Genomic DNA, 72,089 nt, shown 5'->3' on the forward strand with positions numbered 1-72,089 from the left:
GAAAGAGATCCAATCTAGGAGGGGCTCCTACCCCTTCGCCGCCATGGCGGCCATGGACCAGAGGGGGAGCTCTCCTCCCGTCTAGGGGGAGGCCAAGGAATAATAAGAAGGAGGGGGCTCTCCCCCTCTCCCCCGGTGGCGCTGAGACGCCACCGGGGAAATCATCATGACGGCGATCTACACCAACAACTTCGCCACCATCATCACCAACTCTCTCCCCCTCTATGCAGCGGTGTAACACCTCTTCCCCCCGCTGTAATCTCTACTTAAACATGGTTCTTAATGCTATATATTATTAACCAATGATGTATGGCCATCCTATGATGTTTGACTGGATTCATTTTATCCTATGGGTTGATTGATGATCGTGATTGGTTTGAGTTGTATGTTTTATTTTGGTGTTGTCCTATGGTACCCTCCATGTCGCGCAAGCATGAGGGATTCCCATTGTGGGGTGTTGCAATACGTTCATGATTCGCTTATGGTGGGTGGCGTGAGTGACTGAAACACATACCCGAGTAGGTGGGTTGTTGCGTATGGGATAAAGAGGACTTGATACTTAATGCTATGGCTGGGTTTTACCTTAATTATCTTTAGTAGTTGTGGATGCTTGCTAGAGTTCCAATCATAAGTGCATATGATCCAAGTACGGAAAGTATGTTAGCTCATGTCTCTCCCTCATATAAAATTGCAATAATGATTACATGTTTAGTTATCGATTGCCTAGGGAAAAAATACTTCTCTTGTGTTATAAAAATCTTTCTACTAAACAACTAACTATTATTATATCACAAAGTACTCCTGGTTTTATTCTTATAAAGTATTCTAGCATCATAACTACAAAATAGTTTCATACTTGTTCTAGGTAAAGCAAATGTTTAGCGTGCATAGAGTTGTATCGGTGGTCGATTGAACTTGAAGGGAATATAAATCCTACCTTTAGCTCCGTGTTGGGTTCGACACTCTTATTTATCGAAAAAGCTACAGTTGATCCCATATACTTTTGGGTTATCAATACCATCTTCTGGCGCCGTTGCCGGGGAACAATAACGTGGGGTGAATATTCTCATGTGTGCTTGTTTGCTTTATCACTATGTAGTTTTTATTTTGTGCTCTTGTTTTCTATATTTAGTTATGGGTATTTAACACAAAATACCAAAAATATAGTTGTACATGATAAACCAATGGTGGAAGAAAACCACCCAAAATATATCATATTGTTGAAGCTTTCTACTTGGATCATCTTTGATCCCTATGTACTCGTGTTGAAAACCCAACTAGCTTAGTTGAGGGAAAATCATTAGATGAGCATGCTCATTATGTGCGACACCGCTTATGTCAAAAAGGGAAACTTTTATGGCATCATATTAATACTATGCATTTTTATGCTTGGAATTTATGCGAAAAATATGATTTTACTTGTTGTTCTGAAGACCCTAAGAAACACCTTCCCTACCAATGTGAGTTTAGTCATAATGGAATCGTATCTTCTTATGCTAAAGGTGATTATAGTTACTATGATATGGAACAAATTGAAGAACTTGTTGCTTTTAGGGGTGCTTATGAAATTGCTTCTTTGATTGAAAAGTATGATATTACTATTTACAAATCTGAAAATTCTATCATACTTAAATATTGCTATTAAAATTATGCTTCTAATGCTTATGTTAAACCATATATTGAGGACTCCTCCGCTGTCTAGGAAGAGATTAATATTTTGCAGGAAACTATGGAAGAAAAAATTGATGAAATTGTGAGCTCATTAGATGAAAAATATGAGGAGGAGAGCGAAGAACAAAAGGAGGAAGAGCGAATTGATCACCCATGCCCACCTTCTAATGAGTGTAACTCTTTATCCCATGCATTATTTAATTTCCCTTCATGCTTACCGAAGGATGAATGCTATGATGATTGCTGTGATCCCTTGGATTCATTTGAAATATCACCCTTTGATGAAATTCATGCTTGTTATGCTTGTGTCCAAGATGCCAATATGAATTATGCTTATGGGGATAAACTTGATGTTGTTCCTTATGTTAAACATGAAATTGTTGCTATTGCACCCATACATGATAGTCCTATTATCTTTTTGAAATCTGCCAACTACACTATATCAGAGAAGTTTGTGCTTATTAAGGATTATATTGATGGGTTGCGTTTTACCACCACACATGATGATTTGAATGAATATAATATGTATGTGCTTGCTACTCCTACTTGCAATTATTATGAGAGAGGAACTACATCTCAACCTCTCTATGTTTCCAACATAATAAAATTGCAAGAAACTGCTTATGCTATGCATTGGACTTTACTTTGTGTTAATGAGTTGTTCTTTTATGACATGTCGATGCATAGGAAGACAGTTAAACATCGTCATTGCATGATATGTGTTGATTTGTGATCACTACTAAATTACAAATCATTGTCAATTAAAATTGGCTTTGATATACCTTCGTATCCGGGTGGATCAATTACTTGAGCATTATATGCCTAGCTTAATGGCTTTAAAGAAAGCGCTGCCAGGGAGACAACCCGGAAGTTTTAGAGAGTCATTTACTACTGTTGTGTGATTTTAAAAAAGTTTAAAAACAAAAAATAGAGGGGAACCTTAAACTTTTCAAAAAGGAAAGAGAAAGTAAGAAAGATGAGCACCGTTGAAGTGGGAGAGCTCCTTGAACTTTGTTCATGCCCATGGAAACTTTGAAAATATTGAATTATAGAAATTTTTCAACAAAAATAATTATATCCTTGTAAAAATCCATTGTATTATAAAAATAATATGCTAAGATTTGCCTTTAGGATGTTTAGATTGCTTGTTTGGTATGTGCGGTGCAAAAACATAAATTTTGCTATAGTGCGTGAATTTACATTTTTTTTACTCGAACATGCAAAAATTCTGAATTTTCTACACGGTGCTTCTATGAATTTTTTTTATTTTGTCCTAATTTTTTAGAATTTTTGGACTTACAGAAGTATGGTCAATGTTCATATTACTACATACTGTTCTGTTTTTGACAGATTCTATTTTTGTTGCATTTTTACTTGTTTCGATGAATCTATAGATTGTATCGGTGGGTATTATCCATGGGGAAGTTATAATATAGTATCTATAATTCAATAACAAAATATTAATGGGTTTGCAACAATACTTAAGGTAGTGATTTGCATTATTATACTAACGGATCTCACGAATGTTTTGTTAAGTTTTGTGTCAATGAAGTGTTCGAAGATCGAGGAGGTTTCGATATGAGGAGAAGGAAGAAAGACAAGAGTTCAAGCCTGGGGATTCCCAATGCACCCCAAGTAAATATTCAAGGAGACTCAAGCATCTAAGCTTGGGGATGCCCTGGAAGGCATCCAATCTTTCTTCAACAAGTATCGATATGTTTCGCTTTTTGTTTTGTTCACATGATATGCGTAAATTCTTGGAGCGTTGTGTGCTTTTTATTTTTCTTTTAGTGATGCACCATGTTGGTAGGAGATAGTCCTTGGTTGGTTTATAGAATGCTCTTTGCACTTCACTTATATCATTTGAGTATGGCTTTATAGAATGCTGCATGTGCTTCACTTATATCATTTGAAGTTTGGATTGCCTATTTCTCTACATCTAGAAAACCGTCAGTTGTAGAATGCTCTTTTGGTTCACTTATATTTGTTAGAGCATGGTCTTTTGCAGAAATAATTAAACTCTCTTGCTTCACTTATACTCCCTCTGTAAACTAATATAGAGCATTTAGATCACTAAAGTAGTGATCTAAACGATCTTATATTAGTTTACGAAGGGAGTATCTATTTAGAGAGTCAACAGGAATTTGTCATTCACATGGTTAGTCATAAAATCCTACATGAAACTTGTAGATCACTGAATATGATATGTGTCGTGGGAAACCACGGCCACCTATGGGACCAAGGGCCCCTTGCTGGTTCGGCAGGGGGGATGTCATGTTGCACAAAGAGCAGAAGAGCATGGGGCAGCACGACAAAGATCACACAGGCAATTTTAACCAGGTTCGGGCCACCATGAGGCGTAAAACCCTAGTCCTGCTTTGGTGGATTGATGATGGAAGAATGGCGGTGGAGCGTAGTACACTTGCTCGGCAGGGTTGCCTCAGGGGGCCAATGGCTACGCGCGTATGAATGTGTGGGTATCCAACCTTCTTACCCTTTCTACGGTTGCCATGGGCCTCCTTTTATAGGTTAAGGGGTCACCATAATGGCAAAGTAGTTATTATGCACTGATAAGATGGCAAACAATGATATCATACCTGACCCTGCAGGATGATAGGGTGCATTAAATGCGCCGCTTAATGTCACATCATCGCTTGCCCGACAAGCCTTGCCGGGCTGCTTTGCCAGCTTCACTCCTGCTCGCTTGACACGTTGCAGGACGGGTGTCATTCGTAGGCATCTCTTGTGGAAAGAGGCTGTCGTGTGGCGAATGGCTGCCACTTAATCACCTTGTGGCTTGACACCACACTGATTGACGACGTCGGTCGAGGCGGAGTAGTTAGGTGAGGTGGTTTTGCCTCCGTGAGTCCCGGTAGGCCCTGTCGGGACGTTTTCTTCTGGGGGTGACCCCGCCCTTGCCGATCTCGCCTGCCCAGCAAGGGAGGCTTTTCTCCTGGTCGTATCATGCTTCCCTTGCTTGACCTTGGTGCTCTTGATTTGCATGTTGGTCCTTTGAAGATCTTGGTCTCTTGTACTCTAGCATGGCCTCGGCTTGTCCGTGCAAGAGTCAGGGGAAATATATACCCATGTCTGTTTTTCCCGACATAAGCCCCCGGGCCTGAGCCACACGTGTTGGCACGACACATTGGGTTAGGCCCCAAACTGTGCACGAACACGTGGTAGGAGAGGGCTGCATATGCCGGTTCGCCATGGTGACTAGTCAATCCAACATCCACTTCGCGCAATTACTGCACGTCGTGAGGTCGTGGGACTGTTGCAGTTAAGGTAAAACAGTAACTTTCTGAAGCACCACGCCTCTGTTCCGCACTTCCCCCTTAAAAATAGGGAAAAGCGGAGCGACACGGTTCACCTGTCACTCACCCCACCCTTCCCTCATCTTCCTCTGCAAGCCAAATCACCGCCCCTCCTCCCTCTTTCTCTTACCCGCCGCTGCCCCTTTCACCGGACCCCCTATCCCATTCGCATAGCCACTCACAGGAATGGGGAAGAAGCCTACGGAAAAGGGGAAGCAGACGGCCACGGCGAAGGAGGTGGCCGCCGAGGGGAGCAAGAGGGCGGCGGAGTTGAATAGGAAGCGGAGGGGAGACATCGTCTTCCTTCCGTCAAATCTGGATGGCCCAGTTCTCAAGCAAGGTACGGGTATTTGGTGGGGAGGCCCGTCCAAAAAGGGCATAGGGCGCCCAATGTTCCGGCAGAGGGGAAAGAAGATCCGCCAGACTACCGATTCTTTTGGGCTTATTTCATCTATGGCCTATGTCCCCCTTTCTCGGGGTTCTTCGAGGCGGTCATGACCATCTATGGATTCCACCTCCTTGACTTCACGCCAAATGCAATGGCGACCATGGCCATTTTTGCCCACTTGTGCGAGAACTTTGTCAGAGTCGCCCCCAATGTGGATCTGTTCAGGCACTATTTCATTCCGCGAGTGGAGAACAAGGGTCATCACTCCGGGAAGATCAGCTGGATGCCACGGGTGGTAAGGAAGCTTTGGTATTACATCCCTGGTAAGTAGCGCGAGAGGTGGGACGAATGGAGAGGGTATTGGTGCTGGATTTAGGACAAGGAAGCCCTTGATTTCTGCGAGGTGCGGATGGAATGCGTCGAGCGCGGCAAGGAATGGAGCGCTTATGGCCTCACCAACGATAGGCTGCGCCTGGAAATAAATAGGATCACCCATTTGAAGACTGCCGGGTTGACCATCGAGCATGTGGGGGCAGATTTTCTCCTCCGCCGCATTTCGCCGCTGCAGCAGAAGGACATGCCCGCTTGGCTGTATGGAGATGCTGGGGACAGGGTGAGGTTTCTTCTGGGATTGGCAAACAACTTGCCAGTTTACGCCCACGCCTGGTTGTGTGACCAGTTGTTTGGCCGCTTTGAGATGTTCAAGCTCCCGGCAATAGTTATCCCTCTGAACATCAATTCAGCCCGGGACCAGATACTAAAATGGATGCCGGATTGCAATGCCCATGGAGTGGAAAGAGATTGGCATCTACCCACTCTTGATGAAGAGCTTGAGTGGTCCGGTTCTCTAGTGGAGAGGGCTACCAGGGCCGAAACCAGGATGTATAAGCGCACCTTCTCCGTGGAGGGGGCGTGTATCCTGAGGAGGATCGAGGAGGACAAAGCTGCCCGTCTTGCGAAGATGGCAAGGGCCGTGACGACCGGGAAGGGCAAGGGGAAAGAAGATGGGAGTTCTTCCCACGGTGGCAGTGAGGCGCATGCCACGGAAGAGGCTGTCGGGGAAGAACTTGCCGGTGATGCTCCTGTCGGGAATGAGTTTGCCAGGCTCAATGCCCTAGCCATAGCGGCAATGCAGCTCCAAGAGGGGGAGGAGGATATTGGTGAGGTGGCGGAGCTCGAGGTGGAATGGCTCGCGGCTAGGTCCCAATCTCCCGATCCGGTCTTGGATCAGCACCCTCGTAGGCGTACTGCTAACCGGGGGCGGTGGCTCCCAATCCAGCGCCTGCCGCCAAGAGGGTGAAGAAGACCACCACCAAGGTCACCAAGGTTGATGTGGCGTGTCGCCAATCCCCTCGCTGTGCTCGGATCAAGACTTCCCCTGCCAAGCAATTGGCGGATGTGGAAGTTGATTCCAGCTCCCACTCCGGCTCGAGTTCTTCACAGTGCTCGCCTCCCTTGGAGCCCCCGGTGCCACGCCGAGCGACAAAGTTGTCGGAGATTTCTGCCCCTCCGCCCCCGAAGAGAGGAAGGGAGCCCTCGCCTCCCATGGAGTTCAACTTGAACTCCATGCTCATTGAAGAAGAGTAAGGAAGATTTTTCCTTTCATAAATAGCTTCGGTATACTTGATTACCCTTGTTGACTAACCTTTTGTTCTACTGTTGCCGACAGGGAAGTGGAGGAGGACACAAAAACCCTCATCCACCGTCCACGGAAGAGGCTCCGACGCGTCGGGTCGCCGAAGACCATAGAGAGCCCGGCCTTGGCGAGGAGCGATGCTAAGATCCCGTGTCGAGCCCCCAGTCCAGCCCTCGGCTCGGAAGTGGAGGACCGGACTCTTCCGCTTGAGGTGATGGGGACGGCCTTCCCACTCCCTCGGCCGGAGGGGACGGTGAGACGACGTAGAGCGAGCCCCTTATGAAGGGGCATGTCTCCGCCGCCAACCGAGCCGAAGAATCCCCAACAGAGCCTTCCGTGGATGAAACCGCGCAGAGAGCTGCCGCGACTGCCGTGGTAGGGGTGAAGTACATGGCCCGGCAAGAGACGCTGTCGGGGAAACTGAGGTCCCTGCTCGACAGACTTCTCCAGGTACTCAACTTATGCTCTTTTTTCTTTCTTGCCCTGATCACTTCTCCTTGTTTCCCCATTACTTGAAACTTCTGTCTCTTCATTGTTCGCTTGTCCTCTCATCCGCAGACCCCCAAACTGAAGAGCCAAAACTACTAGAGGTGGTAGCCGACATAGGAAGGGCTACTGCGGATGAGACCATTGAGATTGCTTCTGCAGAGGGACACGACCTCGCTGCCAGGAATGCCCAGGATTCCTCGGTGGTGGTGGAGCATTTTTCGGAGGACGCCCCGGAGGAGGAAGTGGTGGTCGAGGTGAAAGTTCCTCTCCAAACCATGGGTCTGCTTCCCTCCTCCGGGATCGTTATGAAGACCCTGCCACCCCTTCAAACACGCTGGCCATGGTGTTGTCGCAGTATGGGACTAGAGCCCCCGGCCCATCTTCGACAATGGGTGTGGAGCTCAACAAAGAGTTCAACGCCTTCTGGCACTGATGTATCAGGGAGTTGGGGAGGCAGATAATTCAACCGCCGTCGCTTTGGACTTGTCCTTCCTGGAGTCCGTGGCGGCGGGTGTAAAGGAGATGCAGGCCCGACACAACTAGAAGTGGCAGATGCTCAAGGAGCGGCGTGAGTCCGCCAGCAAAGTGGACCAAAAGCTGAAGGACAAATGCTTGGAGTTGCGCGAATGGCATGATAAGCAGTTCAAGGTGCTCATGAGGCAGCAAGAGACCCTTCTGATGACAAGGGAAGACATCTTGGCCCGTGAGACCCGCCTGGCAGATCGCAAGGCACTCCTGGACGCCAGAGAGAAAGAGATCTCTCTTCGGGAGGATAAGCTCAAGGCCACCCTTCGTGCCAAGGACGATGAGTTGGAGGCTCTTGTGCAGCAGTGTACCAAAGAGATAGAAGACAAGCATGGAGCTGCACTGGATGCCCTTGTCGCTGACTCTGCTGCTCAACTAAAGAAGCTCACTGAAGATCTGGTTGCCGCGTCTGCCACCAAGACTCACTTCGACCGGCAGGTGGCTAAGCTGACCGAGGACCTTGCCGGGAGCACCAAGGAGGTGGAGGCTCTCAAAGAAGAAGCACGAAAGGCGGAGGTCCTTCTTACTGACGTGCAGGCGCAGCTCTCCTCCAAGGACCAAAACCTCGAGACTGTGAATGGCACCATCACCGATATGAAGGCCAGGATCGGCTCCTTGCAGAGCATGGTAGAGTCCAGCGAGTCTCGCCAGTAGCTGTTGTCCAAGGATTTGGATACTGCCCAGTGCCTCCAAAAAGGTGCGAAAGACAAGCTGAAGAACCAATTCGAGCAGGTTAACCTTTGGATCAAGAGCCTGATCAACATCGCCGAGCGCCTTGCTGTCCCAACTGCGGTGATGGGCATGGATGGCCCAACTATCTCGGTCAACAAGCACGAGGTTCCAAGCACCAAGCTGGGAGTATTCTTTAATGAGTTGATCAAGAAGCTGAAGGTGCATGAAGAGGGGAGGGTCGAGCATTTCGCGACCGACTCCCGGAAGCTTGCCCATGACGCCCTCTTCATGGTCTTGAGCAATATTGCATGCCGCTATCCGAACCTCGACCTTGATGACGGATTCAAGAAGCCGCCAGTGGTCGCCGACGTTACAGCTGCCAAGGAGAAAGCCGCTTCTTGGGCCGCCAGGGACCTCCACGTCCAAACGGCTTCACCCGGCCACCAAACTAAGTAATGGGATGTTGTTGCTCCTGTGTTACCCTATAACAAAACATGATGTATGCTTTGTGTTTAGGCACTATATCTTTTTCGTTTGCATGGAACTGATATTTTCTGTTGAATCTTAAATGCGCGTTTATCCCTTTGAGATTTATATGCTTGCATTCTCATGATCAATCCCTATGTCTGTTCTGGATGCCTGCCGGTATCATATTGCCGTGATTGTCGTAAGGGTCTGGCCCTTAACATTCATCTTGGTGTGGATGCGTCTCGGCAGGTTTTTCCTAGGTAGCTCTCGACGCGGCCTCTCGTCCTGCGAGCATGGCTCAAGACAGGACGATGGTGCGATCAAAGAAACTAGCCAAGGTTCCATCACATGAGGGTTTTCACGATACGAACGCTTATTAAAGCCAAGGGATAAACGACCTCAAAAATCTAAAATGCATCAATAAGAAACAATGATGTAGACTTAGCTTTTGTTTTTAGTTCCTTTTCCCTCTGCCAGACCACGCGCACTTGGCGTACTCGCGACGTCCGGAGGAGTGGAAGCCAAACAGGCAGCTCTCTCATTCCCGGTAGGGACCGATACGCATCAAGTGTGCTTGGCGGGCAGTGGGGTATGGTGTCAGGCTCTTCTAGCCCCTCCTTTTTTCCCTTCCCATTCAAAACAGCCAGGCGGCTGCTATCGCATGGATCATGCCAACGCAGATGGCCTTGTCGGAGCACGCTTGTCGGGGCATCAACCAACGGATTCATACCAGCGTTTTACTCAAGATTTCCTGAACTGGGGTAAATACTGGACCGATCATCGCACGGTAGTCTTCGACATTGATGATGCCAGGCCCAAAGCGGCTCGACTGCTAGCCGCTGCTGACAAAGGGAAGGGGCGGAAAAGAGAGACCTTGCGCCTGCGTGCCTTGCCCCCTTTTCCCGAACAGCGCCTGAACAGTGGGCATGCCGCATGGGCCGTCGAGGGGAGCATATCACCGCCAGCAGCAATCTTCATCGTAGTCGCGGCTACGGCGGGATGTGGTGATGAATAATGCGGCTGCGGGACGGCCCCGCTTGGTCTTCGCATCTTCGTAGGCGCCATGGACGCCAAGAGCTTCGAGCGGGTTACCACAGATAGGGCGTGCTGCTCACGCTTTCAGGTCCGCACAAGTGATCCCCCTACTTGGCGTGCCAAAGATGTCGTGGGAAACCACGGCCACCTGACCAAGGGCCCCTTGCTGGTTTGGCAGGGAGGATGTCACATTGCACAAAGCGCAGAAGAGCGTGGGGCAGCACAATAGAGATCAGACGGGCAATTTTACCCAGGTTCGGGCCGCCGTGAGGCATAAAACCCTGCTCCTGCTTTGGTGGATTGATGATGGAAGAATGGTGGTGGAGCGTAGTACACTTGCCCGGCAGGGTTGCCTCAGGGCGCCAGTGGCTACACGCGTATGAATGTGTGGGTATCCAACCTTCTAACCCTTTCTACGGTTGCCATGGGCCTCCTTTTATAGGTTAAGGGGTCAGCACAATGGCAAAGTAGTCATTATCCACTTATAAGATGGCAAACAGTGCTATCATACCTAACCCTGCAGGCTGACAGGGTGCATTAAATGCGCCGCTCAATGTCACATCATCGCTTGCCTGGCAAGCCTTGCCGGGCTGCTTTGGCAGCTTCACTCCTGCTCGCTTAACACGTTGCAGGATGGGTGTCGTTCGTAGGCATCTCTTGTGGAAAGAGGCTGCCATGTGGCGAATGGCTGCCACTTAATCACCTTGCGGCTTGACACCGCACTGATTGACGACGTCGGTCGAGGCAGAGTAGTTGGGTGAGATGGTTTTGCCTCCGTGAGTCTCGGCAGGCCCTGCCATAACGTCTTGGACATTTTCTTCCGGGGTTGACCCCGCCCACACCGAGCTTGCCTGCCGGCAAGGGAGGCTTTTCTCCTCGTGGTATCTTGCTTCCCTGGCTTGACCTTGGTCCTCTTGATCTGCATGTTGGTCCTTTGAATATCTTGGTCTCTTGTACTCTGGCATGGCCTCGGCTTGTCCGTGCATGAGTCAGGAGAAATATATACCCTTGTTTGTTTTCCCCGACAATATGTTTGATTCCTTGCAATAGTTTTGCAATATAGAGATGATAATATGTGGGAGGTACTCGTGATTATGAATCTAATGCTTTATGTGATCTAGGTGCTAGCGTTTCCACTATACCAAAATCTTTAGGTGATGTGCTAGGCCTTGTTGATATGGATGAATGTTCCCTTAATTTGCACTTAGCGGATTCAACTATTAAGAAACCATTGGGTAGAATAAATGATGTGCTTATTCTTTCTAATAGGAATTATGTGCTCGTGGATTTAATTGTGCTTGGTATTGAATGTAATTCGTCTTGTCCTATAATACTTGGTAGGCCTTTCCTACAAACCATAGGAGCTATTATCGATATGAAAGAAGGAAATATAAGATTCCAGTTCCCATTAAACAAAAGGATGGAGCACTTCCCTAGAAAGAGAATTAAACCACCATATGAATCTATTATGAGGGCCACCTATGAAATTAATGTGAAATATGATAATACTTGAAACAATGCCTTACGCCTAGCTAGGGGCGTAAAAGATTAGCGCTTGTTGGGAGGAAATCCAATAGTTATCTTGTTTTTCTTGTTTTTCTTTATGTTTTTGAGTGTAGACACAATTATGCTACTATTATGATTGTGTTCTTATCTTTTAATTAGTGCTTGTGCCAAGTAAAGCCTTTGGGGTGATTTGGTTGATTGTTGACTTGATTCTGTGAAAAAATAGAAACTTTTAAGCCCGGTACTAGAATTTTCATAATTCACTGGTACAGGATAAAATTCTGAATGTTTACACATTATTGATATAAAAATTGACCATGTTGTCCAAATTGTTCATAGTTTTCGTAGTTACAGAAGTATAGTATTTGTTCAGATCATTACAGACTATTCTATTTTAGACAGATTCTGTTTTCTGTTGCATAGTTTACTTGTTTTAATGATGCCATGGATTACAACGGGGGGTATAAGTCATGGAGAAGTTAGAATACAGTGAGTATTATGCAAGAATAAAATATTAATGGGTTCATAACAGTACCTAAGGTTTACGATTTGCTTATTATACTAACGGATCTCATGAGGTTTCTGTTGAGTTTTGTGTGCTGAAGTTTTCAAGTTTTGGGTGAGATCACGATGGATGAAGGAATAAGGAGCGGCAAGACCCTAAGCCTGGGGATTCCCAAGGAACCCAAAGGTAATATTCAAGGAGACTCAAGCATCTATGCTTGGGGATGCCCCGGTTGGCATGCCCTATTACGTGTACAATCCATCGGTATACTACTTGGAGCTATATTTTAATTCATCACATGATATGAGTTTTTCTTGGAGCGTCTTGTATGATGGTAGTCTTTGCTTTTTTTTTATTTTTAGTTTTCCACAATCATTGTTTGCTGCACACACACCTTTTTAGAGGGACACACATTTCTTCGTGATTTGTTAGAATACTCTATGTGCTTCATTTATATCTTTTGAGCTAGGCAGTTACTCTAGTGCTTCACTTATATCTTTTAGAGCATGGTGGTGGTTATATTTTAAAGAAATAGTTACACTCTCATTCTTCACTTATATATTTTTGAGGCAGTCTAATAAATAGTAATGGCAATATGCACGTGTTATGAAATTGGTCCTGATATGATAGGTATTCATGAGGGATATAATAAAAACTTTCATGTAGTTCACTGAATATGATAAGTTTGATTCCTTGCAATAGTTTTGCAATATTGAGATGGTAGTATGTGGGAGTACTAGTGAATAATTGTGGTTTATTAAGAATATTGGTGTTAAGGTTTGTGATGCCCGAAGCATGCACATATAGTCTCCTGTTATGCGATGAAGTTGGGGCATGATTTATTATTGAGTGTTCCTTATGAGTGGCGGTCGGGGACGATAGATGGTCTTTTCGTACCAATCTACCCACCCTAGGGGCATGCGTAGTAGTACTTTGCTTCGAGGGCTAATGAACTTTCACAATAAGTATGTGAATTCTTTATGACTACTATGAGTCCATGGATTATACGCACTCTCATCTTTCTGCCATTTGCTAGCCTCTCCGGTACCGTACATTGCCCTTTCTCACCTCGAGAGTTGGTGCAAACTTCGCCGATGCATCGAAACCCCGTGATATGATATGCTCTATCACACATAAGCCTCCTTATATCTTCCTCAAAACAACCACCATACCTACCTATCATGGTATTTCCATAGCCATTTTGAGATATATTGCCATGCAACTTCCACCACTCTGTTTTTATGACATACACATTCATTGTCATATTGCTTTGCATGATCATAGAGTGGACATAGTATTTGTGGCTCAGCCACCATTCATCATTATCATACATGTTACGCTAGCATCATTGCACATTCCGGTACACTACCAGAGGCATACATATAGAGTCATATTGTTCTAGTATCGAGTTGTAATATTGAGTTGTAAGTAATTAAAAGTGTGATGACCATCATTATTAGAGCATTGTCCCAATGAGGAAAGGATGATGGAGACTATGAGTCCCCCACAAGTCGGGATGAGAAACCGAAAGGAAAATAAAATAAAATAAAATAAAAAGAGAAAAAAGAGGCCAGAAAGAGCCCAACAAAAAATGAGAGAAAAAGATAGAAGGGGCAATGTTGCTATCCTTTCCACACTTGTGCTTCAGCGTAACACCATGTTTTTCGTATAGGGAGTCTCCTATGTTGTCACTTTCATATCGTAGTGGGAATTTTTCATTATAGAACTTGGCTTGTATATCCTGATGATGGGCTTCCTCAAATGCCAGAGGTCTTCATGAGCAATCAAGTTGGATGCACACCCACTTAGTTTTCAGTATGAGATTTCATACACTTATAGCTCTTAGTGCATTCGTTGCATGGCAATCCCTACTCCTCACATTGACATCAATTGACGGGCATCTCCATAGCTTGTTGATTAGCCGCGTTGATGTGAGACTATCTTCCTTTTCTAACTCCCCCTTATTGATCTCTATCACCACATTCTATTTCACCCATAGTGTGCTATGTCAATGGCTCATGCTCATGTATTGTGTGGGGTTGAAAAAGTTGAAGCACGTTAAAAAGTATGAAGCAATTGCTCGGCTTGTCATCGGGGTAGTTCATGATTAATACTTTGTGTTATGAAGACCAAGCATGACAAGATTATATGATTTTGTAGGGATATTGTTCTTTAGCATTTTTATTTTTAAAGGCATGATTGTTTGTTAGTATGTCTGAGTATTGATGTCTTTATATCAAATTATAGACTATTGATTTGAATCATTCAGATCTTAATATTCATACGTAAAAGAAAGATTACATGATAAACATGTTAGGTAGAATTCCATCAAAAGTTCTATTTTTATCGTTTACCTACTCAAGGACGAGCAAGAACTAAGCTTGGGGATGCTTGAGTACGTCTCCAATGCATCTATAATTTCTTATTGTTCCATGCTATTATAGTATAAACCTTGGATTCTTTATATGTTATTTTATATCATTTTTGGGACTAACCTATTATCCCAGTGCCTGGTGCTAGTTGTTATATTTTGCTTGTTCTTGGTTTTCCAAAAAATCAATATCAAATGGATTCCAAGCGCTACGAAACTTATTGATGATTTTTTTCTGAACAAGAGAGACCCTAGAAGCTTAGTGAGTAGACCAGACGACAATCGAGGAGATAGCAAGGCAACATGGCGTGCCATGTTGCATTGTGGGCCCCATGAGGCTTCATTTGACCTAATTCCACTTCTATGAATTCTCAAATATTGGGAAACCAACAGAGAGCCACCCAAAACCCTTTTTCCGCTACCGCAAGTTTCTGTTCTTCCGGGATCCCATCTGGAGGCCTTTTCCGGTGCTCTATCAGAGGGGGAATCAATCACGGAGGGCTTCTACATCGTCCTTTCTTCCTTTCGGTGATGCATGAGTAGTTCACCACAGACCTACAGGTCCATCGGTGGTAGCTAGATGGTCTTTTCTCTCTCTTTGATCTTCAATATAATGTTCTCCTGGATGTTCTTTGATTTCTATTTGATGTAATCTTATTTGCGGTGTGTTTGTTGGGATCCGATGAATTGTGTGTTTATGATCTGAATATTCATGCGAAGTAACTGAGTCTTTTCTGAACTTAATTATGCATGATTGTTATAGCTTTTATCTTTGGTTTGGCCAACTAGATTGATTTATCTTTAGTGCGATATTGATGAATCTTGCGGTGCTCCATATCCGAGTGATACAAAGGGACAAGACACGTATTTGTATTGTTTCCATTAAGGTTAAAACGATGGGGTTATTCATATTGATTGTGTTTACTTTGTCTACATCATGTCATTTTGCTTAAGGCGTTACTCTGTTTTCATACTTAATACCATAGATGCATGCTCGATGGCGGCCGATTGGTGGAGTAATAGTAGTAGATGCAGACAGAAGTCGGTCTACTTGTCTCGGACATGATGCCTATATTCATGATCATTGCCTTGGATATCGTCATAACTACGCGCTTTCTATCAATTGCCCAACAGTAGTTTGTTCACCCACACTATATGTTGTGTGTTTAAGAGAGAAGCCTTTAGTGAAAACTATGGCCCCAGGGTCTACTTTTATCATATTACAAAAACCTAAATTCCGTTGCTGCAATTTTTTGTTTTTTATCTTGTTTTGCAATTTATCTATCTACCACTAAAAGATTTGATCATTTCAAGTAATGAGTTCAAGGGGATTGACAACCCTCTTGCCCGTTTGGGTGCAAGTATTTGCTTTTGTGTGTGCAGGTGCTGTTCGCGAGGCTTTGTGTGATTCTCATATTGGTTCGATAAACTTGGTTCTCACCAAGGGGATACTTATATCTATTGTACCGCATCTCCCCTCCTCTTCATGGAAAACCCCAATGTAGCTCACAAGTAGCAGCTTTTCCCCATGAAATTAGTTTTCTTGCAGAGAAAGAAGAGCCCCAATGGACCTTCACAGCTCCCTCACGGGTCCCTCATGCGGGTGGGGCCAATGACACCCCGGGAGACCATGTGCACCCACAGGCACCGCCTTACGACGATTCCTTTATCCAAAATCAGATATTTTCCGTACAAAAATTCAAAAAAAAATCAGCTCAGTCCGGCTTTGTGAATTTTTGATGTGTTTTTCCAAAAACTATAGGAACAGGAACTGGACTTTGGTACTGGATTGATAGGTTAGTTCAAATAAATATTGTGCCAAAACATAAATAAATGATGTAAATATAGTATGAATACTTCAGAAATTATAGATACGTTGGAGACATATCAGTGAGTGACATAGCATGACATGCCTACTAGATGGAAAGAACGATAATGACCTTTGGACATTGCGGTCTGGCTAGATGGCGTGTTTTGTCATGTTTACCTGGCCTTTGGACGCTGCAGCCATGCCAGTTGGTGTATGTGGTTGCACGCTCTTGGCGACTGCGCTCCCCTAGGACTAATCATCTATTCGGTTTGCTTTGCCTCCTTCTGCTCATGTGGTTTTAGGTGGGGGTTCTCGGTTCCAATGCCTCAGGTCATTTGACATGGGTGGTCGGTCGAGCATTGTATCGATCCGATTATTGGGTTGCCCTGGCAAGACAACGAAGCACATGGCCAACAATCGTTGTTGTTGCCGTTGCAAATATACAAGGCAATTACAAACTCAATATTAATATAATCACTTACATGCAATTCACCAGAAACATCATTCAAATGGTTCACCTAATTTCTTGATTGTTGTTTTTCTGTCGCATTTACAAGATGAGGAAAGGCCGAAGCATGAAAAAAATCTTAGAGTCCATTCCCCTGCTCAAGCAAACAGCTTATGTGTTGCCAAAAAATCCATGGCATTGATCATCGTCAAGGCAAATATAAATGTGGTATAAACATAATCATTTGCAGATGGTTGAAAAAACAACCCTTCAAATTGTTTTATTCACTTTCGGGTAGTTTGTCTCTTCACCAATGGCACAACGGTTCATTATAAAAAAAACTTGACCAAGAGAGATTAGTGCCTTGTTTTTTGAAACAAGGAGCACCCCACAATCGGTTTGTATTAATTACCATAACAAATTTTTACGTTTGTTATTAGCACTTGTGGCTTGTTTTTAATTAACAAGGAATAACCCTTCCACTAGAAAACCAAGAAACAACCAAGGAACACACCCTATGGAGCAGGTGTAGTGGGACTAAACATCACATATGATATAAATAGTGAAATTTATAGTAAAAACAATAGTTGCATGCATATATGTGTACATGTATAACATAATAATACAATGACCTGAATGTAAAGTTCCAACAAGCATGCACATTTTGACCTTATTCCAGGATGCATTTGATATACTTCATTTTAGCTGAATTTATTTATGAAGCTGATTATATGTGCACTAATTTCCTTTGGTTTTTCTTCATTAATGAAATGTGCGACATCCTTCATTATCACCACATCATCCAGTAATGGAACAAACTTTTTGAAGCCTCCTTTGTTTATGAAATTTTGTGCGTCTGCAGTATTGTATGTTAGATCCAAATCACCAACAATGAACTTGGTTGGCACCTTTATCTCAGCTCCGGTCCATGGTGAAGTTAGATCCCATGTTCTGCACAGAAACAAACCAAATATGGTTGTTTAGACCAAAACATTGTGTGGTGTCACTGAGTCATCCTAGAAATACTTTTTGTGACTATTTCTTTGGGAGATCTAGAGTAATTATGTCTCTACGAGTGTATTGTGGATGACGTACACCATTGATTTATAATAAAACTTAACAATGTGGCATTGTTACCAAAAAAATAGAAAAGTATAAAGTTTTGCGCAAGTAAATGACAATATTAATATATCATGTGTCGTAAATTACAACGTTTGCTCCATTATAGCAAAGGTGAATTTGCTTGTGAGACAATCTTTACAAACTTATGATAAATATTTCTTGGGACACCTTTTGGAGAAACCTTCTCTTATTCATTTAATCACCTCTAAATGAATTAATTATTGTTTTTGAAAAAGCAGAATTTATAGTATTGTGTATATTATTAGTTTTCTTATCTAGAACAGAATTCAAACATAATTGTGTATGTATGTACGTCATTTCAAATATTGATGATATATCTAATTAGAAATCCAACCCCTCTTTCTCCCAAAAAAAACCCTATACCTATAAAAAATATCATTATGCAAAACATTTAAAGCCTTGAATCATATTTTAAGTTCAGATCCACATATTTACGTTAAGGTAATAGTTATAATTATAATTATTCATAAAGTTAAAATCTAAAGGGAAAAGATTCCAAGGTAAGCAACTTATAATTACTTATTCAAAGCACGGTAGTAGTTCAATCCCCCGGTGAAACCAGACTTGTCAAACTCGGTCGTGTAGTACTTGATGTCCTCCTCCGTGATCCAACTCGGCAAGGGCACCTCCTCATCTGGTGAGCCCCATCCGCTCTTCGGGATGAAAAGTGGGCCAGGAGTTCGATAAGCGAAAAACTTTCTTAGCACCAACTCTGTACCAAGGCGCCTAAATTCTGCTTCAACTGCTCCAGGCTCCTATAAATTAGATTTACAAGTAGCTCAATCATAATTTTTAATGCAACTCCAGAGACAATATGAGAGTTGAAAATGAAATGACTTTAGTTAGTGCATCTTTGATTCATGTGATTCTCAAAAGCTAGCAATAGAATAAAACGTAGTATCACATTGTTATGTCATGTTGAATTCTACATGGCTAGAGAACTATAAGAATATAAAACAAAGAGTGTTTGGAAATATATAGATAATTAAAGGAAGTGTAATAAGTTGTTTGAGTCGATGGAAAGTTTCTCTAAAACATAATGCAATGCCATCCTTAGGATTTTTTGTTGGGGATTCCATGAATCCTAGGATTTAAACAACATACATGTGAAAATTCCTAAGGATCAAAATCCTCCTAATATCCTATGAATATCCTTTGAGGCAAAGATCCATTATAGCCTCGCCACACCAGAGAAGATGCCACATACGTGATAGGGGAATAAAACATTGCGTTCCTTTGTCACAAAATTACACAAGAGTCAACCAATCTTATGGAATGGTAGATTGATAGAAACAAGAAGTAGTAAATAGAATGGTAACTTGGAGAGTACCTTCATCACTAGCATGAAAACACTTTTAGCTAAGGAGGAATTTAATTATTTTTACATTGTACAACATGTATCTGTCTGATTCAATTATTAACTAAATTTTAGAACAAGTGTCAGAGTTTCATACGGTCAGTGCCGTCGGGAGGATGGAGAGATTGTTCGAAGGAGCGCATGCGGTATAATTGGAATGTAAGATGTTACAATGAGAGGATTTGCCCAGGTTCGGGGCCTCTGGAAAGGAGGTAATACCCTACTCCTGCCTTGGTTGTCTTTATTTCCAACGGTGGTCGACAGAGATCTAAAGGATCGCTGGCGAGATCTTCTCTTGTGGTTATAACTCACCCTGCTGGTGGCTCAGGGTGGCATCCATCCTAGGGTTTTTTCTCTCTTCTTTTTTCCCACTGCGCCTATCCTTAACCTTCGCCTTGTATACCGACATGGCTAGGGTTACATTTCTTAACTTGAGATGGGTCCAGGGTTGACTACTCGAATGGCCTCGTGTCACGATGTCATCAACATTCAAAATGTCATGGTGTCGCTTCAGGGCCGACGGTCAAGCCCATGTGCCTCTATAAAGCCTGGGTAGCTAGGGCGAGTGAGCATAGGAAGCCTTGCCCTTATTCCGATGCTTTTGTTTCTTCCGAGCCAGTGGTGGCTTAGTTTTCAGTGGGCGAAGAATGACCAGCCGGGGGTTTGGAGTAGATGACTCTGACAGGTACCGATGAAGATAGGGCGGGCCTTCGTCCTCCCTCCCCACAAGGCACAGTGCTGGTGTTCTAGGATTCCCTCCCTCTATGATGTTTCTTGAACAGAACAATGTCGTTGTCGAGGGGAACATGGAGGCCTCCAATTCTTCCATGGCCATGCCCTCCGATCGCCTCGCCGTGGACGAGGTGGAGAAGGAGGATTTGGGTATCTTATCTTACACGCTGGCAAACCTGAATTCAAGAGTTGTGCCTATGTCAAGGGAGGCCACCTGGCGGCCTAGAAGGAGAGGCATCTCTCTGGGCTTTCCTCGATAGTGTCCTTTGAGTAAAGTTTCTTCACATGGTCTTTAGAGCATTTGGTTCCACACGAGTGTCAGCCTCTCAGGTGTTCATCGCCTTCACCGAATGGCTTGCCTGATTTGGGGGCCAAAGCTGCCCAGGACGCCATTCCATTGTGTGTCGCACTCAAGCGCATTCAGCACATGATGGATCTCCTCGCATATGTTGAAGCATAAGAGATCAAGGAGTACTCTCATTGTGGAGCTGATGCTCCAGAGGGCAAGGTGAGCATGGCCTCGTCACCCTTCCCAGATGGGTCACCTAGCATAATCCACCGGGCGAGGATGCCATGGACGACAGCTGCCGACGAGTAGAATACAGTGTATTCAGTTGGCTCCCAGCTGGGGGAATCTAGCTAATGGCCCATTTTTGGGCATATCATTAATTCCTTTAGAGTATTGAGTGGCGTTTGGTAGGCCGACGAAGTCTGCCCCCAACTGGTGTCCTGTGGGTAACACCCTCACTTCTTGTCCGAGAACCGTGTCCTAAACCATGATGCATGAAGTCTCTCATGGGAGGGGTTCATCTTTCGACCCACGGGGTGCACCTCGTTATAACCCTTCACTCAGTGTGCCCGTAGAGTTGAGGACCCAATGGTCATCTGTCAGAACCCTATATGAACTGAAAAGCCAACCTCATGTGGCTATATAGGGTTGTGCAAAAGATGAACATCATTCCCATTGTGAAAATGAGGCCTTCCTCCTTTGGGATGCCCAAGTGGTCATTTTCCTTGCCATAGTGTAACACCCCGGATATGATTTACCTAATATGTACTCCAACTCTTGCCGTTTCCGGCCTTAAGTTATTTTATTTTCTCGGGTTCGGGTTTTTGTCTCCGTGTGTTGTTGTCGTTGTCATGCATCTCATATCACGTCATCATGTGCATTGCATTTGCATACGTGTTCGTCTCATGCATTTGAGCATTTTCCCCGTTGTCCGTTTTGCATTCCGGTGCTCCGTTCTCCTCCGGTGGTCATTTCTACCTTTCTTTCGTGTGTGGGGATTAAACATTTCCGGATTGGACCAAGACTTGCCAAGCGGCTTTGGTTTACTACCGGTAGACCGCATGTCAAGTTTCGTACCATTTGGACTTCGTTTGATGCTCCAACGGTTAACCGAGGGACCGAGAAGGCCTTGTGTGTTTTGCAGCCCAACACCCCTCCAATTTGGCCCAAAACCCATCAAAACCCTCTCCATCATCTAGAGCGTTCGATCACGATCGCGTGGCCCAAAACCGCACTCCATTTGGAGCTTCCTAGCTCCTCCTACCTATAAAACTAGCACCCCCTCCGAAATTCTCCTTCTCCTTCCCCCGAAACCCTAGTCCCCTTCGTCTCCACGCGCCGGCGGACATTTTTCCGTCCGGCCGGACATGTCCGCCGCCCTTACCGCGCCATGTGTCGCTCCCTGACTGGGCGAGCCGCCGCGCCCACTTCGCCGCCCCACCGGCCCGTCGAAGCCCGCCGCAGGCCCTCCCGGCCCGTGCCCCGATCTGCTCTGCCCCGCGCCTCGCGCCTCCAGCCGCCGCCGTCTTCGTCGGGTCCGGCCGCCGCGCCGCCTCCCGGCCCGCTCCGCCGCCAAGCCGAGCCGTCGTCCCGCTCCGTCCCCAGCCGCGCCTCGCCGCCCCGCCGACGTCCTCCTCCTTCGGCCGGCGAGCCCTCCGAACCTCGCGCCGCTACAGTGCCCTCCAGATCCAAATCGGGATCGGTTGACCTTTTGCCCCGAAACCCTAACTTTTTGCATTTTTCATCATGCTATAACTCCGCATCCGTAGCTCCGTTTTGGGCATATAGCATATCAAAATGTTCACCTCAGAGAGTACATCATTTCATCTCATTGCCTCATTTTCATTTGAGTTCATCTTGATACCCGAAATGCTGTTGGAACAATGCTATTTGAGATACTTGTCAGATCTACTGCTCCAATTAGCTATTTGTCATTTTTGCCATAATTATTGTGTGCATGATATGCCCCTGAGCTCTTCATGTGTTTTGTTATATGTTTTGCCATCTATCCAGAGGTGCAACCCATGTATTTTTGTGATGTTTGTGGTGACTAGCACAAGCTTGCAAAGTAGAGCATTTGTTAACGCTGATTTCAGGGACTTAATAATTCCACTAAGTCCTAGATCTGTTTATCTCAATATGCCATATGTTCATGTTGTTTCCTAGTGATCCGTGCCTCTTTTGAGGATGATCAGTAAGGATGTTTTGTTATTCTTGTAGTGCTCTATCCATCCATGTCTTTGTTTGCAATTATGGAGCACCCTAGCTTGAGTCAATCGAGCTCTACTTTTACTATTTCGTGAATCTGGGCAGATTGTCTACTTGTTAGCGATTTTGCCGAGGATGTTGTAGTTGATCCGTGCATGCTATGTTATTATTCTTGCCATGTCTAGCTTGTATAATGTGTATTCTTGATGGGTGTATGCTTAGATTGTCATGACTTGCTCTGTAGTAAGTGTATCGAGCTCGTAAACATGCCTACTTGATATCTGTTTTTGCATGTTCCAGTTTTTCACTAAGTCTAAGAACTGCTTATGTTTTTGCCATGTTCTCATGCTTGCAAATGTATTTTCTGATCCCTTTTGGCTCAAGGTCACTAAGGGACTTTTGTTAAGCTCTTTGAATAGCTCCATGCCATGCTTTACTTTGCTATGTTCAGTACCTGTAGCATATATTTTTTCATGCTCTAAAGTGTGCTACCTGATCTGAAATTCCAGACAAGTATTGATTTCACTAAGTCTGAAATCTGTTTACCAAATGCATTTTTGCCATGCTTGTTTGAACCTGTTAATGGATGAATTGACCATAGCTCAGTGTTCATCTTTTGTTAAGCATCATGAATGGATCCCTGCCATGTATTTTGTTGCCATGTTTGAGTGCTGTACCATGTTCATCTTGTTGCATTTAGATGGCTACTTGCTGTAAATCGCAGAGCGGTGCCATATTTGAATTGCTTGCCATTTCCAAACCGTGACTCCGATTCCGGCGTTCTTTATATCGTTTTCAAGCGAAATCATCTCACCTTTCCAGTGGCACACTTGGATTTCCATGTTGAGGCCAGGTTCATTCATTCCTTGTCAAATCTTGCATATGCATCACATATCGCATCCCGCATAGCATACCATATTTGCATCATGTTGTTTGAGCTTTGCACGTGGTTGATTGTGTTCCGTTTGCTTGTTTTGTCTTGTTTGGATAGAGCCGGGAGACGAGTTCGCTAACGAGGAGCCCGTTGAGTTTGCTTTCGAGGATCCGGTCAACTCTGATAACTTTGCAGGCAAGATGATCATACCCTCGAAATCACTACTATCTTTGCTTTGCTAGATGCTCGCTCTTTTGCTATGCCTATGCTATGATGCCTACCACTTGCTTATCATGCCTCCCTATCTGCCATGTCAAACCTCTAACCCACCATGTCCTAGCAAACCATTGATTGGCTATGTTACCGCTTTGCTCAGCCCCTCTTATAGCGTTGCTAGTTGCAGGTGAAGATTGGAGGCCGTTCCTTGTTGGAACATTATTTACTTGTTGGGATATCATTATATTATCTTGTTATCTTAATGCATCTATATACTTGGTAAAGGGTTGAAGGCTCGGCCTCTCGCCTAGTGTTTTGTTCCACTCTTGCCGCCCTAGTTTCCGTCATATCGGTGTTATGTTCCCGGATTTTGCGTTCCTTACGTGGTTGGGTGATAATGGGAACCCCTTGATAGTTCGCCTTGAATAAAGATTTTCCAGCAATGCCCAACCTTGGTTTTACCATTTGCCACCTAGCCTCTTTTTCCCTTGGGTTTCTGGAGCCCGAGGGTCATCTTATTTAAACCCCCCCGGGCCAGTGCTCCTCTGAGTGTTGGTCCAAACTAGAGTCCTGTGCAGTGCCCCCTCAGGGAAACTCGAGGTTTGGTTTTAGTTGTATGGAGAGCTCATCTGAGTGTGCCCTGAGAACGAGATATGTGCAGCTCCTATCAGGATTTGTCGGCACATTCGGGCGGTGTTGCTGGATTTGTTTTAACTTGTCGAAGTGTCTTGAGGAATCGGGATGCCGAGTCTGATCGGAATGTCTCAGGAGAAAGTCTATTCCTTCATTGATCGTGAGAGCTTGTCATGGGCTAAGTTGGGACTCCCCTGCAGGGATTTGAACTTTCGAAAGCCATGCCCGCGGTTATGGGCAGATGGGAATTTGTTAATGTCTGGTTGTAGATAACTTGAACCTTAACTTAATTAAAATGAATCAACTGTGTGAGTTACCGTGATGGTCTCTTCTCGGCGGAGTCTGGGAAGTGAACACGGTGTTGGAGTAATGCTTGCCGCAGGTTGCTCTCTAGTTACTCGTTCGCGCTTTGCCTTTCTCTTCTTGCTCTCTTTTGCGAACAGGTTAGCCACCATATATGCTAGTCGCTTGCTGCAGCTCCACATATTTACATTGCCTTACCTATAAGGTTAAATAGTCTTGATCGCGAGGGTGCAAGATTGCTGAGTCCCTGTGGCTCACAGATTACTTCCAAAACAGATGCAGGGCCCGATGACTCCGTTCCAGATGACGCGCTTGAGCTCAAGTGGGAGTTCGACGAGGACTCACGCCGTTACTATGTGTCTTTCCCTGACGATTAGTAGTGGTGCCCAGTGCCCAGTTGGGGCGATCGGGACCGTGTCGCATGTTGGGGTTATCTTTTATTTTGGCGCCGTAGTCGGGCCATGAGTGTTTGATTGATGTAATGCTATTTATGTACTTTGATTGACGTGGCGAGTGTAAGCCAACTATGTATCTCCCCTTTTATTATCTATATTACATGGGATGTTGTGAAGATTGCGTAACTTGCGACATTGCTTTCAATGCGGTTATGCCTCTAAGTCATGCCTCGACACGTGGGAGATATAGCCGCATCGAGGGCGTTACAAGTTGGTAATCAGAGCCTTCCCCGCCCTTAGGAGCCCCCGCTGCTTGATCGTTTTTAGCGGCCGAGTTGAGTCTAGAAAAATGTTTTGAGTCATTTAGGAATTATATATCGGAGAGCTAGGAATTCTTTTTACTCCCCAGTCTCCTCATCGCTCTGGTAAGGCATCCTGACGTAGAGTTTTGACTATTCTCTTCTCAAATTTCACTAAAAAAAATTTAGGATCACGCGGGTATCTTGGAATCGTTCCGATGGTTTTGTGATGAGAACATTGTACTTGGTGCCTCCTGTCTTTAGGGGTTGTGGCAGTGTCCCAGGGAGTTGAGCTCCGAGGTGTTGTCGTCACAATTTTATCGTTGCAGTTCTGGAATACCTGAGTTTAGTACGCCGACATCGAAAATCTCTTTTATGCAGTTCGTTGGTGAGATAACCTCGACGCCACTCAGTACTGGGGCGGGAGTTCGGGAGTATTGTCATAATTTGTATAACGGATACTTTTCGAAGGTTGAGGTAGATGGTTTCCGAAATTTTTCTCGGTTATGTGTTGAAGGATGGATACAGCTGGATGTAGGAATTGCTAGATTTGGGTGAGATATTATGCTTCCCCTGTGTCCCCAACACCTGATTGCATAACCGGAAAGGTTCGGGAGTTTCATAGGTGGGAATTCTTGTAGCTCTAGTTCTTCTTCCACGGATATTTGGTTTGAGATTGGGATTTCTTACCAAGTATTCGTTCTTGATCCGTACCTTGTTTATTTATTCCTCTACCTAAATTCTAAGTGGCTTCTCAATTTATGGATATGTGACCATTTCAAGTGGAATGCATTCGTTCATTTTGTTCGGATGTGAAGACTATATGTTGCAATTCCAACCCGTTTGATTCAGCTTCATTTTATCTGGCAATGTGCTAACGGTTGTCACCCTCTTCAGGATGGCTCCCGCTAAAAGCAGCAATCAGAATCAGAATCAGGATCCGCCACCACCTCCACCTCCTCCGGAGGCATGGCAAGCTGTGATGGCCGCAACCAATGCAAACACGCAGTTGATCATGCAAATTCTTCAAGAGCGCAATCAAGCGAACCAAGGCAACCAAGGCAACAATCAGAATCACTTTGCTACACTCAACCAGTTCCTTACTAACGGGCCAAAGACTTTCAGCAATTGTGTTGAGGCAACTGATGCTGACAATTGGCTCGTGGATCTGTGCAAGCATTTTGAGTGCAGTAACGTCAGGCCTGAGGACTTTGTCAAGTTCGCTTCTTTCCAACTCAAAGATCAAGCTGCAGAATGGTTCCAGCAATACAAGGATTCCAGAGGAGGCCGTGTGATTACCTGAGATGAATTCCGTCAAGACTTCAAAGCTCATCATATCCCTCAGAGCGTGGTTGAAAGCAAGCGTGAGGAATTCTGCAACCTGAAGCAAGGCTCTTTGTCTGTATATGACTACAACAAATTGTTTCAGAAGCTCGCCCACTTTGCTAAGCAGGACGTCCCTGACGAGAAGAGCATGATGTACCAGTTCAGGGGTGGTCTCAGAGAAGAAATCCAGCTAGCTCTTATTCTCTTTGAGCCCTTGAGGTACGATGAGTTCTGCAACATGGCATTGAAGCAAGAGGCTGCTCAACTGAGGTGTGATGCTTTCAAGAAGCGAGTCAGAGATGCTACTCCTTCTTTCTCTACTCAAGTGGCCAAGCAGCAGAAGTTTTGGCTTCCTTCCCCTCCGTTTCATCAGCCGTATCAGAAGAGCAAAGGTGGCAGTGGATCTTCCCACCCACCCAACCCTGGCTTTCAGAACAAGACTTCGTCTCAAGCTTCAAGATCGAGTGCTCCGTATCACCGTCCGCTTTCTGAGGTCACGTGCAACAAGTGCCAACAGAAGGGTTACTATGCCAACAAATGCTTCAACCAGAGGTGTGTCCCTCCTCCTCCTCCTGTGAGATCGGCAAGTACAGCTGTGGTCAAGCATAACCCCAAGCACTCTAAGGTCAACTTGCTGAATGCAGCTCAAGCAGAGGACTCGTCAGATGTCATCATGGGTAACCTTCCTGTTAACGATATTCCTGCAAAAGTTCTTTTTGACACTGGTGCATCGCATTGTTTCATTTCCAAATTTTTTGCATCGAATTATGAGTGCGATTATCAGTATCTGCAAAATTCTTTGCAAATCGTGTCACCAGGCAAGCAAATGACAGCTAATTTCTGCGTCTCGGATATTACTATCACGTTGGGCGACTACAAATTTCTAGCTTCCCCTATTGTTCTAGGCGACTCGGATATTGATCTTATTCTCGGAATGGACTGGCTTTCTAAGCACAAGGCGCATCTTGATTGTGCAGCCAGGCAGATTCAATTGACTCATTCGTCTAAGGATGTAATTGTCTTTGCCGCTCGTGATGATACCATCCGCCTGTTTTCTCTCAATGAGAAGGGTGAACTGGATGCCATCTCGCAAATTCCAGTCGTTTGCGAATATCAAGACGTCTTTCCAGAAGAGCTTCCAGGAATGCCTCCGCACCGGCCAGTTGAATTCGTCATCGATCTTGAGCCTGGCACGGAACCGGTGTGCAAACATCCTTACAAGCTCGGACCTGAAGAGTTGAAGGAGCGGAAGAAGCAACTCGATATTCAAGAGAGAATGGGTCTCATCCGACCTAGTTCTTCTCCGTGGGGTTGTGGTGTTCTTTTTGTGAAGAAGAAGGATGGAACGGACTGACTTTGTGTTGACTACCGTCCATTGAACAAGAAGACTATCAAGAACAAGTACCCATTTCCCAATATCAACGAGCTGTTCAAACAACTCAAAGGTGCCCAAGTATTCTCCAAGCTTGATCTCCGTATAGGTTATCACCAGATTCAAATCTGTGAGCAAGATATTCCCAAGACGGCTTTCAGGACAAGCTTTGGTTCATATGAATACACTGTCATGTCTTTTGGCCTCGTCAACGCTCCTCCAACTTTCTCTCGCATGATGAACTTCATCTTCAACGCCTACACCAATGACTTCGTTTTGGTCTATCTCGACGACATTCTGGTCTTTTCGAAGAACAAGATCATGCCAAGCACTTGCGTTTGGTTCTCGATAAGCTCAGGGAACACCAGTTCTACACCAAGTTCTCCAAGTGCGAATTTTGGTTCGATGAGGTTCTTTATCTTGGTCATATCATCTCTGCCAAGGGCATTGCGGTGCATCCTGAGAAGGTGTCTGCAATTGTTAATTGGGAACCACCTCAGAACGTGAAGCAACTCCGTAGCTTCCTCGGTCTCGCAAGCTACTGTCGAAGATTCGTTGAAAACTTTTCTAAGATCGCGAAGCCTCTGTCAAATCTTCTCCATAAGCACGTCAAGTACGTTTGGTCTCCAGAGTGTGACATTGCTTTCAACACTTTGAAAGGGAAATTGATCACTGCTCCAGTTCTGACTCCTCTTGATGAATCCAAACCGTACGAGGTCTTTTGCGATGCCTCTCTCCAAGGTCTCGCGCAGTGTTGATGCAAGAGAATAAAGTTGTGGCTTATACCTCTCGCCAGTTGAAGCCCAATGAGAAGAACTACCCCACTCATGACCTCGAGTTGGCGGCAGTTGTGCATGCTCTTTTGACTCGAAGACATCTCTTATTAGGAAGAAAAGTGGACATTTTCACTGATCACAAGAGTCTCAAGTACATCTTCACTCAGCCTAATCTCAACCTCAGGCAAACTCGATGGGTCGAAATGATTCAAGAGTATAATCCGAGTATCGAGTATACTTCAGGCAAGGCCAATGTGATTGCTGACGCATTGAGCAGGAAGGCTTATTGCAACAGTCTGATTCTCAAGCCTTATCTACCCGAGCTTTGTGAAGCTTTCCGCAAACTTAATCTGCAAGTTGTTCCTCAAGGTTTCCTCACCAACCTTCAAGTCTCTCCTACCTTGGAAGACCAGATTCGCCAAGCCCAGCTTCTTGATGCTATGGTGAAAAAGGTGAAGGTTGAGATTGCCAAGAGTCAACCCAAGTATAAGTGCTACCGCCTTGATGACAAGGACACTCTCTTCTTCGATGATCGTATTGTTGTGCCCAAAGGTGACCTTCGTAAAGTGATCATGAACGAGGCTCACAATTCTCTCCTCTCCATCCACCCTGGAAGCACGAAGATGTATCAGGACCTCAAGCAGGCTTATTGGTGGACTCGAATGAAGCGCGAGATTGCTCAGTTCGTGAATGAATGTGATGTCTGCAGAAGAGTGAAGGCAGAACACCAAAGGCCAGCTGGTCTCCTCCAACCTCTTGCCATTCTAGAATGGAAGTTTGACCACATTGAGATGGACTTCGTGACTGGGTTTTCAAAGTCCAAACGTGGCAATGATGCTATATTCGTTGGCATCGACAAACTCACTAAAGTGGCTCACTTTCTGCCTATCAAAGAGTCTATCACTGCAGCTCAATTGGCGGAGCTCTATACCTCTCGAATTGTCTCTCTGCACGGTATTTCGCAAGTGATCTCTTCAAACCGTGACAGCATCTTTACCTCCAAGTTTTGTGATTCTTTTCAGAAGGCCATGGGCACCAACATCCGCTTCAGCACAGCTTTCCATCCGCAAACTAGCGGTCAAGTCGAGCGTGTCAACCAGATTCTTGAAGATATGCTCAGGGCTTGTGTGATCTCATTCGGCATGAAATGGGAGGATTGTCTTCCATATGCTGAATTCTCCTACAACAACAGTTTTCAAGCAAGTTCGGGCAAGGCCCCATTTGAAATTCTGTATGGCAGGAAGTGTCGTACCCCTCTCAACTGGGCTGAAACCGGTGAACGTCAACTTCTGAAAAATGACTTAATCACAAAGGTAGAGATAATGTGCAAAGTCATTCGAGATAACCTCAAAGCAGTCCAATCCCGCCAGAAGAGCTACTATGATAATAAGCACCGTGATTTGGCTTTCGAGATCGGAGATCATGTTTACCTCCGCGTCTCTCCAATGAAAGGTACTCATCGCTTCGGTATCAAAGAGAAGCTTGCCCCTAGATACGTGGGACCTTTCAAGATCGTCAGCAAGAGAGGCGATCTCGCCTATCAACTTGAGCTTTCTTCAAACTTTGCAAATATGAATGACGTGTTCCATGTCTCTCAGCTTCGAAAGTGCTTCAAGACTCCTGAACGCACCGTCAACTTCGAAGACATTGAGCTCCAATAAGATCTCTCTTATCATGAGCACCCCGTTGCTATTCTTGAAGAGACTTAACGCAAGACTCGCAACAAGTCAATCAAATTCCTCAAAGTCAAGTGGTCACACCATTCCGACCGTGAAGCCACCTGGGAACGCGAGGATCACCTCCGTTCTGAGTACCCGGCGTTCTTTCAGTCCTAGATCTCGAGACAAGATCCTTTCATAGTGGTGGAGTGTTGTAACAACCCGGATATGATTTACCGAATATGTACTCCAACTCTTGTTGTTTCCGGCCTTAAGTTATTTTATTTTCTCGGGTTCGAGTTTTTGTCTCCGTGTGTTGTTGTCATTGTCATGCATCTCATATAATGTCATCATGTGCATTGCATTTGCATATGTGTTCGTCTCATGCATTCGAGCATTTTCCCCGTTGTCCGTTTTGCATTCCGGCGCTCCGTTCTCCTCTGGTGGTCATTTCTACCTTTCTTTCGTGTGTGGGGATTAAACATTTCCGAATTGGACCGAGACTTGCCAAGCGGCCTTAGTTTACTACCGATAGACCGCCTGTCAAGTTTCGTACCATCTGGACTTCGTTTGATGCTCCAACGGTTAACCGAGGGACCGAGAAGGCCTCGTGTGTGTTGCAGCCCAACACCCCTTCAATTTGGCCCAAAACCCACCAAAACACTCTCCATCATCTAGAGCGTTCGATCACGATCGCGTGGCCGAAAACCGTACTCCATTTGGAGCTTCCTAACTCCTCCTACCTATAAAACTAGCACCCCCTCCGAAATTCTCCTTCTCCTTCCTCTGAAACCCTAGTCCCCTTCGTCTCCACGCGCCGGCGGACATTTTTCCGTCCGGCCGGACATGTCCGCCGCCCTTACCGCGCCACGTGTCGCTCCCTGACTGAGCGAGCCACCGCGCCCACTTCGCCGCCCCACCGGCCCGCCGAAGCCCGCCACAGGCCCTCCCGGCCCGCGCCCCGATCTGCTCCGAAATGCTGTTGGAAGAATGCTATTTGAGATACTTGTCAGATCTGCTGCTCCAATTAGCTATTTGTCATTTTTGCCATAATTATTGTGTGCATGATATGCCCCTGAGCTCTTCATGTGTTTTGTTATATGTTTTGCCATTTATCTAGAGGTACAACCCATGTATTTTTGTGATGTGTGTGGTGACTAGCACAAACTTGCAAAGTAGAGCATTTGTTAATGCTGATTTCAGGGAATTAGTAATTCCACTAAGTCCTTGATCTGTTTATCTCTATATGCCATATGTTCATATTGTTTCCTAGTGATTCGTGCCTCTTTTGAGGATGATCAGTAAGGATGTTTTGTTATTCTTGTAGTGCTTTATCCATCCATGTCTTTGTTTGCAATTATGGAGCACTCTAACTTGAGTCAATCGAGCTCTACTTTTACTATTTCGTGAATCTGGGCAGATTGTCTACTTGTTAGCAATTTTGCCGAGGATGTTGTAGTTGATCCGTGCATGCTATGTTATTGTTCTTGCCATGTCTAGCTTGTATAATGTGTATTCTTGATGGGTGTATGCTTAGATTGTCATGACTTGCTCTGTAGTGAGTGCATCGAGCTCGTAAACATGCCTACTTGATATCTGTTTTTGCATGTTCCAGTTTTTCACTAAGTCTGAGAACTGCTTATGTTTTTGCCATGTTCTCATGCTTGCAAATGTATTTTCTGATCCCTTTTGGCTCGAGGTCACTAAGGGACTTTTGTTAAGCTCTTTGAGTAGCTCCATGCCATGATTTACTTTGCTATGTTCATTACCTGTAGCATATATTTTTTCATGCTCTAAAGTGTGCTACCTGATCTGAAATTCCAGACAAGTGTTGATTTCACTAAGTCTGAAATCTGTTTACCAAATGCATTTTTGCCATACTTGTTTGAACCTGTTAATGGATGAATTGATCGTAGCTCAGTGTTCATCTTTTGTTAAGAATCATGAATGGATCCCTGCCATGTATTTTGTTGCCATGTTTGAGTGCTGTAGCATGTTCATCTTGTTGCATTTAGATGGCTACTTGCTGTAAATTGCAGAGCGGTGCCATATTTGAATTGCTTCCCGTTTCCAAACCGTGACTCCGATTCCGGCGTTCTTTATATCGTTTTCAAGCGAAATCATCTCACCTTTTTAGTGGAACACTTGGATTTCCAAGTTGAGGCCAGGTTCATTCATTCCTTGTCAAATCTTGCATATGCATCACATATCGCACCCCGCATAGCATACCATGTTTGCATCATGTTGTTTGAGCTTTGCACGTGGTTGATTGTGTTCCGTTTGCTTGTTTTGTCTTGTTTGGGTAGAGCCGGGAGACGAGTTCGCTAACGAGGAGCCCGTTGAGTTTGCTTTCGAGGATCCGGTCAACTCTGACAACTTTGCAGGCAAGATGATCATACCCTCAAAATCACTACTATCTTTGCTTTGCTAGATGCTCGCTCTTTTGCTATGCCTATGCTACGATGCCTACCACTTGCTTATCATGCCTCCCTATCTGCCATGTCAAACCTCTAACCCACCATGTCCTAGCAAACCGTTGATTGGTTATGTTACCGCTTTGCTCAGCCCCTCTTATAGCGTTGCTAATTGCAGGTGAAGATTGGAGGCCGTTCCTTGTTGGAACATTATTTACTTGTTGGGATATCATTATATTATCTTGTTATCTTAATGCATCTATATACTTGGTAAAGGGTGGAAGGCTCGGCCTCTCGCCTAGTGTTTTGTTCCACTCTTGCCGCCCTAGTTTTCGTCATATCGGTGTTATGTTCCCAGATTTTGCGTTCCTTATGCGGTTGGGTGGTAATGGGAACCCCTTGATAGTTCGCCTTGAATAAAGATTTTCCAGCAATGCCCAACCTTGGTTTTACCATTTGCCACCTAGCCTCTTTTTCCCTTAGGTTTCCGGAGCCCGAGGGTCATCTTATTTAAACCCCCCCCGGGCCAGTGCTCCTCTGAGTGTTGGTCCAAACTAGAGTCCTGTGCAGTGCCTTCTCAGGGAAACTCGAGGTTTGGTTTTAGTTGTATGGAGAGCTCATCTGAGTGTGCCCTAAGAACGAGATATGTGCAGCTCCTATCGGGATTTGTCGGCACATTCGGGCGGTGTTGCTGGATTTGTTTTAACTTGTCGAAGTGTCTTGAGGAACCGGGATGCCGAGTCTGATCGGAATGTCTTGGGAGAAGGTATATTCCTTCATTGACCGTGAGAGCTTGTCATGGGCTAAGTTGGGACTCCCCTGCAGGGATTTAAACTTTCGAAAGCCGTGCCCGCGGTTATGGGCAGATGGGAATTTGTTAATGTCCAGTTGTAGATAACTTGAATCTTAACTTAATTAAAATGAATCAACTGTGTGAGTTACCGTGATGGTCTCTTCTTGGCGGAGTCCGGAAAGTGAACACGGTGTTGGAGTAATGCTTGCCGTAGGTTGCTCTCTAGTTACTCGTTCGCGCTTTGCCTCTCTCTTCTCGTTCTCTTTTGCGAACAGGTTAGCTACCATATATGCTAGTCACTTGCTGCAGCTCCACATATTTACCTTGCCTTATCTATAAGCTTAAATAGTCTTGATCGCGAGGGTGCGAGATTGCTGAGTCCCTGTGGCTCACAGATTACTTCCAAAACAGATGCAGAGCCCGATGACTTCGTTCCAGATGACGCGCTTGAGCTCAAGTGGGAGTTCGACGAGGACTCACGCCGTTACTATGTTTCTTTCCCTGACGATCAGTAGTGGTGCCCAGTTGGGGCGATCGGGACCGTGTCGCATGTTGGGGTTTTCTTTTATTTTGGCGCTGTAGTCGGGTCATGAGTGTTTGATTGATGTAATGATATTTATGTATTTTGATTGACGTGGCGAGTGTAAGCCAACTATGTATCTCCCCTTTTATTATTTATATTACATGGGATGTTGTGAAGATTGTCTAACTTGCGACATTGCTTTTAATGCGATTATGCCTCTAAGTCGTGCCTCGACAAGTGAGTGATATAGCCGCATCGAGGATGTTACACATTGCTAGAATGATGGCGCACTCGAAGAATCCTTCACCGCATGATACACCATTTGCGGGCCTTGGCCAACTTAGGTTTCATGTGTTTCACTGCATCACATTACCAAAGGACGAATATGTAGCTTCTCAAGCTGGACGCCAATGGGAAAACACCAAGTGGTAGCGTGTTTCTCATTAGCCTGATCTTTTCACTCGAGGTAGACATCTCAACCACCGCAAGAATTGCACCAGAGTGGGCCCATGCACCAGGAGCTCAGGGCTCGAGAGTTTGCCATTCTATTGGTCCTCGGTGCTATGTCGACCCTTACCGATGGACCAAATCCTTCTTAGGAGATCATCCGCGGGAGGCATTAGACCTCTTTATCACCATTCCGGGTGAACGTTCCGGCTAGACCCCCCTCCTCACGCTGGCTAAGAAGATGACAATCTTATGTTCTCTGCCTAGAGCTTGGCCTGTGAAGTCTGCACGCCTCGCCCACCGTATGATGAGGGATATGTTAGGGCTTTGGGGACCACATTTCTCCTTTTGGGGCTTGTCGAACATTTTGACGGAAGAAGTCCGAACGCTGCCTCGCACGGGCCTTCTCCCAGGAGCGGCGGACCGCAAGCCGAACGACCATCTCCTTCTCGGGGCCGCATGGGATGAGTTCAGGGTCAGGATCTAAAAGTGAAGGAGTCGGATCCGGTGGCAGCCATGCCGGAGATGGTTGGAGATCGTCGAACAGGAGCTTGGGTGGCAGAGGGGAGTGGAGTGAAGTGAAGTGGCTAGGGTTTGGTCCGGCCAGGGGTGGGGAGGAATATATGTGAGGTCGAGTGGACCAGCGTAAATTGGGTCCAACATGGTGGACGTGCCCGGACGTTCCATATCCTCTTCATATTTGAGCTGAATATGTGGGGTGTCAGTTAGTCTGGATGTTTGAGACCTGTTGAAGAGTTCATTTGGATCGAATTTTCATGACCGGTCAGTAACCGGACCGTATACGCAGACGTTTGAGGCATCCGACTGCATATGCTACGAGGGGTGCTGGATTGCTTGATGGTACGAAGATTGAACAATAAGTGTTGTATGTGGAGCAGTTTCGTTCAATTTATGTTTATATATGGTCCTTGTTTGCTTTTTTACTTTGGTTCTACTGATCTGTTACTTCTGTATAGATCGTTGGTTGTCGGTGATTGTGCTAGGAGCATCCTTAATTGGGTCATCCGTCGGGGATTGTGCCGCATGCTGTACTATTCTCTTATCTAATGATGAATATATACAGCTCTTCTGCATGGTTAAATAAAAAATACTAATAAAACTAGACTTTTGCATGGTATCTAGTACAGTACATACCTGGAAGCGGCAGACGTAGTAGTCATCTCCGTACAGAGCCCTGAAGGCGTCCACGGGCTTCACCGCCGGGTTCCGAGGGTTGAAGGCGACGCTCAAGGCGACCAGTGCCTTCACCCTATCCGGCCGGAACAGGCAGAGGCTCCAGGCTATCAAGGCGCCCCAGTCGTGCGCCACCACGAAGACCTGCTTCTGGCCGAGGGAGTCGACGAGCGCGACGAGGTCGCCGACGACATGCAGCGCGGTGTACTGGTCCGGGCCGCCGGAGGGCGCGTCGGAGTCACCGTAGCCGCGCATGTCGGGCGCGACGGCGCGGTAGCCCGCCGCGGCCAGCGCGGGCATCTGGTGCCGCCAGGTGTACCACAGCTCCGGGAACCCGTGCAGCAGCAGCACCACGGGCGCGCCCGCCGGCCCGGCCTCCGCGACGTGCAGGCGCACCCCGTTCACGTCGACGTTGCGGTGCGTGATCACGCCGTCGGAGGCCATCTCTGGGCTCGGGAGCGGTGCCGGACTGACGACGGAGCAACGCAGGAGCAGCAGAGCTTGTTGAGGCAAGGCTTTGGTGGTGGGTTGTGGCTGGACGCGACGGGCCGGGCCGCGCTATAAGGCGTGTGGGTGGATCGCACGCGGGGGTACTTGTTAAGAGGGCGACATAGAGCGAGGGGGTTGCGTGCCCGAGCATTGCACGACATCTCGCATCCTCCTGCGGGTTCCTTTCCTGGTGCATGCACCGGCACCCGGCTCAGGAAATTTTGCTACAGGCTGCCAGGGTAGGTATGCATGTGTATCTTTGTTGGCATGCACCTTATTTGATAGTGATGTTTCCGTTAATTTCAATGGAAATCTCCGGACGCCCGGCACTCGATCACTTGATATTGTGATAGTGGTTTTTCGTCAATTTCAATGGAAAATCTCCGTACGCCCCAAACGTGTGGATCGCTGTGGTCTTACAGTGTGACTTGAATTCTTGAACCCAATTCAGTCTTTAAAGTGACACGTGCACGAATCGAGAATCACCGGCCAATTCTCGACCGAACGTTCGTGTTCCGTTTGCACCTGCACTTGTACACGAGTGCGATTTTGTTTTCCACTCGGCACACAAACAGCATTATTAGAACACAAGATGGCACTTGCTCTAAAAGAAAGAAAAAAAAGATGACACGCTCGCCTATTTCATTCCAAGTAGTCCCTCTCATCGCAAATCTGTCTTACAGCGCACCTTTCTTTTCCAACATCATTGAAGGCTTACAAATGTACACCTCTATTTGTCTGCAAACACGTCTCAACATGTCCATGGATTGTCAAGTCGGTGCCGATCGTTCAATGGTAGCCATAAATATAGCCTACTCATTTGTTTCTCTTTTTTTTCTCCAAGTCATCTTTCTTGAAAATAATCAAAAATAAATACTACAATGCAATAATAATTCAAATATAAATATTACAATCCAGACATCATGTTTCAAAATAACATAGCTTAAACTAAAAAAACATTTATTCGCCCACATGTTCTAATTGTTTCCGTGAAGCACCGACAAATGCATCATGTCACATCCCAAAATTTTCAAATTATGATGCGAGCATGTCATTCATAAGCATGCCATGATTTCAATGCATTTTCGGGTTTGGGGATAAATTTGGCTATTCTATAAACCCTAATTTAATTATAGAATTATTTAAATGGTCCATATCGAGTCCATTTGCAGAAATGAATTTCCAAACATGCGTTGGGTCTGGAAATATTTTCCTATAAACTATAATAGCCCTACTGTCTTTGTGCATGTTTCTGAATTTTTAGAATTTGAATTCGTATTGTTTAAACAGAATTTGAATGGGTATTATGTAAACCCAAATGCAAATTATAGGTCAGATCTGTAAGAAAAAGGAAATGGCTACTGTAGCCATTCACTGGGATTAACGGTGCAGACCAGCTGGCCACCTCACCCAATTCATATTAGCATGGCCGAACCGGTACGCGCAGCGCGGTTAAGTCATGCACAGATGATGTGTATCGCCTGCTGCGAGCGCTAGCAACGGGCAGACAAATCAATCGTGCTACACGCGCTTGCAAGCTAGCCGATTTGAAACGTTTTCGGACAGGGTTTTCTTTTATTTTTTATTTTTTTTATTACTGATTAGCAAATATGTCCGTGTGTTGCAATGGAAAAGTAAATATTTTTTTATCCAAGCAATTATTCTCATTTCGATTCAACTTTGGTTCTGAATCGTAATAATGATGGCGTGCACCTACGGCCAAGCTCAGATAGCAATCAGTCGGTGTCGTTCAACATTACGGAGGACGCATCTATTAATTAAGTCTATTTAAGAAAGTCTATATGTGACACCGTCACATGCCAGCGGATAAAACACAAATTAAGATCTTATATATCGATTCCAATAATAACGTCCATGACTATCACAAGAATTGTTTGGATATTTTCAAAATAAATCTTCATCTACTTCTGATGTTCATAAGTTTTATAAGTGTATGTATTTGCTACAAAATTTATTTGTGTATTCACTATAAAAAGAATTGTGTAGTCCATTGATAAGTACGTGTGCGAATTTCATCAAAAAGATTACGTACGTAGGGTCTTCGATCATAGGACATGTACAGAGAGAGAAGCTGCAGGAAGTACAACATGCCTATGGATTGTAATTGATTCGTGTTATCGTTTCCCTCACTCTGTCCTTGCTAAGTAGCACAAAGCAATGTGTGTTGCACGTTCATTTGCAATACGAATCGATGCCTGTACGAAGTAATGACGGATCATGCGCCAATTATTTGGGTTGCACCTCAAATAGCATTTCGTTTAATTAATTAATAGATAAAAATAACATCATATTCAGATTCTACACAGTTTTCTAATCAAATTTTATATAAAACATGTTGAAATTAGAGTTGGGGTTTAAAAGATATGATTATTTTGAAAAATATTTATTCCAGATGTACTGCAGGTTGATTGACCCAAATATTAGGGGGTTTTACCTAAAAATTTAGAAAATGCTTGGTCTTCTGTTTTCTTTTCTTTTTTCCTTTTATATTTTTTATATTATTTATTTTTCAAGTTAAAAAATTAAATAAAGTTCAGAATCCCCAAAATATGTTTTAAATTTATGAAAAAATACATTTTGAATTTTTTGTGTTTTCCCAAAAATACGGGAAAACCAAACGGGCTAGCCCACACCATGTTGTGAGCGATAACTCAATCGGGCGCAGGGGGGATCGCTCGCGCCGGGTGAGCCCCAGACGGTCTGGCCCAGCAGCGCGGGAGGCCACGACCTGTTATTTATTTATTAGTTACTCAAAAAATTATTTACGTATTATTCTGTTTTCTGTTCATCATACTTTAAAATATTGTGCATACAAAAAAAATCTTTAAAAAAAATTTGAAAAATATTGCACAAGCATTTGAAAAAATGTTGAATAAGTATTAAATTTTGTTGAACAAGTATTTGCAAATTTTGAGTAAGTATTAAAAAATTTGAACAAGTATTTGAAAAATATTGAATACAGATTAGAAAGTGTTGAGCGAGTATTTGAAAAATGTTGAATAAGTATTAAAAATGTTGAACAAGTATTTGAAAAAATGTTGAATAAGTATCAAAAATGTTGAACAAGTATTTGAAAAAAGTTTCAAATACTTATTCAACATTTTTCAGTTGCTTATTCAACATTTTTCAGTTGCTTATTCAACATTTGTATACAAAAATGTTGATCATTTATTAATATATTTTTTGAAATATACAAAAAAGTAGAGTGAAAAAAACAAACATAAGAAAAAAAAACAAAAAATGGAGAAGAAAAAAGAAAACCAAACAAAAAAAGAGAAGAAAAAATAAAATAAAATAAAAAAGAAAGAAAGAAAACAAAGTGCAAAAAAGAATGAAGAAAATTGAGAAGAAAAAGGAAAGAAAAAAAGAAAAAAGAAAAACAGGAAAAATATAGAAAATTGGCTGAAAACCAGATCTTCACTTCAACTATGTTTGCGCCGAGCTACTTAGCAAGAACCCAATGCTAGCGTAGTGGTCAGGAGCGAGGCGCATCATCCCGGAGACTAGCATTCAATCCGTGAGTCCTCCACCTTTTTCTCTGTTGTTTTTAAGTGGAGGAGAAGAAAATGGGTTGACCCATTTCGTACGACGGAGCATGATTCCTTGAAAAAGCAAGAAATAGCTCTTGCGTAGGCAAAACGTACAAATTTGACCTTAGATTGAAACTATTTCACAAATTAAACTGTTCTTAAAAGTATTTCATCCGGCTGATCTCTAATGTGCAGCGCCTGACATTAAGGCGCTGCACTCTACTGTGCAACGCCTAACATTTAGGCGCCACACTGTGTAGCGCCTGACATTAAGGCGCTGCACTCTACTGTGCAACGCCTAATACTTAGGCGCCACACTGTGCAGCGCCTAACTTTAAGGAGTTGCACTACACTGTGCAGCGCCTGGCTGTAAGGAGTTGCACAGTAGAGTGCAGCGCTGTTGGGGAACGTAGCAGAAATTCAAAATTTTCTACGCATCACCAAGATCAATCTATGGAGTAATCTAGCAACAAGGGGAAGGAGAGTGCATCTACATACCCTTGTAGATCGCTAAGCGGAAGCGTTCAAGTGAACGGGGTTGATGGAGTCGTACTCGTCGTGATCCAAATCACCTATGATCCTAGTGCCGAACGGACGGCACCTCCGTGTTCAACACACGTACAGTCCGGTGACGTCTCCTACGCCTTGATCCAGCAAGGGGAGAAGAAGAGGTTGGGGAAGACTTCGTCCAGCAGCAGCACGATGGCGTGGTGGTGGTGGAGGAGCGTGGTACTCCAGCAGGGCTTCGCCAAGCACCGCAAGAGACGAGGAGGGAGAGGGGTAGGGCTGCGCCAAGGAGATGTTCTCGTGTGTATGGCAGCCCAAAACCCCCACTATATATAGGGGAAAGGGAAGGGCTGCGCCCCCACCTAGGTTTCCACCCCTAGGGGTGGCGGCCAGCCCTAGATCCCATCTAGAGGGCGGCCAAGGGGGGAGAGAGGGGGGGCGCACCACTAGGTGGGCCTTAGGCCCATCTGAGCCTAGGGTTTCCCCCTTTTCCCTTCTCTCTTCGCCTTGGGCCCTGGTGGGGGGGCGCACCAGCCCACCTGGGGCTGGTCCCCTCTCACACTTGGCCCACGCAGCTCGATAGCCCCACCTGGTGGACCCCTGGGACCCTCCCGGTGGTCCCGGTACGTTATCGATAGCACCCGAAACTTTTCCGGTGACCAAAACAGGACTTCCCACATATAAATCTTTACCTCCGGACCATTCCGGAACTCCTCGTGATGTCCGGGATCTCATCCGAGACTCCAAACAACATTCGGTAACCACGTATATCTATTCCCTATAACCCTAGCGTCATCGAACCTTAAGTGTGTAGACCCTACGGGTTCGGGAGTCATGCAGACATGGCCGAGACAACTCTCCGGTCAATAACCAACAGCGGGATCTGGATACCCATGTTGGCTCCCACATGCTCCACGATGATCTCATCGGATGAACCACGATGTCAAGGACTTAATCAATCCCGTATATAATTCCCTTTGTCTAGCGGTACGATACTTGCCCGAGATTCGATCGTCGGTATTCCGATACCTTGTTCAATCTCGTTACTGGCAAGTCTCTTTACTCGTTCCGTAACACATCATCCCGTGATCAACTCCTTGGTCACATTGTGCACATTATGATGATGTCCTACCGAGTGGGCCCAGAGATACCTCTCCGTTTACACGGAGTGACAAATCCCAGTCTCGATTCGTGCCAACCCAACAGACACTTTCGGAGATACCTGTAGTGTACTTTTATAGCCACCCAGTTATGTTGTGACGTTTGGCACACCCAAAGCACTCCTACGGTATCCGGGAGTTGCACAATCTCATGGTCTAAGGAAATGATACTTGACATTAGAAAAGCTTTAGCATACGAACTACACGATCTTTGTGCTAGGCTTAGGATTGGGTCTTGTCCATCACATCATTCTCCTAATGATGTGATTCCGTTATCAACGACATCCAATGTCCATGGTCAGGAAACCATAACCATTTATTGATCAACGAGCTAGTCAACTAGAGGCTTACTAGGGACATGGTGTTGTCTATGTATCCACACATGTATCTGAGTTTCCTATCAATACAATTCTAGCATGGATAATAAAAAATTATCATGAACAAGGAAATATAATAATAACCAATTTATTATTGCCTCTAGGGCATATTTTCAACAAGCGCCTTGTTGTTGGGCGCTGCACAAAAGGGTCAGCAGTGTGAAATATTTTTTAAAACAGTTTAGTTTGTGAAATACTTTCGTTTTAAGATCAAATTTGCCAATTTTGCCTCTCGCGCACTACATCAGGGTCGTTGCGGGGGATACACATCAACTCCCCTAAATCTTCAGCGAGAGGAGGCTATCGTCTCGCTTAAAGCAAGAAATAGCTTTCGACTAAAGCAACTCGCAATCCATCAATTACAACCGCCTATGTGGCTACTCCGGTGTGTTGGGAAACATAATAGAAAACAAAAACATTCGTGCCTATGAATAAAACCCAGGACACACTATGACAATGCCCGATTCTGCACTAGTGGTGATTTTAGTGTGCTTCAATCTCGACGGGCCATCGTACGGTATCCTGCCTTTTTCTCTGTTGTTTTTAAGTGGAGGAGAAGAAAATGGGTTGACTCATTTCATACGACGGAGCAAGATTCCTTGAGAAAGCAAGAAATAGCTCTCGCGCACTACATCAGGGTCGTTGCGGGGGATACACATCAACTCCCCTAAATCTTCAGCGAGAGGAGGCTATCGTCTCGCTTAAAGCAAAAAATAGCTTTCGACTGAAGCAACTCGCAATCCTCAATTACAACCGCCTAAGTGGCTACTCCGGCGTGTTGGGAAACATGATAGAAAACAAAAACATTCATGCCTATGAATAAAACCTAGGACCAACTATGACAATGCCCGATTCTGCACTAGTGGTGATTTTAGTGTGCTTCAATCTCGACGGGCCATCGTACGGTAACCTGCCAGAATTTGAAGCACCAAGAAATTATGGGAGGTCATGACTATTTGTGTGATCATGCACACCATGATCATAGAGGATGAACGTGAGGACAAAATCTTCGTCCAAGGGTTCCAATTTCAGGATGAAAATATTGTGACTGAGCATGGAGTACCCGCAACGTTTGCATCATTCACCCAATTTTATCATGAACTGCGTGATTGGACAACTAACATTCAACTTCAAAATGATTTGATTAAGCATACATGGACTCACCTTGGCAACCTATCGATGTGACAGCTCTTTTTCTTTTTTAATATATTTATGATTTTTTTATTTGGTTTGTAAACTACGAGATTTTTATTTGATTTAAAGTATGTGATTTAAACTTTGGGCAATGTTTAGATTTGTATGCAAAAAAAGTGCGTAAAAATATGGACGCATACTGGCCGCGCGGATGAAATGTATCGGTCGGTCAGGCACACTGGCCTGCAAACACATGGACGAGGCCGGACGCCGCCCCTATGGCCAACCCAAACAGACAAAAACCAGATCAAATCCGCGCCGTGCGTTGGAGTTGCCCTTACGCGCTCCCATAGTCGTGTCTTGGTTTCATATGAAATTCTTCCGTGACATTGAGGGGATATCATAGAAAACTAACATTCAAAGAAAAATCATGAAAATCACATTTGAAAATTTCTAAAAATAATTCTGGAAAAAATACGGGATGTTAGCGTGATGTTTTATTATCACGCAAAAATTTCAAATTGAAACACATTATGAGATGTCACCCGAACATGCCGTATATTATCGAGATTTTGTTGAAACTTAAAAAAAATCATGCGGTTTTTATCGATTTTCACCGAACGTTGGTTTCATAGTATGATATTCTCCCTCGTGACGTTTGAGTCTGATGACCGAGAGCACACCTTTGACCAGAGAAGGAGGTGCGATGGCATCAAAAGTTGCAAAGCTGAACGAGTCCCAAAGCGGTGCTCTGCCCCCTCCTGCATCTCTCCCGATGAACACGAAACAGCACCGAGCACGAACAAAATTTCCAGGATCGCACTGCTCGGGAGAAGAGCGGCAGAAGCAGCAGATCGCTAGAATCTTTACCCCTCCCGCAGCAACAGTAAATGGTACGCCCTCTCTCTCTTTCCCTCTGCACAGCCATAACCGCATGTATAGCCTTTGGCTCTATCTGAACAACCGCAGCAGCGATCGCAGCCACGCATGCACTGCCAAGAAATAAAGGAGGAGATCGACTGAAACAGCCACCGAGCCCATCTTTTCTCTCGAGGATATGCTCGAGAAGGACCAAGGATTTGGGCGCAGTCAAACATACCTTTCGTCGAATGCCAGATGACAAAAACATGTGATGTTGGTACCATGAAGTACTCCTCCAAATTTGATTACTTCAAATTTGATTAATATCGATTTCATTTGAAGAAATACTAGATGGACCAATGCATTTAGAAATACATTACTTGTACACTATTTGATTTAGGCTCCCGCTGGCTGGCATAGTTTCGTGGCTGGAGCTCGTGCCACGCCGGGCTGCCAAAAGGATCTAGGAGACCTCAACCTGGCATTACTGACGGACAAAACAGAGGACTAGGGACATAACTGTAGTTACTTCTTTTTCTACAGGGGAGGCTAGATTGCAAAGTGGAGTAGGCTCGTACGACTAGCACGCTGTAGAAAATCGTACTAATCCTGAAATTGTCGCAGACCCTAAACTAGGGTTCAAAATCCTCACCCGATCACTCCTTAATCCAGAGTCGACACTGGCAAAATTGAACAGAAGCAGGCAATTGCCCATGTCATGAGGCCAACTCCACCGCACGACCTCAAACGGACGTCCGGTTTGCCCGAATTTTGTTCATTTGGGGCGGCAATGGATTCACCCATGTCCGCGTCTGTCCAATGGGTCGCGGATGCGCCCAGCGCGCGGCTGCACCCTAAATCTTGTCCGTATTAGACGTGTTTAAAGAAACATAAAAACTTAATAAAATGACTTTAAAAAATAAATAAACGCAGTTTAAAAAACTTAAAACTTAAGTTACGGTTCATGGCCACAAAACGGCCCAGTTTCACGTTTAACTTGACATGATTAAATATAAAAAGGAAAATAATAAAGGGCCGCAGCTAGCGCCCTCCTGCCCGTGCCCATCGATGCCGTCGCCGTCTTCAGTGGCCGCCGACGTCGTCGTCGTCGCTGACGAGGTCCATGTAGGCCGGCGGCGTCCAGAGGTGGGCCGACGGTGCGTGGTAGACGGGGGCGGGCTGGACGGCGGGAGGTGCCTACACGACCTCCTCCCGTGGCGACGCCTCCCGCTCCGGTGACCGCGGCGGAGTGGCGCACCAGTTGACGCCCACGGCGGCGGCCATCTCCGGTGCAGTGCAGGACCAGACCCACCCCTGGCCCACCAGACCCGGATGGAACGCGGCCACCGGCTCCTCCTCCATTGCCTCCTCCGCGGCTACCATCTCCAGCTCGGGGATGGCTACCTCGCCGGCGGCGGAGCGGGCCATCATCTCCTTCAGGCCCTCCCATTGCCGCTCATCGTGCGTGTACATAGAGTCCTCCATCACACGCGCCATGAGACGGGCCTCCTCTTCCTCTGTCATGCGAGGAGGTGGTGGTGGAGATGGCGACGGCGACGGCGACGGCGGGGCGTACCTGTCGTCGTAGTACAGGTCATCGGGAAGGAGGCGGCAGCGGCGCTCGATCTCTTCACGGCGCGCACGACCTCTCGCCGGGATCGGCACACGATTGGCGGACAGGTGCCAGTTGTTGGGGAGGTGGACGTCGCTCCAGGGAAGCGGCGTCCTCGTCTCCCAATAACGGCGGCACACCGACGCGCGAATGTAGTGCCGGTCGCGCTCGCCGGCGAACGTGGGGGCGATGGAGAAAGCGGGCGGCGCGGGGGGGCCGGCGTGCTGGTGATGTGGCCTCCTTCACGGAGCCGGCACGGCGCCCCGACGAGGAGCCGGCCTCGCGGTCGTGCTTCCCCTTACGGTTCCAGAAGCCCATGGCTTCGAGATGGCCGGCCGGCGAGCTCGAGGACAAGGAAAGGCTAGGGTTTAGCGTTGTCGGGTTTCGAGGAGGCCGCGGGATGGAGTGAGGCAGTGTGGACGACGACCGGTCCACGGGTTCCTCATTTAAGAAGGACGGCGACCTTCCACTGGGCCGATGACAGGTGAGACCGGCCACCCGTGCGCATTGATGTTGGCGGATGGAAGGTAGGTGGCCGCCCCGCCAGGCGGACGAGTGGCGCGTCCGTTCGGTATCCGTGGCGATCCAAACCCGACACAAAGATACGCTCGAAATGGATCGGCCCGGACACAAAACGGATCAGATGAATCTGGGCCGTCACGCGCTGGGCTGCCTCGTTTGTCTGTTTTACCCAAACGGATGGGACCGGACAGAATGAGGTCGCACGGTGGAGTTGTCCTGATCAAGTGACACATGCATTGGAAAACAAAGACCGGAAGACACCTTGCGTTGCGTGATCACCATGCTTTCATTTTTGTTAAATTGTTGTGGGAGGGGTAGTACTAGTAGAAGGTCGAACTGAGAATTAAAGTAAGAGTAAGAAGCATCATTGCATAGAAAAGTTGCTGTAAAAAGGCCACGGATTCGTGATGAAAAATATTACAGGATGAAACCGGAAGAAAGAACGGGACATCGACGTAACCTTTTCATTCTTCCGGATTCTTGTTGAACTATCCAAAATAAATTCTTGCGACGCTGAGATTTTTCCGACATGAGCACTAAAAGTCTAAAAAACTAGTCCACAAAATGTCTTCACCCATAATTTTACATGCATTGCATACTCCACAAATCGCCTCAAGTGCAAAGCCTGCAACACGTACCGTAGACAAAATGCTTTCCCACGGTGATCGATTGCAGTTTCTTCGGATCTCCTAGTAATTCTGATGCGACGCCATTGCTAAAGAACGACCTTGCTTGAAGATGGTCGAAGCAATCATGGCCTGACGCCGCTCCAGCTCCCCAAGTTGTCTCCGGGTCCGGGCAAGTGGTAGCTCCCAACATTCCCTTCAAGATTGCACAACGGCAAGCCAAGCCCACCGGCCTCGCCTCCGGTCACCTCCGACGACTGCGACGCCGCGGGCTGCTGCGGTAAGGCGCCGGGGGACTGCGCTGCTGCGGCTGCTCCCTGCGCCTCTGTGGCTGCGGTGGCCGTGCCGGCCTCCTCTGCCTCCCCCTCCAGCGGTAGGCGCTCGTAGACGGCATTGGCGAACGACGCGGCCATGAGGAACACGGGCCCCGCGGCGACGAGCTGGCCGACCACGCTGCCGCCGACGACCTGCCCCTGCCAGCCGGCGAGGTACACGGCGAGGCTGCTGGCAGCCGGGGGTGCCGGCGGCGGCAGCACCGTGCCCGTCAGCGACAGGATCTCGAACTGCCCCTGCAGGGTGGCAACGAGGCCGCCAGGCGACGACGACGACGGCGCGCCGGGCTGACGAAGCGCGACGTTGGTGACGACCCCGGCGCCGCTGAGCACGCAGAAGCCGCGCCGGCGGCGGCGCGCGTACTCGGCTAGGCACTCGACGATGTCGGCGCCGTCGGCGACCTCGAGGATGTGGGAGTGGAACGCGTTGGGGCTGTCCCACATCACGATGATGGGCGGCTTGGGCTTGTTCTTGGACCCCGGCGGCCTCCCCCGCGGGCGCCGCATCGGCCGCGCGGGCCCCCCGCCGCCGTCCGCCAGCACCATGGCCGATGAGGAGGGCTGCTGCTGGTCGGCGCCGCCCCCGTGTTGCCCGGCCCCGGCGCCGGAGGCGGGGCTCCTGACCGGCGACGCCATGGAGTGATGCTCCGCCTTGACATGCGCGATGGGGGAGAACGGCGTCGACTGCTGCTGCTGCGCGAGGAGGAGGTCGAGGTAGTGCGACGCGCCCCGGGGCTCGCCGGCGCCAGGGTCCATCCCGGCCATGGCGCTCCCATCGGCGCGCTCCCACCCGTTGCTCGCCGCCAGCTTCTTGATCTCTTGAGCCTCCGCCTGGTATTTCTGGCCAGCGCGGCGCGACGCCGCACAAGCAAAAGCGATAGTGTACCGTGGCCGTAGGCGGTGGAGTTTGGAGCCGAGACAGTGGCACCGATGAGGACATATTCAGCGCTAGACCAGGGCATTGACCGGGCGGGCAGGGCCGGGTTTCAGGCCAGGCCTTGCAAAGGCCGACAACAAAATGCCAAGCCCAGCCCGTAGCCATGGAAATGGCTATTTTGGTAATACAAATTAATAAAAAAAATCAGGATTAAATCATGTAACTTTATTCAAGCATGAAAACCATTAAGGTGATTCTAGAAAAAACCATTAAGGCAAAATGCTTTGGATCGAAGATCCAAAAAAGAAAAAACTACTAGCTCTGTTCACTAATGTAAGATGGTTTGTCAAATGTCTTACATTAGTGAATAGAGCGTGTACAAAATAATTTCTCAAATTAGAAATTACAATAAAATCTCCTGCATGCATCTTCTTGGAAATAATTTTTGGAATACAAAATCTCCTGCCTTCAACAAAGACACTGCAATTAAACTAGAGTATTAACATAGTCGCTTGTACACGAACTTGATTATTGACAAAAGTACCAGAAAGCCCCTGATTCGCCCCAAAAAGATGGAAAATCATGAACAGTAAACATATTTGGTTGAGGATGAGCCCTTGAAAGTGCAGCCTGTAGATTGTTAAGGGATTGGCTAGGGGTAAGTCGACTAAAAATTCTATTTGGGCAGTCGACTTGTCGAGATTGCTTCTTCAACCTCCAGCTCTCGCCTTCTTCTTCTTCCCCAACTATTGAATGTACCATCGGCTGGATCACTACCACCCGTGGCCAGTGGCGCTCCCGCGTCGGCCTTGTCACCCCACCCTTCCCTCAATCTCCTCCCCCCGTCATGCTACCGTCGTGCCCGACGAAGAGAATTAGGTTAAAGTTTCGGCCATGGCTATTTTCTCTCTCTTTTAAGTACCTAATTGCCTATTTTTATGTAAAACCCTCCTAAATCATGCCGGCTAGGTTTTTTTAGGCTCTTAGGTCGGCTACAACTAGAAAGTGAGGCTCAAGCCCAGCTCTAACATGGAGCTTTTGGGCCGGCATTGGTTTATTCAACGCTATCAAGGGCCGCTGTCATTCCTTCCTAAGGAAAATTACAAATCATAATTAATTTTTGAGTTGTTGATTGTTTTTCAAGATAGAGGCAAATCAATATCAGATGTATTAGTCGCTATTTGAAATGTAAACTTTAAATTTCATTGACAGATCTAAGTGGTATGTGGAGAAGATTCTCAAAGAAAAAAAGTGGTATGTGGGGTTTCGTTTTGACTGGGTTTGATATGAATATGGGTATCAGGGGTTTGGACTGAAGGAAATATGCCCTAGAGGCAATAATAAAGTTGTTATTTTATATTTCCTTGTTCATGATAAAGGTTTATTATTCATACTAGAATTGTATTGATCGGAAACCTAGATACATGTGTGAATACATAAACAAACACCGTGTCCCTAGTGAGCCCCTACTTGACTAGCTCGTTGATCAAAGATGGTTAAGGTTTCCTAACCATGGACATGAATTGTCATTTGATAACGGGATCACATCATTAGGAGAATGATGTGATGGACAAGACCCATCCGTTAGCTTAGCATAATGATCGTTCAGTTTTATTGATATTGCTTTTTTCATGTCAAATACATATTCCTTTGACTATGAGATTATGCAACTTCCGGATACCAGAGGAATGCCTTATGTGCTATCAAACGTCACAACGTAACTGGGTGATTATAAAGATGCTCTACAGGTATCTCCGAAGGTGTTTGTTGAGTTGGCATAGATCGAGATTAGGATTTGTCACTTCGAGTATCAGAGAGGTATCTTTGGGCCCTCTCGGTAATACACATCATAAGCCTGCAAGAAAATGACTAAGGAGTTAGTCACGAGGTGATGTATTACGGAACGAGTAAATAAACTTGCAGGTAACGAGATTGAACTAGATATGAAGATACCGACGGTCGAATCTCGGGCAAGTAACATATCGATGGACAAAGGGAATTACGTATGTTGTCATAACGGTTCGACCGATAAAGATCATCGTAGAATATTTAGGAGCCAATATCGGCATCCAGGTTTAGGTATTGGTTATTGACCGGAGAGGTGTCTTGGTCATGTCTACATAGTTCTCAAACCCGTAGGGTCCGCACGCTTAACGTTCGATGACGATATAGTATTATATGAGTTATGTGATTTGGTGACCGAATATTGTTCGGAGTACCATATGAGATCACGAACATGATGAGGAGTCTCGAAATGGTCGAGAGGTAAAGATTGATATATAGGACGATGGTATTTGTGAAGAAAATATGCCCTAGAGGCAATAATAATGTTATTATTTTATTTCCTTATATCATGATAAATGTTTATTATTCATGCTAGAATTGTATTATCCGGAAACATAATACTTGTGTGAATACATAGACAAACCAAACGTCACCAGTATGCCTCTACTTGACTAGCTCATTAATCAAAGATGGTTATGTTTCCTAACCATAGACATGTGTTGTCATTTGATTAACGGGATCACATTATTAGGAGAATGATGTGATTGACATGACCCATTCCATTAGCTTAGCACCCGATCATTTAGTATGTTGCTATTGCTTTCTTCATGACTTATACATGTTCCTATGACTATGAGATTATGCAACTCCCGTTTGCCATAGGAACACTTTGTGTGCTACCAAACGTCACAACGTAACTGGGTGATTATAAAGGAGCTCTACAGGTGTCTCCAAAGGTACATGTTGGGTTGGTGTATTTCGAGATTAGGATTTGTCACTCCAATTGTCGGAGAGGTATCTCTGGGCCCTCTCGGTAATGCACATCACATAAGCCTTGCAAGCATTTCAACTAATGAGTTAGTTGCGAGATGATGTATTACAAAACAAGTAAAGAGACTTGCCGGTAACGAGATTGAACTAGGTATTGAGATACCGACGATCGAATCTCGGGCAAGTAAAATACCGATGACAAAGGGAACAACGTATGTTGTTATGCGGTCTGACCGATAAAGATCTTCGTAGAATACGTAGGAGCCAATATGAGCATCCAGGTTCCGCTATTGGTTATTGACCAGAGACGTGTCTCGGTCATGTCTACATTGTTCTCGAACCCGTAGGGTCCGCACGCTTAAGGTTTCGATGACAGTTATATTATGAGTTTATGATTTTTGATGTACCGAAGTTAGTTCGGAGTCCCGGATGTGATCACGGACATAACGAGGAGTCTCGAAATGGTCGAGACATAAAGATTGATATATTAGACGGCTATATTCGGACACCGGAAGTGTTCCGGGTGATTTCGGAGAAAACTGGAGAGCCGGAGGGTTACGGGAACCCTACCGGGAGAAGTAATGGGCCATATGGGCCTTAGTGGAGAGAGAGAGGGGCAGCCAGGGTGGGCCACGCGCCTGCTCCCCCCTGGTCCGAATTGGACTAGGAGAGGGGGGGGCGCCCCCCTTTCCTTCTCCCTCCCCACTTCCTTCCCCCTCCTAGGAGTCCTACTCCTACTAGGAGGAGGACTCCTCCTGGCGCGCCAATAGGGGCCGGCCGCCCTCCTCCCCTTGCTCCTTTATATACGGGGGCAGGGGGCACCCCTAGACACACAAGTTGATCCATGTGATCATATTCTTAGCCGTGTGCGGTGCCCCCTTCCACCATAATCCTCGATAATATTGTAGCGCTGCTTAGGCGAAGCCCTACGACGGTAGTACATCAAGATCGTCACCACGCCGTCGTGCTGACGGAACTCTACCCCGACACTTTGCTGGATCGGAGTCCGGGGATCGTCATCGAGCTGAACGTGTGCTAAAACTCGGAGGTGCCGTAGTTTCGGTGCTTGATCGGTCGGGCCGTGAAGACGTACGACTACATCAACCACGTTGTGCTAACGCTTCCGCTGTCGGTCTACAAGGGTACGTAGATCACACTCTCCCCTCTCGTTGCTATGCATCACCATGATCTTGCGTGTGCGTAGGAAAATTTTGAAATTACTACGTTCCCCAACAGTGGCATCCGAGCCTAGGTTTTATGTGTTGATGTTATATGCACGAGTAGAACACAAGTGAGTTGTGGGCGATATAAGTCATACTTCTTACGAGCATGTCATACTTTGGTTCGGCGGTATTGTTGGACGAAGCGGTCCGGACCGACATTACGCGTACGCTTACGCGAGACCGGTTCTCCCGACGTGCTTTGCACAAAGGTGGCTAGCGGGTGACAGTTTCTCCAAGTTTAGTTGAACCGAGTGTGGCTACGCCCGGTCCTTGCGAAGGTTAAAACAACACCAACTTGACAAACTATCGTTGTGGTTTTGATGCGTAGGTAAGATTGGTTCTTGCTTAAGCCCGTAGCAGCCACGTAAAACTTGCAACAACAAAGTAGAGGACGTCTAACTTGTTTTTGTAGGGCATGTTGTGATGTGATATGGTCAAGACATGATGCTAAATTTTATTGTATGAGATGATCATGTTTTGTAACCAAGTTATCGGCAACTGGCAGGAGCCATATGGTTGTCGCTTTATTGTATGCAATGCAATTGCGATGTAATGCTTTACTTTATCACTAAGCGGTAGCGATTGTCGTGGAAGCATAAGATTGGCGAGACGACAACGAGGCTACGATGGTGATCAAGGTGTCGCGCCGGTGACGATGGTGATCACGATGGTGCTTCGAAGATGGAGATCACAAGCACAAGATGATGATGACCATATCATATCACTTATATTGATTGCATGTGATGCTTATCTTTTATGCATCTTATCTTGCTTTGATTGACGGTAGCATTTTAAGATGATCTCTCACTAATTATCAAGAAGTGTTCTCCCTGAGTATGCACCGTTGCGAAAGTTCTTCGTGCTGAGACACCACGTGATGATCGGGTGTGATAGGCTCTACGTTCAAATACAACGGGTGCAAAACAGTTGCACACGCAGAATACTCAGGTTATACTTGACGAGCCAAGCATATACAGATATGGCCTCGTAACATGGAGACCGAAAGGTCGAGCGTGAATCATATAGTAGATATGATCAACATAGCGATGTTCACCAATTAAACTACTCCATCTCACGTGATGATCGGACATGGTTTAGTTGATTTGGATCACGTAATCACTTAGAGGATTAGAGGGATGTCTATCTAAGTGGGAGTTCTTTAGTAATATGATTAATTGAACCTAAATTTATCATGAACTTAGTACCTGATAGTATCTTGCTTGTTTATGTTTGATTGTAGATAGATGGCCCGTGCTGTTGTTCCGTTGAATTTTAATGCGTTCCTTGAGAAAGCAAAGTTGAAAGATGATGGTAGCAATTACACGGACTGGGTCCGTAACTTGAGGATTATCCTCATTGCTGCACAGAAGAATTACGTCCTGGAAGCACCGCTGGGTGCCAGGCCTGCTGCTGGAGCAACACCAGATGTTATGAACGTCTGGCAGAGCAAAGCTGATGACTACTCGATAGTTCAGTGTGCCATGCTTTACGGCTTAGAATCGGGACTTCAACGAAGTTTTGAACGTCATGGAGCATATGAGATGTTCCAGGAGTTGAAGTTAATATTTCAAGCAAATGCCCGGATTGAGAGATATGAAGTCTCCAATAAGTTCTATAGCTGCAAGATGGAGGAGAACAGTTCGGTCAGTGAGCATATACTCAAAATGTCTGGGTATAATAATCACTTGATTCAATTGGGAGTTAATCTTCCAGATGATTGCGTCATTGACAGAATTCTCCAATCACTGCCACCAAGCTACAAGAGCTTCGTGATGAACTATAATATGCAAGGGATGAATAAGACTATTCCCGAGCTCTTCGCAATGCTGAAAGCTGCGGAGGTAGAAATCAAGAAGGAGCATCAAGTGTTGATGGTCAATAAGACTACTAGTTTCAAGAAAAAGGGCAAAGGGAAGAAGAAGGGGAACTTCAAAAAGAACAGCAAGCAAGTTGCTACTCAAGAGAAGAAACCCAAACCTGGACCTAAGCCTGAAACTGAGTACTTCTACTGCAAGCAGACTGGTCACTGGAAGCGGAACTGCCCCAAGTATTTGGCAGATAAGAAGGGTGGCAAGGTGAACAAAGGTATATGTGATATACATGTTATTGATGTGTACCTTACTAATGCTCGCAGTAGCACCTGGGTATTTGATACTGGTTCTGTTGCTAACATTTGCAACTCAAAACAGGGACTACATATTAAGCGAAGATTGGCTAAGGACGAGGTGACGATGCGCGTGGGAAATGGTTCCAAAGTCGATGTGATCGCGGTCGGCACGCTACCTCTACGTCTACCTTCGGGATTAGTATTAGACCTAAATAATTGTTATTTGGTGCCAGCGTTAAGCATGAACATTACATCTGGATCTTGTTTGATGCGAGACGGTTATTCATTTAAATCAGAGAATAATGGTTGTTCTATTTATATAAGTAATATCTTTTATGGTCATGCACCCTTAAAGAGTGGTCTATTCTTATTAAATCTCGATAGTAGTGACACACATATTCATAATGTTGAAACCAAAAGATGCAGAGTTGATAATGATAGTGCAACTTATTTGTGGCACTGCCGTTTGGGTCATATCGGTGTAAAGCGCATGAAGAAACTCCATACTAATGGGCTTTTGGAACCACTTGATTATGAATCACTTGGTACTTGCGAACCGTGCCTTATGGGTAAGATGAAAAAACACCGTTCTCCGGTACTATGGAGAGAGCAACAGATTTGTTGGAAATCATACATACAGATGTATATGGTCCGATGAATGTTGAGGCTCGTGGCGGATATCGTTATTTTCTCACCTTCACAGATGACTTAAGCAGATATGGGTATATCTACTTAATGAAACATAAGTCTGAAACATTTGAAAAGTTCAAAGAATTTCAGAGTGAAGTTGAAAATCATCGTAACAATAAAATAAAATTCCTGTGATCTGATCGTGGAGGAGAATATTTGAGTTACGAGTTTGGTGTACATTTGAAACAATGCGGAATAGTTTCGCAACTCACGCCACCCGGAACACCACAGTGTAATGATGTGTCCGAACGTCGTAATCGTACTTTACTAGATATGGTGCGATCTATGATGTCTCTTATTGATTTACTGCTATCGTTTTGGGGTTATGCTCTAGAGACGGCCGCATTCACGTTAAATAGGGCACCATCAAAATCCGTTAAGACGACACCTTATGAACTATGGTTTGGCAAGAAACCAAAGTTGTCGTTTCTGAAAGTTTGGGGTTGCGATGCTTATGTGAAAAAGCTTCAACCTGATAAGCTCGAACCCAAATCGGAGAAATTTGTCTTCATAGGATATCCAAAGGAAACTATTGAATACACCTTCTATCACAGATCCGAAGGCAAAACTTTTGTTGTTAAATTCGGAAACTTTCTAGAGAAGGAGTTTCTCTCGAAAGAAGTGAGTGGGAGGAAAGTAGAACTTGATGAGGTAACTATACCTGCTCCATTATTGGAAAGTAGTACATCACAGAAACCAGTTTCTGTGACACCTACACCAATTAGTGAGGAAGCTAATGATGATGATCATGAAGCTTCAGAACAAGATACTACTGAACCTCGTAGATCAACCAGAGTAAGATCCGCACCAGAGTGGTACGGTAATCCTGTTCTGGAAGTCATGCTACTAGATCATGATGAACCTACGAACTATGGAGAAGCGATGGTGAGCCCAGATTCCGCAAAATGGCTTGAAGCCATGAAATCTGAGATGGGATCCATGTATGAGAACAAAGTATGGACTTTGGTTGACTTGCCCAATGATCGGCAAGCAATTGAGAATAAATGGATCTTTAAGAAGAAGACTGACGCTGACGGTAATGTTACTGTCTACAAAGCTCGACTTGTCGCAAAAGGTTTTCGACAAGTTCAAGGGATTGACTACGATGAGACCTTCTCACCCGTAGCGATGCTTAAGTCTGTCCGAATCATGTTAGCAATTGCCGCATTTTATGATTATGAAATTTGGCAGATGGATGTCAAAACTGCATTCCTGAATGGATTTCTGCAAGAAGAGTTGTATATGATGCAACCGGAAGGTTTTGTCGATCCAAAGGGAGCTAACAAAGTGTGCAAGCTCCAGCGATCCATTTATGGGCTGGTGCAAGCCTCTCGGAGTTGGAATAAATGCTGTGATAGTGTGATCAAAGCATTTGGTTTTGTATAGACTTTTGGAGAAGCCTGTATTTACAAGAAAGTGAGTGGGAGCTCTGTAGCATTTCTGATATTATATGTAGATGACATATTACTAATCGGAAATGATATAGAATTTCTGGATAGCATAAAGGGATACTTGAATAAGAGTTTTTCAATGAAATACCTCGGTGAAGCTGCTTACATATTGGGCATTAAGATCTATAGAGACAGATCAAGACGCTTAATTGGACTTTCACAAAGCACATACCTTGACAAAGTTTTCAAAAAGTTCAAAATGGATCAAGCAAAGAAAGGATTCTTGCCTGTGTTACAAGGTGTGAAATTGAGTAAGACTCAATGCCCAACCAATGCAGAAGATAGAGAGAAAATGAAAGATGTTCCCTATGCTTCAGCCATAGGCTCTATCATGTATGCAATGCTGTGTACCAGACCTGATGTGTGTCTTGCTATAAGTCTAGCAGGCAGGTACCAAAGTAATCCAGGAGTGGATCACTGGACAGCGGTTAAGAACATCCTGAAATACCTGAAAAGGACTAAGGGTATGTTTCTCATATATGGAGGTGACAAAGAGCTCATCGTAAATGGTTACGTTGATGCAAGCTTTGACACTGATCCGGACGATTCTAAATCGCAAACCGGATACGTATTTACATTAAACGGTGGAGCTGTCAGTTGGTGCAGTTCTAAACAAAGCGTTGTGGCGGGATCTACATGTGAAGCGGAGTACATAGCTGCTTCGGAAGCAGCAAACGAAGGAGTCTGGATGAAGGAGTTCATATCCGATCTAGGAGTCATACCTAGTGCATCGGGTCCAATGAAAATCTTTTGTGACAATACTGGTGCAATTGCCTTGGCAAAGGAATCCAAATTTCACAAGAGAACCAAGCACATCAAGATACGCTTCAATTCCATCCGGGATCTAGTCCAGGTGGGAGACATAGAGATTTGCAAGACACATACGGATCTGAATGTAGCAGACCCGTTGACTAAGCCTCTTCCACGAGCAAAACATGATCAGCACCAAAGCTCCATGGGTGTTAGAATCATTACTGTGTAATCTAGATTATTGACTCTAGTGCAAGTGGGAGACTGAAGGAAATATGCCCTAGAGGCAATAATAATGTTATTATTTTATTTCCTTATATCATGATAAATGTTTATTATTCATGCTAGAATTGTATTATCCGGAAACATAATACTTGTGTGAATACATAGACAAACCAAACGTCACTAGTATGCCTCTACTTGACTAGCTCATTAATCAAAGATGGTTATGTTTCCTAACCATAGACATGTGTTGTCATTTGATTAATGGGATCACATTATTAGGAGAATGATCTGATTGACATGACCCATTCCATTAGCTTAGCACCCGATCATTTAGTATGTTGCTATTGCTTTCTTCATGACTTATACATGTTCCTATGACTATGAGATTATGCAACTCCCGTTTGCCGGAGGAACACTTTGTGTGCTACCAAACGTCACAACATAACTGGGTGATTATAAAGGAGCTCTACAGGTGTCTCCAAAGGTACATGTTGGGTTGGCGTATTTCGAGATTAGGATTTGTCACTCCGATTGTCGGAGAGGTATCTCTGGGCCCTCTCGGTAATGCACATCACATAAGCCTTGCAAGCATTTCAACTAATGAGTTAGTTGCGAGATGATGTATTACGAAACGAGTAAAGAGACTTGCCGGTAACGAGATTGAACTAGGTATTGAGATACCGACGATCGAATCTCGGGCAAGTGAAATACCGATGACAAAGGGAACAACGTATGTTGTTATGCGGTCTGACCGATAAAGATCTTCGTAGAATATGTAGGAGCCAATATGAGCATCCAGGTTCCGCTATTGGTTATTGACTGGAGACGTGTCTCGGTCATGTCTACATTGTTCTCGAACCCGTAGGGTCCGCACGCTTAAGGTTTCGATGACAGTTATATTATGAGTTTATGAGTTTTGATGTACCGAAGTTAGTTCGGAGTCCCGGATGTGATCAAGGACATAACGAGGAGTCTCGAAATGGTCGAGACATAAAGATTAATATATTAGACGGCTATATTCGGACATCGGAAGTGTTCCGGGTGATTTCAGAGAAAACCGGAGAGCCGGAGGGTTACCGGAACCCTACCGGGAGAAGTAATGGGCCATATGGGCCTTAGTGGAGAGAGAGAGGGGCAGCCAGGGTGGGCCGCGCGCCTCCTCCCCCCTGGTCTGAATTGGACTAGGAGAGGGGGGGCGGCGCCCCCCTTTCCTTCTCCCTCCCCACTTCCTTCCGAATTAGGAGAGGGGGTCCGAATTGGACTCCTACTAGGAGGAGGACTCCTCCTGGCGCGCCAATAGGGGCTGACCGGCCTCCTCCCCTTGCTCCTTTATATACGGGGGCAGGGGGCACCCCTAGACACACAAGTTGATCCATGTGATCATATTCTTAGCCGTGTGTGGTGCCCCCTTCCACCATAATCCTCGATAATATTGTAGCGGTGCTTAGGCGAAGCCCTGCGACGGTAGTACATCAAGATCGTCACCACGCCGTCGTGCTGACGGAAGTCTACCCCGACACTTTGCTGGATCGGAGTCCGGGGATCTTCGTCGAGCTGAACATGTGCTAAAACTCGGAGGTGCCGTAGTTTCGGTGCTTGATCGGTCGGGCCGTGAAGACGTACGGCTACATCAACCGCGTTGTGCTAACGCTTCCGCTGTCGGTCTACAAGGGTACGTAGATCACACTCTCCCCTCTCGTTGCTATGCATCACCATGATCTTGCGTGTGCGTTGGAAAATTTTGAAATTACTACATTGCCCAACAATTTGGACACCGGAAGTGTTTCCGAGGGTACCAGGTACTTATCGGGTCACCGGAAAGGAGTTTCGGGCACCCCCGGCAAAGATATGGGCCTTATGGGCCAAGTGAGGGAACACACCAGCCATGGTGCGCCCCTATAGAGGCCAGCCCTATGAGGAGGAGAAGGAAAGAGGGGAGGGCAAGGAAAGTGTGGATTAGGATTCCTACTTCCTTCCCTCTCCCCTCTCTTTCCTTCCACCTCTGTTATATATGGTAGGGGGGCGGGTTGGGAGGGACTCCAAGTAGGATTCCTCCTACTTGCATGCCTTCTATGGCTGCTCCTCCCTCCCTCCCACCTATATATATATGAGGTGGGGGCGCCTAGCACATAAAAGACAATTTCCTAGCCGTGTGCGGCGCCCCCCACCACCGTTTACACCCTCAGTCATATCTTCGTAGTGCTTAGGCAAAGCCCTGCGAGGAGCACTTCACCATCACTGTCACCATGCCATCGTGCTGACGAAACTCATCTACTACCTTAACGTCTTGCTGGATCAAGAAGGCGGGGGACGTCGCCGAGCTGAATGTGTGCAGAACTCGGAGGTGTCGTGCGTTCGGTACTTGATCGGTCGGAGCTAGAAGAAGTTTGACTGCATCGACCGCGTTGTCAAATGCTTCCGCTTACGGTCTACAAGGGTACGTAGACACGCCCTCCCCCTCATTGCTATGCATCTCCATGGATAGATCATTACATGTGCGTAGGAATTTTTTTGTTTTCCATGCAACGTTTCCCAATAGTGGCATCAGAGCCAGGTCTATGCGTAGATGATATGCACGTGTAGAACACGAAGAGTTGTGGGTGGTGATAGTTGATACGTCTCCAACGTATCTATAATTTTTTATTGTTCCATGCTATATTATATTCTGTTTTGGGCATCATTGGGCTTTATTATACACTTTTATATTATTTTTGGGACTAACCTATTAACCGTAGGCCCAGCCCAGAATTGTTGTTTTTTTTGCCTATTTTAGGGTTTCGCAGAAAAAATATATCAAACGGAGTCCAAACAGAATGAAACCTTCGGGAACGTGATTTTCGGAATGAACATGATCCAGAGGACTTGGACCTTACGTCAAGACATCAACCAGGAGGCCACGAGGTAGTGGGGCACGCCTACCCCCCAGGCGCACCATCCACCCTCGTGGGCCCCCTGTTGCTCCACCGACGTACTCCTTCCTCCTATATATACCTATGTATCCCCAAACAACCAGATACGGAGCCAAAACCCTAATTCCACCGCTGTAACTTTCTGTATCCACGAGATCCCATCTTAGGGCCTGTTCCGGAGCTCTGCCGGAGGGGGCATCGATCACGGAGGGCTTCTACATCAACACCATAGCCTTTCTGATGAAGTGTGAGTAGTTTACTTCAGACCTACGGGTCCATAGTTAGTAGCTATATGGCTTCTTCTCTCTTTTTGGATCTCAATACAATGTTATCCCCCTCTCTTGTGGAGATCTATTCGATGTAATCTTTTTTCTGCGGTGTGTTTGTTGAGATCGATGAATTGTGGGTTTATGGTCAAGTCTATCTATGAATAATATTTGGATCTTCTCTGAATTGTTTTATGTATTCCGAAAATCACGTTCCTGAAGGTTTCATTCCGTTTGGACTCCGTTTGATATTCCTTTTCTTCGAAACCCTAAAACAGGCAAAAAACAGCGATTCTAGGCTGGGCCTCCAGTTAATAGGTTAGTCCCAAAATTAATATAAAAGTGGATAATAAAGCCCAATAATGTCCAAAACAGTAGATAATATAGCATGGAGCAATCAAAAATTATAGATACGTTGGAGACGTATCAAGCATCCCCAAGCTTAATTCCTGCTTGTCCTCGAGTAGGTAAATGATAAAAACAGAATTTTTGATGCGGAGTGCTACTTGGCATAATTTTAATGTAATTCTTCTTAATTGTGGTATGAATACTCAGATCTGAAAGATTCAAGACAAAAGTTCATATTGACATAAAAATAATAATACTTCAAGCATACTAACAAAGCAATTATGTCTTCTCAAAATAACATGGCTAAAGAAAGCTATCCCAACAAAATCATATAGTCTGGCTATGCTCTATATTCACCACACAAAATATTTAAATCATGCACAACCCGATGACAAGCCAAGCAATTGTTTCATACTTTTGAAATTCTCAAAAAAAATCAATTTTCACGCAATACATGAGCGTGAGCCATGGATATAGCACTATAGGTGGAATAGAGTGGTGGTTGTGGAGATGACAAAAAGGGAGAAGATAGTCTCACATCAACTAGGCGTATCATCGGGCTATGGAGATGCCCATCAATAGATATCAATGTGAGTGAGTAGGGATTGCCATGCAACGGATGCACTAGAGCTATAAGTATATGAAAGCTCAAAAAGAAACTAAGTGGGTGTGCATCCAACTTGCTTGCTCATGAAGACCTAGGGCATTTTGAGGAAGCCCATCATTGGAATATACAAGCCAAGTTATATAATGAAAAATTCCCACTAGTATATGAAAGTGACAACATGAGAGACTCTCTACTATGAAGATCATGGTGCTACTTTGAAGCACAAGTGTGGTAAAAGGATAGTAACATTGTCCCTTCTCTCTTTTTCTCTCATTTTTTTATTTTTTTATTTGGGCCTTTTCTCTTTTTATGGCCTCTTTTCTTTCTCTTTTTTTATTTGGGCTTCTTTGGCCTCTTTTATTTATTTTTCGTCCGGAGTCTCATCCCGACTTGTGGGGGAATCATAGTCTCCATCATCCTTTCCTCACTGGGACAATGCTCTAATAATGATGATCATCACACTTTTATTTTTCTTACAACTCAACAATTACAACTCGATACTCAGAACAAAATATGACTCTATATGAATGCCTCCGGCGGTGTACCGGGATATGCAATGATGCATGAGTGACATGTATGAAAGAATTATGAATGGTGGCTTTGCCACAAATACGATGTCAACTACATGATCATGCTAAGCAATATGACAATGATGGAGTGTGTCATAAACGGAACAGTGGAAAGTTGCATGGCAATATATCTCGGAATGGCTATGGAAATGCCATAATAGGTAGGTATGGTGGCTGTTTTGAGGAAGGTATATGGTGGGTGTATGATACCAGCGAAAGGTGCGCGGTATTAGTGAGGCTAGCAAAGGTGGAAGGGTGAGAGTGCGTATAATCCATGGACTCAACATTAGTCATAAAGAACTCATATACTTATTGCAAAAATCTACAAGTTATCAAAGCAAAGTATTACGCGCATGCTCCTAGGGGGATAGATTGGTAGGAAAAGACCATCGCTCGTCCCCGACCGCCACTCATAAGGAAGACAATCAATAAATAAATCATGCTCCGACTTCATCACATAACGGTTCACCATACGTGCATGCTACGTGAATCACAAACTTCAACACAAGTATTTCTCAAATTCACAACTACTCAACTAGCATGACTTTAATATCATCATCTCCATATCTCAAAACAATTATCAAGTATCAAACTTATCATAGTATTCAACACACTCATAAGAAAGTTTTATTATTAATCTTGCATAGCAAGCATATTAGGATTTTAAGCAAATTACCATGCTATTAAGACTCTCAAAATAATCTAAGTGAAGCATGAGAGATCAATAGTTTCTATAAAACAAATCCACCATTGTGCTCTAAAAGATATAAGTGAAGCACTAGAGCAAAATTATATAACTCAAAAGATATAAGCGAAGCACATAGAGTATTCTAACAAATTCCAAATCATATATGGCTCTCTCAAAAGGTGTGTACAGAAAGGATGATTGTGGTAAACTAACAAGAAAAGACTCAAATCATACAAGACGCTCCAAGCAAAACACATATCATGTGGTAAATAAAAATATAGCTCCAAGTAAAGTTACCGATAGAAGTAGACGAAAGAGGGGATGCCTTCCGGGGCATCCCCAAGCTTTGGCTTTTAGGTGTCCTTAGATTATCTTGGGGGTGCCATGGGCATCCCCAAGCTTAGGCTCTTGCCACTCCTTGTTCCATAATCCATCAAATCTTTACCCAAAACTTGAAAACTTCACAACACAAAACTTAAAGTAGAAAATCTCGTGAGCTCCGTTAGCGAAAGAAAACAAAAGACCACTTCAAGGTACTGTAATGAACTCATTATTTATTTATATGGGTGTTATACCTACTGTATTCCAACTTCTCTATGGTTTATAAACTATTTTACTAGCCATAGATTCATCAAAATAAGCAAACAACACACGAAAAACAGAATCTGTCAAAAACATAACAGTCTGTAGTAATCTGTAGCTAGTGCAAGATCTGAACCCCAAAAATTCTAAAATAAATTGCTGGACGTGAGGAATTTATCTATTAACCATCTGCAAAAATAATTAACTAAATATCACTTTCCAAATAAAAATGACAGCAGTTCTCGTGAGCGCTAAAGTTTCTGTTTTTTACAGCAAGTTCACCAAGACTTTCCCCAAGTCTTCCCAGCGGTTCTACTTGGAACAAACACTAATTAAACACAAAACACAACCAAAACAGAGGCTAGATAATTTATTTATTACTAAACAGGAGCAAAAAGCAAGGAATAAAAATAAAATTGGTTTGTCTCCCAACAAGCGCTATCGTTTAACGCCCCTAGCTAGGCATAACAAGCAAGAATAGATCTAGGTATTGCCATCTTTGGTAGGCAATCCATAAGTAGCTCTCATAATAGATTCATAAGGTAATTTAATTTTTCTTTCTTGGAAAGTGTTCCATGCCTTTCCTTAATGGAAATTGGAATCTAATATTTCCTTCCTTCATATCAATAATTGCACCAATCGTTCTAAGGAAAGGTCTACCAAGAATAATAGGACATGAAGGATTGCAATCTATGTCAAGAACGATAAAATCTCCGAGCACATAATTATTATCTGCAACAATAAGAACATCATTAATTCTTCCCATAGGTTTCTTAATAGTGGAATCCGCAAGGTGCAAGTTTAGAGAGCAATCATCAAAATCACGGAAACCTAACAAATCACACGAAGTCTTTGGAATCGTGGAAACACTAGCAGCCAAATCACATAAAGCATAGCATTCATGATCTTTAATTTTAATTTTAATAGTCGGTTCCCACTCATCATAAAGTTTTCTAGGGATTGAAACTTCCAATTCAAGTTTTTCTTCATAAGATTGCATCAAGGCATCAACGACATGTTTAGTAAATGCTTTATTTTGACTATAAGCGTGAGGAGAATTTAGCACGGATTGCAACAAGGAAATACAATCAATCAAAGAGCAATTTTCATAGTTAAATTCCTTGAAATCCATAATAGTGGGTTTAGCAACATCTAGGGTTTTAATTTCTTCAATCCCACTTTTATCAAATTTAGCATCAAGATCAAAAGATTCAGAATTCTTGGAACGCCTTCTAGGTAAAGGTGGATCATATTCAGTCCCATCATTATCAAGATTCATATTGAAAAACAAAGATTTAATAGGGGACACATCAATAACTTTTAGATATTCATCATTATTTTCATAGGAACTAGAAGAACACGCTTTTATAAAGGCGTCTTTCTTAGCACGCATCCTAGCGGTTCTTTCTTTGCACTCGTCAATGGAAATTCTCATGGATTTGAGAGACTAATTGTATCATGCTTAGGTGGAATAGATATAAGTTTCAAAGAATCAACATCAAGAGCAATTCTATCAACGTTCCTAGCCAAATCATCAATCTTAAGCCATTTTTCCTCAATCATAGCATTAAAATTCTTTTGCGAAGTAATAAATTCTTTAATATTAGATTCAAAATAAGAGGGCATCTTATTATAATTTCCATAAGAATTGTTGTAGAATTACCATAATTATTAGAGGGATTACTAGGATAAGGCCTAGGATTGAAATTTCCTCTATACGCGTTGTTACCAAAATTGTTCCTACCAACAACTTTCACATCCATAGATTCATTATTATTCTCAATCAAAGTAGACAAGGGCATATCATTAGGATTAGAAGAAACACTCTTATTAGCAAATAATTTCATAAGTTCATCCATCTTTCCACTCAAAACATTAATTTCTTCTATCGCATGCACCTTTTTATTAGTAGATCTTTCAGTATGCCATTGAGAATAATTAACCATAATATTATCTAGGTGTTTAGTAGCTTCTCCTAAAGTGATTTCCATAAAAGTGCCTCCCGTGGCTGAATCTAAAAGATTTCTAGAAGCAAAATTCAATCCGGCATAAAAGTTTTGTAGAATCATCCACAAATTTAAACCATGAGTGGGGCAATTACGTATCATTAATTTCTTTCTCTCCCAAGCTTGTGCAATATGTTCATGATCAAGTTGCTTAAAATTCATAATATCGTTTCTAAGAGAGATGATCTTAGCGGGAGGAAAATACTTAGATATAAAAGCATCTTTGCACTTATTCCATGAATCAATACTATTTTTAGGCAAAGACGAAAACCAAGCTTTAGCACGATCTCTAAGCGAAAAAGGAAATAGCTTCAATTTAACAATATCATTATCCACATCTTTCTTCTTTTGCATGTCACACAAATCAACGAAGCTATTTATATGGGTAGCGGCATCTTCACTAGGAAGGCCGGAGAACGGATCTTTCATAACAAGATTCAGCAAAGCAGCATTAATTTCACAAGATTCAGCATCGGTAAGAGGAGCAATCGGAGTGCTAATAAAATCATTGTTGTTGGTATTGGTGAAGTCACAAAATTTAGTATTATCTTGAGCCATCGTGACAAGCAAGTAAACTAACACACAAGCAAACAAAAAGCAAGCGAACAAAAAGAGGCAAATAGAGAGGGAGGATAGAGAGAGGGGGGGGGGCAAATAAAACGGTAAGAGTGAAGTGGGGGGAGAGGAAAACGAGAGGCAAATGGCAAATAATGTAATGCGGGAGATAAGGGTATGTGATGGGTACTTGGTATGTTGACTTTTGCGTAGACCTCCCCGGCAACGGCGCCAGAAATCCTTCTTGCTACCTCTTTTAGCACTACGTTGGTTTTCCCCGAAGAGGAAGGAATGATGTAGCAAAGTAGCATAAGTATTTCCCTCAGTTTTTGAGAACCAAGGTATCAATCCAGTAGGAGGCTACGCGCGAGTCCCTCGCACCTGCACAAAACAAATAAATCCTCGCAACCAACGCAAATAGGGGTTGTCAATCCCTATAGTGCCACTTACGAGAGTGAGATCTGATAGATATTATAAGATAATATTTTTGGTATTTTTATGATAAAGATGCAAAGTAAAATAAAGGCAAAGTAAATAACTAAGTAGTAGGAGATTGATATGATAAATATAGACCCGGGGGCCATAGGTTTCACTAGTGGCTTCTCTCGAGAGCATAAGTATTCTACGGTGGGTGAACAAATTACTATTGAGAAATTGACAGAATTGAGCATAGTTATGAGAATATGTAGGTATGATCATGTATATAGGCATCACGTCTGAGACAAGTAGACCGACTCCTGCCTGCATCTACTACTATTACTCCACTCATCGACCGCTATCCAGCATGCATCTAGAGTATTAAGTTAAAAACAAAGTAACGCCTTAAGCCAAATGACATGATGTCGAGGGATAGACTCATGCAATATGAAGAAAACCCCACCTTCTTATCCTCGATGGCAACAATACAATACGTGCCTTGCTGCCCTTACTGTCACCGGGAAAGGACACCGCAAGATTGAACCCAAAGCTAAGCACTTCTCCCATTGCAAGAAAGATCAATCTAGTAGGCCAAACCAAACTGATAATTCGAAGAGACTTTCAAAGATAACCAATCATACATAAAAGAATTCAGAGAAGATTCAAATATTATTCGTAGATAGACTTGATCATAAACCCACAATTCATCGATCTCAACAAACACACCGCAAAAAGAAGATTACATCGAATAGATCTCCACAAGAGAGGGGGAGAACATTGTATTGAGATCCAAAAAGAGAGAAGAAGCCATCTAGCTAATAACTATGGACCCGTAGGTCTGAAGTAAACTACTCACACTTCATCGGAGAGGCTATGGTGTTGATGTAGAAGCCCTCCGTGATCGATGCCCCCTCCGGCGGAGCTCCGGAACAGGCCCCAAGATGGGATCTCGTGGATATAGAAAGTTACGGTGGTGGAATTAGGGTTTTGGCTCCGTATCTGATCGTTTGGGGGTACGTGGGTATATATAGGAGGAAGAAGTACGTCGGTGGAGCAACAGGGGGGCCCACGAGGGTGGAGGGCGCGCCTGGGGGGGGGGGTAGGCGCGCCCCCCTACCTCATGGCCTCCTGTTACGTGGCTTGACGTAGGGTCCAAGTCTCCTGAGTTGTATTTTATGAGAAAATCACGTTCCCGAAGGTTTAATTTCGTTTGGACTCCGTTTGATATTCCTTTTCTGCGAAACCCTAAAACAGGCAAAAAACAACGATTCTGGGCTGGGCCTCCGGTTAATAAGTTAGTCCCAAAATTAATATAGAAGTGGATAATAAAGCCCAATAATGTCCAAAACAGTAGATAATATAGCATGGAGCAATCAAAAATTATAGATACGTTGGAGACGTATCATAGAGCATATGAGATGTTCCAGGGCCGTACCAGGGAAATTGGAGGCCCTGTGCATATCAAGATTAGGCCATATGTGTGAAAGAAAAACAATAATATTTTTTATCGACCACTGCAATTTTTCACAGGGAATTACACCAGTTGGAAGCATGTACAAACTCAAAGACCCGGCGATATTGGAGATGGGCACCTAAGGTGGCTTGGCTAAAATATTTCCAACGGTTATTTAGTGTGGTATTAGTGCTTGAGTTAAAACCTTGATTAACAAACAATTTGGGGCCCCTCCGATGCTGGGGGCCCTGTTCAGTCGCTCCTGTTGCACATGCGGGCATACGGCCTTGAGATGTTCCAGGAGCTGAAATTGGTATTTCAGACTCATGCCCGTGTCGAGAGGTACGAGATCTATGACAAGTACTTTGCCTACAAAATGGAGGAGAATAGCTCAGCCAGTGAGCATGTACTCAGAATGTCTGGGTACTACAATCGCTTGAATCAAGTGGGAGTTAATCTTCCAGATAAGATAGTGATTGACAGAGTTCTCTAGTCACTATCACCAAGCTACTAGAACTTCGTGATGAACTACAATATGCAAGGGATGACGAAAATGATTCCCGAGCTTTTCGCGATGCTGAAATCAGTGAAAGGTAGAAATCAAGAAAGAGCATCAAGTGTTGATGGTAAACAAGACCACTAGTTTCAAGAAAAAAGGGCAAGGGAAAGCAAAGGGAACTTCAAGAAGAATGGCAAGCAAGTTGCCTCTCCCATGAAGAAGCCCAAAACCGGACCCAAGCCTGAAACTGAGTGCCTCTACTGCAAAGGAAATGATCACTATAAGCGGAATTGCCCCAAATAATTGGCAAATAAGAAGGATGGCAAAGTGAACAAAGGTATATTTGATATACATGCCATTGATGTGTACCTTACTATTATTCATAGTAGCCCCTAGGTATTTGATACTGATTCAGTTGTTAAGATTAGTAACACGAAACGGGAGTTTCAAAATGAACAGATACTAGTTGAGGGCGAGGTGACGATGTGTGTTGGAAATGATTCCAAGGATTAGTGTTGAACCTAAATAAATGTTATTTGGTGTTTGCGTTGAGCATGAATATGATTGAATCATCTTTATTGCAATACGTTTATTCATTTAAGTTAGAGAATAATTGTTGTTCTATTTACATGAATAAAACCTACTATGGTCATACACCCAATGTGAATGGTTTATTGAATCTCGATCGTAGTGATACACATATTCATAATATTGATGCCAAAAGATGCAGAGTTGATAATGATAGTTTACATACTTGTAGCACTGCCGTTTAGGTCATATTGGTGTAAAGCGCATGAAGAAACTCCCTGCAGATGGAGCTTTGGAATCACTTGATTATGAATCATTTGATACTTCTGAACCATGCCTCATGGTCAAGATGACTAAAATTCCGTTCTCCTGAACAATGGAGCGAGCTAATGACTTATTGGAAATAATACATACCAATGTATGCGGTCCGATGAGTGTTGAAGCACGTGGCGGGTATCATTATTTTCTCACCTTCACAGATGATTTGAGTAGGTATGTGTATATCTACTTGATGAAACACAAGTCTCAGACATTTGAAAAGTTCAAAGAATTTCGGAGTGAGGTAGAGAATCATCATAACAAGAAAATAAAGTATTTACGATCTGATCGCGGAGACGAATATTTGAGTTACGAGTTTGGACTTCATATAAAACAATGTGGAATAGTTTTACAACTCACTCCACCTGGAACACCACAGTGTAATGGTGTGTTCGTACGTTGTAACTGTACTTTATTAGATATGGTGCGTTCTATGATGTCTCTTACCGATTTGCCGCTATCATTTTGGGGTTATGCATTAGAGATAGCCGCATTCACGTTAAATAGGGCACCGTCTAAATCCATTGAGATGACACCTTATGAACTGTGGTTTGGCAAGAAACCTAAGTTGTCATTTCTTAAAAGTTTGGGGAAGCGACACTTATGTCAAAAGGTTTTAGCCTGATAAGCTCGAACCCAAAGCGGAGAAGTGCGTCTTTTCATAGGATACCCTAAGGAAACCATTGGGTACACCTTCTACCACAGATCCAAAGGCAAGATCTTTGTTGCTAAGAATGGATTCTTTCTAGAGAAGGTGTTTCTTTTGAAAGAAGTTAGTGGGAGGAAAGTAGAACTTGATGAGGTAATTGTACCTTCTCTCGAATTGAAAAGTAGAACATCAGAGAAAATTGTTCCCGTGATGCCTACACCAACTAGAGAGGAAGCTAATAATGATGATCATGAAACTTCAGATCAAATTACTACAGAACATCGTAGGTCAACCAGAACATAATCCGCACCAGAGTGGTACCGTGATCCTGTCCTGGAAGTCATGTTATTAGAACAAGGTGAACCTACGAACTATGAAAAAGCTATGATGAGCCTAGATTCCAACAGATGGCTTGAGGCCATGAAATTTGAGATAGGATCCATGTATGAGAACAAAGTGTGGACTTTGGTGGATTTGCTCGATGATCGGCGGGCCATAGAGAATAAGTGGATCTTCAAGAAGAAGACTAATGTTGATGGTAATGTTCCTGTCTACAAAGCTCGACTTGTCGTAAAAGGTTTTCGACAAGTTTAAGGGGTTGACTACGATGAGATTTTATCACCCGTAGCGATGCTTAAATTAGTCCGAATCATGTTAGCAATTGTCGTATTTTATGATAATGAAATCTGGCAAATGGACATCAAAACTGCATCCCTTAATGGATTTCTTAAAGAAGAGTTGTATTTGATGCAACCAGAAGGTTTTGTCGATCCTAAAGGTGCTAACAAAGTGTGGAAACTCTAGCAATCCATCTATGGACTGGTGCAGGCATCTCGAAGTTGGAATATGCACTTTTATGAGGTGATTAAAGCATATGATTTTATACAGACTTACGGCGAAGCCTGTATTTACAAGAAAGTGAGTTGGAGCTCTATAGCATTTTTGATATTATATGTGGATGACATATTATTAATTGGAAATGATATATAATTTCTGGATAGCATAAAAGGGTACTTGAATAAGATTTTTTTCAGTGAAAGACCTCAGTGAAGCTGCTTACATATTAGGCATCAAGATCTATAGAGATAGATCAAGACGCTTGATAAGACTTTCAATGAGCACATACCTTAACAAGATTTTGAAGGAGTTCAAAATGGATCAGTCAAAGAAGGAGATCTAGCCTGTATTGTAAGGTGTGAAATTGAGTAGGACTCAAAGTCCGACCACGGCAGAAGATAGAAAGAGAATGGAAGTCATTCCCTATGCCTCAACCATAGGTTCTATAAAATATGCCATGTGTTGTGTACCATACCTATTGTGTACCTTGATGACCCACAAGTGTAGGGGATCTATCGTAGCCTTTTCGATAAGTAAGAGTGTCGAAATCAACGAGGAGCAGAAGGAAATGATAAGCAATTTTCAGTAAGGTATTCTCTGCAAGCACTGAAATTATCGGTAACAGATAGTTTTGTGATGAGGTAATTTGTAACGAGTAGCAAGTAACAAGTGTAAATAAAGTGCACCAAGATGGCCAATCCTTTTTGTAGCGAAGGACAATCCTGGACAAACTCTTATATGAAGTAAAGCGCTCCCGAGGACACATGGGAATTATCGCCAAGCTAGTTTTCATCACGTTCATATGATTCGCGTTCGGTACTTTGATAATTTGATATGTGGGTGGACCGGTGCTTGGGCACTGTCCTTATTTGGACAAGAATCCCACTTATGATTAACCCCCATTGCAAGCATCCGCAACTGTAACAGAAGTATTAAGGTAAACCTAACCATAGCATGAAACATATGGATCCAAATCAGCCCCTTACGAAGCAACACATAAACTAGGGTTTAAGCTTCTGTCACTCTAGAAACCCATCATCTACTTATTACTTCCCAATGCCTCCTTCTAGATCCAAACAATGGTGAAGTGTCATGTAGTCTACGTTCACATGACACCACTAGAGGGATGATGATGACCCACAAGTATAGGGGATCTATCGTAGTCCTTTCGATAAGTAAGAGTGTCGAACCCAACGAGGAGAAGAAGGAAATGATAAGCGGTTTTCAGCAAGGTATTCTCTGCAAGTACTAAAACAAGTGGTAACAGATAGTTTTGTGATAAGATAGATTGTAACGAGCAACAAGTAACAAAAGTAAATAAAGTGCAGCAAGGTGGCCCAATCCTTTTGTAGCAAAGGACAAGCCGGAACAAACTCTTATAACAGGAAAAGCGCTCCCGAGGACACATGGGAATATCGTCAAGCTAGTTTTCATCACGTTCATATGATTCGCATTCGATACTTTGGTAATTTGATATGTGGGTGGACTGGTGCTTGGGTGTTGTCCTTACTTGAAAAAGCATCCCACTTATGATTAACCTCTATTGCAAGCATCCGCAACTACAACAAAAGTATTAAGGTAAACCTAACCATAGCATGAAACATATGGATCCAAATCAGCCCCTTACGAAGCAACACATAAACTAGGGTTTAAGCTTCTGTCACTCTAGCAACCCATCATCTACTTATTACTTCCCAATGCCTTCCTCTAGGCCCAAATAATGGTGAAATGTTATGTAGTCGACGTTCACATAACACCACTAGAGGCTAGATAACATACATCTTATCAAAATATCAAAC

General features: G+C 44.5%; 1 protein-coding gene and 1 pseudogene across 1 annotated transcript; both read right to left on the reverse strand.

Annotated features, from left to right (window-relative positions):
* Positions 1-17,389: 17,389 nt before the first annotated feature.
* LOC125523906 (epoxide hydrolase 1) lies at positions 17,390-36,365 on the reverse strand. Its single transcript, XM_048688971.2, has 3 exons — positions 35,752-36,365; positions 18,501-18,736; positions 17,390-17,789 (listed from the first exon to the last, which is right to left on the reverse strand). The coding sequence occupies exons 1-3, from the start codon at positions 36,232-36,234 to the stop codon at positions 17,540-17,542; spliced, it is 969 nt and encodes a 322-aa protein (XP_048544928.1). The 5' UTR covers positions 36,235-36,365; the 3' UTR covers positions 17,390-17,539.
* A 9,987-nt stretch (positions 36,366-46,352) lies between these two features.
* Positions 46,353-47,888, reverse strand: LOC125520844 (AT-hook motif nuclear-localized protein 22 pseudogene; annotated as a pseudogene).
* Positions 47,889-72,089: the final 24,201 nt, after the last annotated feature.

Source organism: Triticum urartu, chromosome 7A (genome assembly GCF_056163025.1).
Source record: "Triticum urartu cultivar PI428250 chromosome 7A, HENAU_Tu73, whole genome shotgun sequence".
Classification (NCBI taxonomy): domain Eukaryota; kingdom Viridiplantae; phylum Streptophyta; class Magnoliopsida; order Poales; family Poaceae; genus Triticum; species Triticum urartu.

What these genes read in the sequence shown, in the direction of transcription:
- LOC125523906 (XM_048688971.2), bottom strand. Translation starts at nt 36,234, where the DNA reads ATGGCCTCCGACGGCGTGATCACGCACCGCAACGTCGACGTGAACGGG. An exon ending in ACTACGTCTGCCGCTTCCAG is followed by an intron (nt 18,737 to 35,751) that starts GTATGTACTGTA and finishes TCTAATTTATAG; the next exon opens with GAGCCTGGAGCAGTTGAAGC. An exon ending in TACTACCGTGCTTTGAATAA is followed by an intron (nt 17,790 to 18,500) that starts GTAATTATAAGT and finishes GTTTCTGTGCAG; the next exon opens with AACATGGGATCTAACTTCAC.